Source organism: Ipomoea nil, unplaced genomic scaffold (assembly GCF_001879475.1).
Source record: "Ipomoea nil cultivar Tokyo-kokei standard unplaced genomic scaffold, Asagao_1.1 scaffold1250, whole genome shotgun sequence".
Lineage (NCBI taxonomy): Eukaryota > Viridiplantae > Streptophyta > Magnoliopsida > Solanales > Convolvulaceae > Ipomoea > Ipomoea nil.
This window is the reverse complement of record NW_017617678.1, coordinates 2,018,260-2,090,348: the sequence shown is the minus strand read 5'-3', so window position 1 is coordinate 2,090,348 and position 72,089 is coordinate 2,018,260. Positions and strand designations below refer to the sequence as shown.

The window sequence follows — 72,089 nt, the reverse complement described above, 5'->3', positions numbered from 1 at the left end:
AAAGAAAATCCTGAAAGCGAATTCTGTCTAGGATAAGCCATCACCCCCTTGTAACCGCCCCCTGTATTGTATAAACCACTTATTCGGTTTAATTACTTCGGGAGCAATATGTCTACTTAGCTTAGCTACTTAGAAAGTATTATGAATAAAGATTCCTTTTCGTTCAAATTCCGATTCCACTACGAGAGTAAAACACAAGTTATGCCATCCACCCAACCCTTCCTCACTAAAAGACGAAACAAGGGAAAAGACAAAAATCACCTCATTAAGGAATGCCTAATGTCACCACTAGGGATTGAACCTTAAACCTCCCATTTATAAGTCCAAGTCCCAACCACCAAGCCATGAGTATTTCTTAAAACCTTAAGGGGACACTCCCTTGTTAAACCCCTCTAAATCCCTAAAACCCACAAAATCCCCAAATCAAAAACCCTTCTTCTTCTTCTTCTTCTCTCTCTCCCTCCCCACACCCTCTCCTCCTCCCTCTCGCATACCCCACTGCCCCACCACAGCCACCATCTCCCACCGACGCCGCCACCGCCCGGACGCACCCCGGCAGAATCGCTCGCCTCGCCGTCGTCCAGACCAAGCCGCCGGAGACCACCCTCCATCCGCCCGGAGTCCGCCCAGCCGAGACCCGCTGCCGCCTCCACCCGAACGCCAATCCCACGCCACCTCCTCCTCATCGTGAACCCCGCCTCGCCGCCGCCTCCCTCGCAATCGGAAGACGCCGCCTCGTCGAGGACGCCCGCCGGAAAAAAAACACGCCGGAGCGCTGCCCACCTCGCCGGAGACTCGCCGGAAGCCTCGCCGGAAAACCCACTGGAAAAGTACCACCTATCGCGATGCCAAAGAAACCCCTCGGAATCCGCACCCCGGAGTGGAACAATGCCGATTACACCGTGATCGGAGGTAAAGCACTTGAACCCGACCAATTCTCTCCGGAATTGGTTGATATGCTTAAACACCAAGGACTTTTAGATACGTATCTCACCATCAAAGGGGATACGTACCCCGAGTTGGTGAAGGAGTTCTATCAACACCTTGTAGCCACCAAACGGGGTGACAAGGTAGAAATCACCACCAAAGTCCGCGGCAAGGAAATTGTGCTTTCCGAAGGCCGTTTGGCCAAGCTCTTGAAATTGACCACCACGGGTGTGTCCGACTATGACTGGAAGGGGTGGATTGACACCCAAACTACAGGATACAAGGACTATCTCGGGTACTTACTCGGGAAAGAGGATGGGTTCACCTCGGCCACCCGACCAAACCGGAAATGGCTATCGGCGGAGCAAAAGATATTGGTTATGATTGTAACCGATAGCCTCTTGCCCACCAATAACAAGAGCAAGGATGTGGGAAGCTTGGAGTGCACCTTTGCGTATCCCCTAAAACATAAAATCAAGTTCAACCTACCGGCACTCATGCTAAAGCACATAGAGTTCAGCAAAACAAACAACCGGCTTAGCGTACCTTACGGGATGATCCTAAGTTGGATCATGGAGAAAAAGGGGGTAGACCTAAGCCACACCGAGGTCAAAACCGCCAATGGCATTGTTTTCAATGCCCAAAACCTCCGCCGCAATGACATCTACTTCATCGAAGGAGGACACTATCTCACTCTCGAAGAAATTTGCCAAAAACCCGATGAGGAACGTAGGGAATTGGTTGATCGGTTGGACATCTCCAACAAAAAGCTCAAGCGGGCCATGCAAGATTGCGGAGGCACGGAAGAAAATGAAGGACAAGAGGAGGAAGACGGGCATAACCCGTCAGTGCACCCACGGCCAGGAGGGAACCCGAGGGGGCAAGACGAGGGTTCGGTCAACGAACGCATACTCGCACAGCTCGACCGACAGAATCAAATCATAGAAGAAGGGTTCTCATCCCTGATCCGCACCACACACGCACTCGATCAAAGGGTAGCAGCGATCGAGGCCGCCTTGGGCACTCGCGGTGCACCCAGTCCCAGCGCAGGAAACCGAGGTACAACCGAAAACTTCCCTATCACAACACCATCAAAAGTTCAGCCTACCCCAAGCCAAGACAAACATAAGGCCGCAACCCTAACTAGGAGGCCGAGCTACGAGGTGTCTAGGGGTGAAAGGATGGACTATAACACCGGGCTTCGGGGACGAAGCCCCTTGTAAAGGGGGGGAGAGTGTAACACCCCGTGTTACGGTCCCTAAAACCATTTAATTAATCAATCAATAAGCCCAAGAGAAGGAATAAATCATAATGATTAATTAGGGAAAAAGGCCCACCATAGTCCATGGGCCCTCATATATAAACCCAACCCCTAAACCCAATCCTTAGTTCCGAAAGGAATAGAATTAGCAAGCCTATAATATTAGTTCCTAATTAGGACTCCTAAATATATAAATAAGGGACTTAGAAGACACCTAGAACTTCCCACACACCTAAACACCCCACCTCCCTAGGAGAGCTCCAAGAATTCCCCTAGAAGAAAGCAAGAAAGCAAGAAAGCTTAAAGAAAGACCCTTCATAGCCAAGGAACTAATTAAGGCTAAGAGGTAACCCATGTCTCAACAAAACCTATTTTCATAGCTATGATTTCCCCTTAGGGTTTCCCCCATATTGTTGTAAAGTGGCGAATCATGATGATTATTATTGATGTTGATATAATGATTCCATGAGGAATCTTGATAATCTTGATATTGGGAGTTTCTTGATAAATATGATGTTCTTGATAATTAATTGGGATTCTTGATGATTATGTATTGTTCTTGGTAATCATGGTGTTCTTGATGATTAGTATCCTTGGTAATTATGTATTGTTCTTACCGAATCTTGCAATTAGAAGACGAAACGTATTCTTGTTGATATAAAAGTGATTAGAACCCTAGGTTGCATCGTATGATATTATTCTTGGATTATCGGGTTGGAAAATCGCATGTTTGGGTGTTGATTATGTTTAGAAAAGCATGATAGGCCATGTGCCGTTCGTTTCCCGTATTTGATCCGTTAATTGTCTACTTGTTGTTGTTAATTGCGTTGTAAAGTGTCTAAGCATGGTTTCGGGTTCCACAACGGTTCTCGGGGCGAAAAGTGATGAAAAGAGTCAGTGGGGGGTAGGGGACCCGCCACCTACCCGCGGCATTCTCGGGCAGCTCCGGCTGCGGGCAGCCGGCGGGCGGACAGCTGCCCGTCGGGCACCCGCTGCCCGGAACAGTGGCAGCCGGCGGGTGGACCCCCACCCACCGGCTACCCGCTGGAAATTACACTACCTCGGGCTCCCAGTTTCCCCGTTTGATGTTTCCCCGTTCCCCGTGGTGTCCCAACGGACTCCGTTTATCGTGCCTATGTCTAGTTTGATGTTTCGGGTACCGTTCGTAAGTTAATGGGTCTATTATATTGCATGCTAGTTGAATTGGTATCCCGTTGACCTAGGTGGAAGAAGTATGAACCCCTTAGGACTATTCTTAGTAAGTGATGGATCACGCATAGGTTTTGTTATACGTTCTCTCTCCCTTCCTAACGTGTAATGTGGGTTGCATGTGCTTGCTATGTGTTATGTGTGTGTTACCCCAATTCGGTTGCGATCGGATTGGTTATCCTGAGCTGCGGTTCAGAAGCTGGCTGCGGTCAGATTGATACTCTTGGGCTGCGGTCCACCGTTTGGTTGCGATCAAACGTTTCTATACGAGCTGCGGTTCGTCCTTTTTCCTGGCTGCGGTCAGATGACATTCTCTTGGGCTGCGGTCCACTGTTTGGTTGCGATCAAACACTATGATGAGCTGCGGTTTATCGGTCGGTTGCGATCGACCCCTCCGTGTTGCGATACGGGACAAGGTGCTGCGGGGCCGTGTCAGAGCTATATGCGCTGACCCTCATGTATGGGCATGCGATTGGTCCTATGGCGCCAACAAAGTGTGTTATGTGTTGTGATAAGGATGAGTTGCGATTATGAGTGTCTTGGGGGATGTGACTATGGGACTTATATTGGGGATTGTTCATGTTGGGTTATGATTATTGTTTATGCCTTGCCTTATCTGCCTTATCTATTGTGAACTGCATATGCTCGTTATAACTGTTGCTTGTGTCTGGCCTTATCTGTCGAGTCATTCCCGGTTTTAAAGCTAGAGTTCGTAGGATATATCTTCATGCTCATAATGGTTTTCGTATATCTATATATATCTCTATATGTATTGTATTTCAACGCGTTGGAGTGGGTTACCAGCATCTCTCGCTGAACAGATATATTTGGCTTTCAGGCACAGAGGACTAGAGCACTGGAGCGCGCTAGAACTGGAGCGTAGAAGTAGAGTAGTTTCCCTTTCGGCTTGCGTGCCATGTTATGCATTGTGTTCAATGGATATTAGTTAGACAGCCTGTGCACCTGGGTTCTCTAGCCCAGGTGTGGCATAGCACCCCGTACACTTATGATATACTTTGGGATGTAATGAGATATTACCTTTATTATATAAGCTTAAAATGTCTTGAAAATCTGGGGTGTTACAAAATGCCCCGAAGACCACCAAGTAAGAATGACCTCCTTCTACTTCAGAGACGAGACCGACACCTGGTGGGCTCACGAAGGACCCACCTGCGAACATGACCCCGGATTCAACTGGGAAACCCTAAAAGCGCGGCTACGAGAATAATTCTATCCCAACCACCTAAGAGCCACCATATACGAAGAATTCCTCCACCTAAGACAAGGTGCAACCTCGATCACGGAATACTACCAACAATTCCGCCAACTGGCTCGCCTCATCCCCGAGCTAGTACCCACGGAGAGGATCAGGATCGAAAGGTTTATAACAGGCCTTGACCCCGAATATCAAAAAGCCCTGGCCACACAAGAGCCAGGAACCCTCAGGGAAGCCTATGCCAAGGCATCCCAACTACAACAAGTGCCAAACCAACCCCGGGAAACACGCTTGGGAAACAAAAGGAAATCAGAAGGAAATCACATGAACCCCACCCGCGGCCTTAAAAGCCCCAGGGCCGCCTCGCCCCGCCAAGTCACAACGCCAACCGCTCAAGGAAGAATCCTTACTCTAAGCAAAGCCAAAATTGGGGATAGCAACATAGTCTCCGGAACCTTCCTAGTACACGCCACCCTCGCCACAGTGTTATTTGACTCGGGGGCTACCAACTCGTTTATAGCAACCGAGTTTGCCACTCGGCTCGGCCTCAACACCAGCACCAAGGTCCGACTCCAGGTCAAAGTGGCCTCCAGCGAAATCCTAGAATGCGACCGCATGTACGAAAATATAATGATCACCATACAAGGGGCGGAATTTCCCAGCAACTTAATCCGATTCAAACTGGATGGGGTACAAGTGATTTTGGGCTATGGATTGGCTAGGGAAATACCAAGCACAAATCCTATGCGGAGAACAAAAAGTGGTCCTACGGGGACCAAACGGTAAGAGGGTATCTTACCATGGAACCCACCAGGAAGCCGGGATCAAAGTGGTGAACATGATGAAAATGAAGAAATACCTAAACAAGGGAAGCGAGGCCTTCCTATGTTCGGTCGAGGACCTCAGCACCAAAACCCCTGAACCACAAACCATCCCAGTGGTAAACGAATTCACCGACGTCTTCCCGGACGAAATCCCCGGGGCACCCCCAGTCAGAGAAGTCGAGTTCACCATAGATCTCGTACCGGGCGCTGCCCCAATTTCTAAACCTCCCTACCGATTAGCACCAAAAGAAATGAAGGAACTAAAGACGCAACTGCAAGAATTACTAGACAAGGACTACATCCGTCCTAGCACCTCCCCATGGGGAGCGCCAGTGTTGTTTGTTAAAAAGAAGGATGGGAGCATGCGCCTATGCATCGACTACAGGGAACTTAACCAAGTCACGATAAAGAATAAGTACCCCCTTCCCCGAATCGACGACTTGTTCGATCAACTTAAAGGGGCAGGGGTATTCTCAAAGATTGATCTAAGATCCGGGTATCACCAAATACAGGTGGCCAAACCGAACATTCAGAAAACAGCCTTCCGGACACGTTACGGTCACTATGAATTCACCGTAATGCCCTTCGGACTCACCAACGCGCCTGCCATATTCATGGACCTCATGAACCGAGTATTCCGACCCCACTTGGATGACTTCGTCATTGTATTCATTGATGACATCCTAGTCTACTCCTGAAACAAGGAAGAACATGAAAGACACCTCCGCATAACCCTGCAAACTCTAAGGGAACACCAACTATACGCCAAGTTCTCTAAATGCGAATTTTGGAAAGACAGCGTGGCCTTCCTGGGTCACGTGATAACCAAGGAAGGGATTAAGGTGGACCCCGCCAAGATCCGTGCCGTTAAAGAATGGACCACACCAAGCTCACTCACCGAAGTCCGAAGCTTCCTAGGCTTGGCGAGCTACTACAGGAGATTTGTACCCGACTTCACCAGGATAGCCCAACCCCTCAACAAGCTCATGAAAAAGGAAACCCCCTTCCAATGGGACAACGACTGTGTCTCGGCCTTTCAAGAATTGAAGGATAAGTTAACCACGGAACCCGTACTCGCCATCCCCTCCGGGGAAGAAGGATTCGAGGTCTTCAGTGACGCATCCAAGAAGGGGTTGGGGTGCGTGCTAATGCAAAAAGGCCGAGTAATAGCCTACGCATCCAGGCAGCTCAAAACCCACGAGGAAAACTACCCCACCCACGACCTCGAGCTAGCCGCCATCGTGTTCGCACTAAAAATTTGGAGGCATTACTTATACGGGGTGCAATGCAAGATTTACACGGACCATAAGAGCCTAAAGTACATCTTCACCCAAAAAGACCTAAACATAAGACAACGGAGGTGGTTAGAACTCATAAAGGATTACGACCTGTACATCCAATACCATGAGGGAAAGGCTAACGTGGTGGCGGATGCATTAAGCAGGAAGACTAACCACTCCCTCAACACCACTTGGATCCTACCGGACCAACTGTACAGGGACTTCCAAAGACTGAATTTGGAAATAATAAAACAAGGTCAAAACCACCCCGACATCCACTTATTCAACGCACAAGTCGTGCCTACGCTCTTCGAGGAAATCAAAATAGGGCAACAGCAGGATCCGGAACTAGATAAAATCCGCCTCGACCTAACCCAGGGGAAGGAAGGACCCTTCAAAATACACGAAGACGGCAGTCTCCGTTACCAAGATAGGTGGTGCGTGCCCTCAACGCACCCCCACTTGAAGCAACAAATCTTGGAGGAAGGACACAACTCCCCATACTCGGTTCACCCAGGGGGTGACAAACTATACCAAGATGTAAAAAGGTCGTTTTGGTGGCCCAACATGAAAAAGGAAATCGCAGATTTCGTGGCCAGGTGCCTAAATTGCCAAAGGGTGAAGGCCGAACGATGCAAGCCCAAGGGACTCGTACAACCCCTTGAGATACCACAAGGAAAGTGGGATTCCATATCCATGGATTTCGTCGGAGGACTACCCCCAACGAAGACCGGCAAGGATAAGATTTGGGTCATAGTGGACCGACTAACCAAAACAGCGCGATTCATCGCCATGAAGGAAACGTGGACAATGACACAACTGGCCCAAGCCTACTTGAGCCGGGTAGTGAAGTATCACGGAGTCCCCCGAAACATCGTATCCGATAGAGACTCCAGGTTCCTCTCACAATTCTGGAAATCACTGCAATTAGCCTTGGGGACACAACTAAAACTAAGCACTGCTTTCCACCCCACCACGGACGGCCAAACCGAGAGGACCATTCAGACCCTCGAAGACATGCTAAGAGCCTGCGTGTTGGACTTTCAAGGGACATGGGAGGAACACCTAGACCTTATTGAATTCTCATACAATAACAGTTACCACGCGAGCATTCGTATGGCACCCTACGAAGCTCTTTACGGACAAAAGTGCAGAACCCCCTTATGTTGGGAAGACATGGTCGACCCAATAACACTAGGGCCCCAACACCTACAGGACACAATCACCAAGGTCAAGCACATCCGGGAGAGGATCAAGGCTGCCCAAGACCGCCAAAAGTCCTACGCCGACCTAAAGAGGAAACAAGCCGAATTCAACACTGGGGACAAGGTCTGGTTGAGAATCTCGCCCACGCGAGGGGTGATGAGATTCGGAAGGAAAGGAAAGCTCAGCCCTCGATTTATCGGCCCCTATGAAATCATAGAAAAAGTTGGGAACCTAGCCTATCGCCTCGCCCTACCCGTCGAACTAGAACGAGTACACAACGTATTCCACATATCCCAGCTAAAGAAATACGTACACGACCCAAGCCACGTGCTTCAACCCGAGGTCGTGAACCTCGACGAGTCACTAATATACGAAGAAAGACCCGTGAGGATCCTGGACACCAAGACAAGAAACACCCGTCGCCGAGCCATAGAAATGGTGAAAGTCCTCTGGACCAACCATGGGACCGAGGAAGCAACGTGGGAGCTCAAAGACACAATGAGTGAACGCTACCCCGAACTTTTCACACCAGGTAACTAAGAGAAAGTCACTCGGCAATGACCAAGCTTCGGGGACGAAGCTTCCCGATAAGGGGGGGAGAGTGTAACACCCCGTGTTACGACCCCTAAGATCAATTAAATCATTTAATCAATTACCCAAAAGAAAGAATTAAATCACAATAATTAAATAGGAGGGCCCACCATAGTCCACGGGCCCTTATCCCTAAACCCAATCCTTAGTCCCAAAAGAAATAGAACTAGCAAGCCCATAATATTAGTTCCTAACTAGGACTCCTAAATATATAAATAGGGGACTTAAGAGGCACCTAGAAACCCCCCCACAAGAATAACGCCCCACCTCCCCAAAGAGCTCCAAGAATCCCCCTAGAAGAAATCAAGAAAGCAAGAAAGCCTAAAGAAAGACCCTTCATAGCCAAGGAATTAATTAAGGCTAAGAGGTAACCCATGTCTTAACAAAACCTATTTTCATAGTTATGATTCCCCCTTAGGGTTTCCCCATATTATTGTGTATTAATGACTTGTGATGATTATTATTGATGATTGATGTGATGATCTCATGGGGGATCTTGATAATCTTGATATTGGGAGATTCTTGATAATTATTATGTTCTTGATGATTATATGGAGTTCTTGATGATTATGTGTTGATCTTGATAATTGTGTGATGCCCTTGATGCTTATGTGTTATTCTTACCGAATCTTGCAATTAGAAGGCGAATCGTATTCTTGTTGATATAAAAGTGATTAGAACACTAGGTTGTATCGTATGATATTATTCTTGGATTATCGGGTGGGGTAATCGCATGTTTGGGTGTTGATTATGTTTAGAAAAGCATGATAGGTTATGTGCCGTTCGTTTCTCGTATTTGATCCGTTAATTGTCTATGTGTTGTCGTTGATTGCGTTGCAAAGTGTCTAAGCATGGTTTCGGGTTCCACAATGGTTCCCAGGGCGAAATTGTGTGATAAGAGTCAGTGGGGGGTAGGGGACCCGCCACCTACCCACGGCCGGAATGGCGATCCCGGCAGCGGGCAGCCGGCGGGTGGGCAGCTGCCCGCCGGTGACCCGCTGCCCGGAATAGTGAATCCGGCGGGCAGCCGGCGGGTGGCCCCCACCCACCGACTACCTGCTGGAATTTTCCCCATCTTGGGTTCCCGGCTTCCCCGTTTGATGTTTCCCCGTCCCCCGTGGTGTCCCAACGGACTCCGTTTATCGTGCCTATGTCTAGTTTGATATTTCGGGTACCGTTCGTAGGTTTATGAGTCTATTATATTGCATGCTAGTTGAATTGGTATCCCGTTGACCTAGGTGGAAGAAGTATGAACCCCTTAGGACTATTCTTAGTATGTGATGGATCACGCATAGGTTTTGTTATACGTTTTCTCCCCCTTCCCAATGTGTTAATGTGGGTTGCATGTACTTGCTATGTGTTATGTGTGCATGTAACCCCGAGTTGGTTAAGATCAATCGGGCTATATGGGCAGTCGGGTGGGCTGAGAACCATACCGGCTGTTAACCAGGCTGGTAGAGACCGGTCAGGTATATAAATATTATATAGGACTAAGTTCCACTATACGGGCAGTCGGATGGGCTGAGAACCATACCGGCTGTTAACCAGGCTGGTAGAGACCGGTCAGGTATATAAATATTATATAGGACAAAGGTCCACTATACGGGCAGTTGAATGGGCTGAGAACCATCCCAACTGTTAACCAGGCTGGTAAAGACCGGTCAGGTATATAAATATTATGTAGGACAAAGGTCCATCAGTCGGTTGCGATCGGCTCCTCCGTAATGTGAGACGGGGTAGGGTGTTGCGGGGCCGTGTCAGAGCTATATGCGCTGACCCTCATGTATGGGCATGCGATTGGTCCTGTGGCGCCAACAAAGTATGCTATATGATGAGATATGGAGGAGTTGTGTTTATGAGTATATTGGAGGATGTGACTAAGGGATTTATGCTGGGGATCGTTTATGTTGGGTTATGATTATTAATTATGCTCAGCTTTATCTGTCTTGCCTGTTGTGGATTGTATATGCCTGTTATAATTGTTGCTTGTGTCTAGCCTTATCTGTCGAGTCATTCCCGGTTTTAAAAGCTAGAGTCTCATAGGATATATCTTCATGCTTTAAAATGGTTTTCGTATATCTATATATATCTCTATACGTATTGTATTTCAACGCGTTGGAGTGGGTTACCCGCATCTCTCGCTGAACAGATATATTTGGCTTTCAGGCACAGAAGATTAAGTCACTGGAGTGCACTAGAGCTTGGAACATAGAAGTAGTTAGTTTCCCTTTCGGCCTGCGTGTCATGGTTATGCATTCATATCATTGAGACATTAGTTAGTTATCCTGTGCACCTGAGTTCTCTAGCTCAGGTGTGGCATAGCACCCCGTACACTCGTACTCTGTTTGGGATTTAATGAGATTTCACCTTTATTTTATAAGTTTTAAATATCTTGAAAATCTGGGGTGTTACAATACCACTAATCGTGCAATCCAGGTAAAGCCACACACACATCACACCACAATAGGAATCAATAAACGGATCACAACGAAGATATGAAACCATACTCAATCAAGGAATGGATCACAGTCCAACAACAACAACGATGAATAACACAAGTTATCATCAACCAATAGGAAGGTACAAACAACACACACGCTAGCATTTAAACACCGAACTAGCATGCTTATCAAACAGGTAAACCAAACGTAGTTCTGAAGAACACACAAGACTCATAACAGTTCAACGAAACGCAATGTTGAACACTTAGCACGATTCAAGACACCAAAACCTACATGGATCCCTACCATATAGTTCTAGACATACGAAACATCTAGAAGACATTCAAATAGTTCCACAAAAGAACATCAGGAAGTCAAAAAACCAAATACCGAGTCAAAAGAATCAGGGGGAACAAATCCCCAAACAACACCAAGGTGTACCCCGTGGGTAGGCCCCTACCCGCGGCTCCGCCCGCGGGTACATACCCACCGGCCAACTATACCCCGCGGGTGGGCGACGGGTGGACGCCTACCCGCCGTTCCGCCTGCGGGTACGTATACCTGCACAAAACAATCCCTTCGGGGATTTTCACCGTCAAACTCAAATTCAAGTCCAAAACATGCCAAATCTCACCAAATACAACAAAATGACTTGAATCAAAGGAATAGCCAAGCAATGGCATACATGAACCCGAAACACAAGCTCTAGATATGCATTTTCACAAGACAATGCATAAACACTCACATTTCATAGCAAAACACATGTAGAATCCAAGAAATATTCATATAGGTAAGCAAAATAGATTTTGTAGAGCATGGGTTACCTCTTGTAGACCAAAAACCTTCACTTAACACCACACCAAGCTCCTATCAAAGCTCACCTTCCAAACCCACTTCAAGAACACACCAAAAGATCATAAAGATCCTATCTTTAAGAAAAGACATCTAAGAGAACACTAAAAACACAAGGTGAACATGGATCTTACCCTCCTAGATGCCCAAATGTATGAAAGGTAGAATCTTGGAGACAACTCTTGAAGTCTTGGCAAAGCTTCAACTTGGCTTGGAAGAAAAGCTATCCACCTTTTTAGAGAGAAGATGGAGCTAGGATTTTGGAAAGTGTAAGGATAGAAATGAGGTGTTCTTACTAGGTTAGGTTACAATATTAACACAAGGTGAAAGGTCAAGAATACCCTTACTAACATGGAAAGGTGTAAGGAACAAGGGAACTCCTTACAAAGCTCAAGGTACAACTTTGACTTTGGGGTTGACTAGTCAATTACTAGTCCCCGACTATTAAATTTCAGGAATTAAGGAATTAAATTACAAATTGAAATAGGATTAATTACTTAAGTAATCCCTTAACCGAATTTGGATTTCGGTGTGTCACACCCTGCCCCCCTCTGGCTCTGTCCCTGATAAGAACAAAACTAGCCTTTTTTCTTCTTACACTTTAAAAAAAAAAAAAAAAAATTTATCACAACTTGAGAAACATGACTTCATAACAATGAAGTTCTTTCCATTTGTCATTTTCTCTTTTAATTGTTAATATACTAAGCTGCCAAACAGAATAGCTAAATTGGGAAAAATACTATGGTTCTTTTTGGCAGTAGGGCATATTGAAGAAACAATGAATATGATCCTGTAAGTTTGGGTTACCGAAAATACAATAAGATAGATTATCATAGCAGCAGGCACCTTCTTGTTCTCCTTCTTGTTCCCAGTAATAAGTTTTTCATTTCATCCATTTTTCCGCCTTATCCTTTCCATCTCCTATCCTCTGTTTCCCTTTCCTTTCTCATGGCTTCCCACCCTGAACAGGGCGAGTCGTCTGGAACAGCAGGTCCGATGCCGCCGCACCCTCCACCTCAACCCATAGCTGATCCAACCCTACTGCCGGACGATTTGGAGTCCGCCTATGCAGCTCTTGAAATACATGACGATGAGTCTGATGGTCATGCGACGGAGTTCAACATCGACTATAATCTCACCTTGGTTGGCAGGCTCGTCACTGATAAGTTTGTCAAATTCCCGTTCATGCGTGATACTATGGCGGCTGTCTGGAGACCCGGTAGAGGAATGACGGTCAGGGAGGTTGGTAACAATACATATCTCTTTCAGTTCTTTCACGAGATCAACATGAAACGCATTATGGAAGATGAACCTTGGTCCTTTGAGCAGAGCCTGCTTGTTTTATCTAAGTTGCAGCCGGAAAGTCCCCCACTTGCTATGAGTCTAGCTCACGCTGACTTCTGGATCCAGATTCACGACCTGCCCATCGGATTCTACTCGGAGAAGACAGCGAAAGCTATCGGTAATTTCATAGGAACCTTTGTCTGCTTTGCCGATAGTAACTATGATGGCTGGTGGCAGTCGTTCCTCAGGATCAGAGTTACTATTGATGTCTCCAAGCCCCTGCTAACAAAGATGAGGATCAAACGTACCGGAGGAGATTGGTCTTGGATCTCTTTCAAGTATGAAAAACTTCCCAATTTCTACTTCATTTGTGGCATCATTGGTCACACAGAAAGATTATGTTCAAGGCTTTTCGAGGGTGCTAGCCTAACTGGAGAAAAACAATGCGGTGCCTGGGTTCGTGCTACGAATCGCTGGGGCCCTTCCGCCGCCGGCCGGCGTTGGTTAGTATTGGATAACGAACAGCGCTACAGGCCAAACACCATCAATAGTCAAGGACAGACAAAGGTGCTAGCAGATGAGGGTGGGCGTACGACCGCCAGTACTGTGTACGACCATATCAGGCCTCAGCCTACGAAGGAATTAATTGCTCGACACGTGTCCCATGCTCCTACTGACATGGTTACTGACGTAGCTAATGGAGACAACCTCTCTGAAGATGATGGGCTTGTCATATTGGACCAAAAAAGACAAAGACTTGATGATGATGGGCATATTCTGAAGCCCACCTTACTGGACTCTTCTCTTGCTGGATCTGACCTCTCTTCAAAAAACGGGCAAAGGGCGAGACCTGTGAATCAGACATGTAACACCCCAGATTTTCAAGATATTTAAAACTTATAAAATAAAGGTGAAATCTCATTAAATCCCAAATTACGATACAAAGACTACGGGGTGCTATGCCACACCCGAGCTAGAGAACTCGGGTGCACAAGCTAAATTCTAAAACCTCAATCAGTATCAATACTATATCATGGCACGCAGGCCGACAAGTGAAACTATCTAAGCTACGCCTCAAGCTTCTAACGCGCTCCAGTGATCTACTCGTCTGTGCCTGAAAGCCAAATATATCTGTTCAGCGAGAGATGCTGGTAACCCACTCTAACGTGTTGAAATACAATACATATAGATATACATATAGATATATATATATATATATATATATATACATATATATATATATATATATATATACATATATATATATATATATATATATATATATATATATATATATATATATATATATATATACATATATATATATATATATATATACGAAAACCATTTTTGAACATGAAGATATATCCTACGAACTCTAGCTTTTAAAACAGGGATAGACTCAACAGATAGAGCTAAGCACAGACAGCAGTTATACCCAGCATATATGGTTCACAACAGGCAAGACAGGCAAGATAAGCACAATTAATAATCATAACTAAGCATTACTAGCAAGAGCCTTATAACTGTCACAACATCAACCCTTCTTATCTCATCATATAGCACACTTTGTTGGCGCCACAGGACCAATCGCATGCCCATACATGAGGGTCAGCGCGTATAGCTCTGACACGGCCCCGCAGCACCCTGCCCCGTCTCACAGCACGGAGGGGTCGATCGCAACCGACCGATGAGCCGCAGCTCTATATAATATTTATATACCTGACCAGTCTTTACCAGCCTGGTTAACAGTTGGGATGGTTCTCAACCCATTCAACTGCCCGTATAGTGGACCTTTGTCCTATATAATATTTATATACCTGACCGGTCTCTACCAGCCTGGTTAACAGTTGGGATGGTTCTCAACCCATTCAACTGCCCGTATAGTGGATCTTAGTCCTATATAATATTTATATACCTAACCGGTCTCTACCAGCCTGGTTAACAGCCGGTATGGTTCCCAGCCCACCCGACTGCCCGTATAGCCCGATTGATCTCAACCAAGTCGAGGTAGCATGCACACATAACATATAGCAAGCACATGCAACCCACACTAACACATTGGGAAGGGGGAGAAAACGTATAACAAAACCTATGCGTGATCCTTCACATACTAAGAATAGTCCTATGGGGTTCATACTTCTTTTACCTAGGTCAACGGGATACCAATTCAACTAGCATGCAATATATAAGACTCATACGACCTACGAATGGTACCCGAAAATCCAACTAGACATAGGCACGATAGACGGAGTCCGTTGGGACACCAAAAGGGTCGGGGGAACATCAAACAGGGAAGCCGGGGTCCCGAAGTGGGGGAATTTCCAGCGGGTAGCCGGTGGGTGGGAGTTCACCCGCCGGCTGCCCGCCGATATGTACTGTTCTGGGCAGCGGGTGCCCGGCGGGCAGCTGCCCGCTGCCGGAGCTCCTCTTTTGGCCGCGGGTAGGTGGCGGGTCCCCTACCCCCACCTACCCCCCACTGACTCTTTTCACCAAAAACGCCCCGGGAACCTTTATGGAACTCGGAACCATGCTTAGACATTTTCAAACGCAATTGATAACACACGTAGACAATTAACGGATCGGAATCAAGAAACAAACGGCACATAACCTATCATGCTTTTCTAAACATAATAAACACCCAATCATGCGAAATCCCACCCAATATACCAAGAATAATACCATACGATACAACCTAGGGTTCTAACCGTTTTTAAATTAACAAGGACACAATTCATCTTTTAGTATCAAGATTCGATAAGAATATCACATAAACATCATGAACATCCTACAATCATTAAGAACGTCATATAATCGTCAAGAACGTCATATAATCATCAAGAACACAATAATTACCAAGAACCTTTCGTCATCAAGATCACCCATGGAATTATCCCATTAATCATCAATAATAATAATACAAATCATCAATACACAATAATAAGGGGAAATCTTACGGGGAAAATCATAGCTATGAAAATAGGTTTTGTTGAGACATGGGTTACCTCTTAGCCTTAACTAATTCCTTGGCTATGAAGGGTCTTTCTTTAAGCTTTCTTGCTTTCTTGATTTCTTCTAAGGGAATTCTTGGAGCTCTTTGGGGTGGTGGAACGTTTATTGTGGTGGGGCGTTCTAGGTGCCTCTTAAGTCCCCTATTTATATATTTAGGAGTCCTATTTAGGAACTAATATTATAGGCTTGCTAATTCTATTTCTTTTGGGACTAAGGATTGTGTTTAGGGATAAGGGCCCGTGGACTATGGTGGGCCTTTCCTAATTAATCATTGTGATTTAATTCTTTCTTTTGGGTAATTGATTAAATGATTTAATTGATTTTAGGGGTCGTAACACGGGGTGTTACACTCTCCCCCCCCCCCCCCCTTACGAGGGGCTTCGTCCCTGAAGCCCGGTGTGTTAATCCATTCTTTCACCCCTAGGCATCCCGTATCTTGGCCTCCCGGTTAGGATTGTGGCCCCACGTCTTGCCTTAGCTGGGGTAGACTGGATTTCTGGTGGTGTTGTGACAGAAGGGTTTTAGGTCTACCTCGGTTTCCTGCTACTGAGCTGGACGCCCCGCGAGTGCCCAAGGTGGCCTCGATTGCTGCCACCCTCTGGTCTAGTGCACGTGTCGTACGAATCAAGGATGAGAATCCTTCCTCCATAATTTGGTTTTGCCGGTTGAGCTGCACGAGTATGCGTTCATTGATTGAGCCCTCGTTTTGCTCCCTTGGGTTCTCTCCTGATTGTGGTTGCACCGATGGGTTGGGTTCGTCATCCTCCTCCTGGTCCTCATTTCCCTCCAGAATTTCGCAATCTTGCATTGCCCGTTTGAGCTTCTTGTTGGAGATGTCTAACTGGTCGACCAATTCTCTACGTTCCTCCTCGGGTTTTTTGGCAAATTTCTTCGAGGGTGAGGTAATGTCCTCCCTCGGTGTAGTAGATGTCATTTCGGCGTAGGTTCTGGGCGTTAAAGACCATTCCATTTGCGGTCTTGACCTCGGTGTGGCTTAGGTCCACCCCCTTTTTCTCCATAATCCAACTTAGGATCATCCCGTAGGGTAGGCTAAGTCGGTTGTTTGTCTTGCAAAACTCCATGTGTTTTAGCATGAGTGGCGGCAGGTTGAACTTGATTTTATGTTTCAAGAGATAGGCAAAGGTGCACTCTAAGCTCCCCACGTCCTTGCTCTTGTTATTGGTGGGCAAGAGGCTATCGGTCACAATCATGACCAATATCTTTTGCTCCGCCGATAGCCACTTTCGGTTCGGTCGCGTGGCCGAGGTGAACCCGTCCTTCTCCCGAGTAGGTACCCGAGATAGTCCTTGTACCCCGTGTTTTGGGTATCTATCCATCCCTTTCGGTCGTAGTTAGACACACCCGTGGTGGTCAATTTCAAGGGCTTGGCCAGTCGGCCTTCGGAAAGCACAATTTCCTTGCCGCGGACTTTGGTGGTGATTTCTAGTTTGTCACCCCATTTGGTGGCTATAAGATGTTGATAGAATTCTTTAACCAATTCGGGGTACGTATCCCCCTTGATGGTGAGATATGTATCTAGGAGACCTTGGTGTTTAAGCACATCAACCAATTCCGGAGAAAATTGGTCGTGTTCAAGGGCTTTACCTCCGATTACGGTGTAATCGGCGTTGCTCCACTCCGGGGTGCGGGTTCCGAGGGGCTTTTTCGGCATTTTCTTTTTCTTTCAAGTGGCGTTTTCTGGCGAGTGCTCCGGTGGTGTGACTTTTCCGGCAACTTTTCCGGCGGGGCTCCGGCGGCGCGTTTTTCCGTGCGGGCAAGGTGGGCGGCGGTGAGCTGTGCTCCGACGGCGGCTTGGCGAGGGGAGGAGGTGGCTCGGCAAGGGGCGGTGACGGGTGTTGGGCGATGCGTGGCAGCGAGCGGCGGCTGGGCGTTCGCCGGGCGAAGGTGGCGGGGTGCTGGTGTGGCAGCGTGGGACCGGCGGGAAGTGGTTGGCCGGCGGCGGCGTTAGGTTGGTGGCGGCGTCGATTGGTTGGGGGGTTTCTCCGGTGGGGTGCGGCGAGGGGCGTGAGGGTGAGTAGGGAAGGGAGTGGAGAAGAAGAAGGAGAAAGGGAAGAAGAAGAAGGGTTTTTGATTTGGGGATTTTGTGGGTTTTAGGGATTTGTAGGGGCTTTAACAAGGGAGTGTTCCCTTAAGGTTTCAAGAAACATTCATGGACTAGTGGTCAGAGTCTTGGTCATTTAAGTGGAAAGTCAAGAGTTTAATTCTCATTGGCAACACTAAGCCCTATGATGATGGGGTCCTTGTCTTTTTCCTTCTTCTTTTGTCTTCTAGTGGTGAGACTTGGCATTATTTATAATATCTCCGAAGTAATTAAGCTAAATAAGTAGTTCTACCACGTGATTACAAGAAATTGCCAACCTAACCTAGACATAATTCGTCTTCTTGGTTTTCTCCCACGGGGTCTGCGTGGTCCTCGTCTTCTGGGGTTGGGTTTCCTTCCTCGAGGTTGTTCTCGTTCCCGAGGTCCGCTTGAGTGCGGCTCATGATGAATACTTTTCCCGGAGCGCCGTAGTTTCCTTGATGAGTGGTGCCCCCATGTTGTCCCATGGTGGTAGTGCGTGGTTTCTGGGGTTGGGCGCAATGGAAGGCCTTGTGTCCTTCTTCTCCGCAGTTGAAGCATCGCAAGGGATTGCCCATGCAATCTTTGCCTCTATGGTTCTTGTTGCATTTTGGACAAGGAAAGCTCCTATCGTTGTTCCCCAGGGGTGGCCTTTGGTTGGTCAGGTTACTCGGTCTTGTATTGGTGTCGTTTCTTGCTCTCTTTACTGGTGGTGCCCCTCCTCCGGGGTTCCTCTTTCGTATTTGCTCTTGGACCCCGCGTTGGAGTAGTTGGATTCGGTAGAGATTAGCGGCACTGGAGTAGGCCTCGTTGAGAGTCCGAGGTCTGCTTACCACTAGTGCCTTTCGGGCTTTAAAGTTGAGGCCCGATACGAATCTTTCTATTTTGGTCACCTCGGTGGGGACTAGTTCTGGTGCGAAGCGTGCTAGTTCAAGGAATCGTTTTTGGTATTCCATAACGGTAGATGCCCCTTGTTTCAGGTGGAGAAACTCTTCGTACATGGATGCCCTCACGTGTGTTGGATAGAATCGCTCTCGTAGTCGCGTTTTGAGTTGTTCCCAGTTGAACCCCGGTTCTTGTTGGTAAGTGGGACCCTAGTGGATCCACCAGAGATCGGCCTCGTGTCCGAAGTAGAACGAGGCTATCTCCACGCGGCGTTCTTCTGGGCATTCCACTAACCCGAGAATTTTGTCAAGGGTTCGGATCCATTCCTCCAGGATTACAGGATCCTCTTCTCCTGAGAACGTGGGTGGTCGATGGTTAGAGACTTGTCGGGCGAAGTCTGTGTTTGCGTTTGACAGAGGTGGTGGGGGCCTGTCGTTGCGGAGAGCCACGTCGCTTAGTGCTTGGGCGACTTGTGTTAGTTGTTGTAGCGTTTGGGTTAGGGGGTCGTGCGCGGCGGGTTCTGGAGTCCTTGATTGTCTTCTGTTGGGTGCCATGTTGTCGTCTTCCTGGGTCAATGTTTATAAGAACGTTAAATTGGGGCTTGATGTCCCTTTTTGTGATAACGGGGGAAGTTTTCTCCAGGTAAGGGAGATTATGCGTAGGTTTCACAATCTCACCGCGTGTCCTAAGATTCCTGAATCCTATGTTCCTAAATACTTAGAGTTCAAGCCTATTGTCCTAAAGTCCGGTCTTAAGAGTCTTGTCCTAGGGTCAACTTAGGCTCTGATACCAACAGTAACACCCCAGATTTTCAAGATATTTAAAACTTATAAAATAAAGGTGAAATCTCATTAAATCCCAAATTACGATACAAAGAGTACGTGGTGCTATGCCACACCCGAGCTAGAGAACTCAGGTGCACAAGCAAAATTCTAAAACCTCAATCAGTATCAATACTAAATCATGGCACGCAGGCCGACAAGGGAAACTATCTAAGCTATGCCTCAAGCTTCTAACGCGCTCCAGTGATCTACTCGTCTGTGTCTGAAAGCCAAATATATCTGTTCAGCGAGAGATGCTGGTAACCCACTCCAACGTGTTGAAATACAATACATATATATATATATATATATATATATATATATATATATATATATATATATATATATATATATATATATATATAGATATACGAAAACCATTTTTGAACATGAAGATATATCCTACGAACTCTAGCTTTTAAAACAGGGATAGACTCAACAAATAGAGCTAAGCATAGACAGCAGTTATACCCAGCATATATGGTTCACAACAGCCAAGACAGGTAAGATAAGCACAATTAATAATCATAACTAAGCATTACTAGCAAGAGCCTTATAACAGTCACAACATCAACCCTTCTTATCTCATCATATAGCACACTTTGTTGGCGCCACAGGACCAATCGCATGCCCATACATGAGGGTCAGCGCATATAGCTCTGACACGGCCCCGCAGCACCCTGCCCCGTCTCACAGCACGGAGGGGTCGATCGCAACCGACCGATGAGCCGCAGCTCTATATAATATTTATATACCTGACCGGTCTTTACCAGCCTGGTTAACAGTTGGGATGGTTCTCAACCCATTCAACTGCCCGTATAGTGGACCTTTGTCCTATACAATATTTATATACCTGACCGGTCTCTACCAGCTTGGTTAACAGTTGGGATGGTTCTCAACCCATTCAACTGCCCGTATAGTGGATCTTAGTCCTATATAATATTTATATACCTGACCGGTCTCTACCAGCCTGGTTAACAGCCGGTATGGTTCCCAGCCCACCCGACTGCCCGTACAGCCCGATTGATCTCAACCCAGTCGGGGTAGCATGCACACATAACATATAGCAAGCACATGAAACCCACACTAACACATTGGGAAGGGGGAGAAAACGTATAACAAAACCTATGCGTGATCCTTCACATACTAAGAATAGTCCTAAGGGGTTCACACTTCTTTTACCTAGGTCAACGGGATACCAATTCAACTAGCATGCAATATATAAGACTCATACGACCTACGAATGGTACCCGAAAATCCAACTAGACATAGGCACGAAAGACGGAGTCCGTTGGGACACCACGAGGGTCGGGGGAACATCAAACGGGGAAGCCGGGGTCCCAAAGTGGGGGAATTTCCAGCGGGTAGCCGGTGGGTGGGGATTCACCCGCCGGCTGCCCGCCGGTATGTACTGTTCCGGGCAGCGGGAGCCCGGCGGGCAGCTGCCCGCCCGCCAGCTGCCCGCTGCCGGAGCTCCTCTTTTGGCCGCGGGTACGTGGCGGGTCCCCTACCCCCCCACTGACTCTTTTCACCAAAAACGCCCCGGGAACCTTTATGGAACCCGGAACCATGCTTAGACGTTTTCAAACGCAATTGATAACACACGTAGACAATTAACGGATCGGAATCAAGAAACAAACGGCACATAACCTATCATGCTTTTCTAAACATAATAAACACCCAATCATGCGAAATCCCACCCAATATACCAAGAATAATACCATACGATACAACCTAGGGTTCTAACCGTTTTTAAATTAACAAGGACACAATTCATCTTTTAATATAAAGATTCGGTAAGAATATCACATAAACATCAAGAACATCCTACAATCATTAAGAACATCATATAATCGTCAAGAACGTCATATAATCATCAAGAACACCATAATTACCAAGAACCTTTCGTCATCAAGATCACCCATGGAATTATCCCATTAATCATCAATAATAATAATACAAATCATCAATACACAATAATATGGGGAAATCCTACGGGGGAAATCATAGCTATGAAAATAGGTTTTGTTGAGACATGGGTTACCTCTTAGCCTTAACTAATTCCTTGGCTATGAAGGGTCTTTCTTTAAGCTTTCTTGCTTTCTTGATTTCTTCTAAGGGAATTCTTGGAGCTCTTTGGGGTGGTGGAACGTTTATTGTGGTGGCGCGTTCTAGGTGCCTCTTAAGTCCCCTATTTATATATTTAGGAGTCCTAGTTAGGAACTAATATTATAGGCTTGCTAATTCTATTTCTTTTGGCACTAAGGATTGGGTTTAGGGATAAGGGCCCGTGGACTATGGTGGGCCTTTCCTAATTAATTATTGTGATTTAATTCTTTCTTTTGGGTAATTGATTAAATGATTTAATTGATTTTAGGGGTCGTAACACGGGGTGTTACAAGACCTGCCCCGAACAATGAGTATCCTAGTTTGGAATTGTCGTGGGCTTGGGAACCCGGCGTCAGTTCAGATTTTAGTGGACCTGGTCCACTCCAAGAGACCCAACATTATTCTCCTGTTGAAACTTTTGCGGGCCTAAGTAAGCTTCAGTCCATCAAAAATAAAACGGGCCTTTTAGGCCTCTTCAATGTTAACAATATGGGCCATAGATGTGGGTTAGCTTTGTTTTGGAAAGATGATACCGATGTGGAGATCAAGTCTTATTCGATGCATCACATTGACGCAGAGGTCTATCTAAGCGTCGGTGGGACCAAATGGAGATTCACCAGATTCTATGGAGTCCCGGAAAGACACAGGCGAGCTGAATCACGGAACCTTTTGAAGCACTTATCTACTGTCAACTCTCTCCCTTAGGTAGTTATGGGTGACTTCAATGACATCCTTAGCCCAGACGAGAAGAGAGGGGGCAATCACCAGCCAAGGAGACTTATCGAAGGCTTCTCTGACGTAGTTGAATGTAGCGGACTGAGTGATTTTCCTTTTCAAGTTCATCAATTTACATGGGAACGATCTAAGGGCACAGCGAACTGGGTGGAAGCCAAGTTGGACCGAATCCTCGTTTCGGATTCGTGGCGCGACTCATTCTCTCAGGCGATGGCTAGTTCTATTATTGCCACCAAGAGTGACCACTCGCCCCTTCATCTCCAATTACTTACTCCGGATATTCCCACTCCCAAAGGCAGGTTCCGGTTCGAAAATATGTGGCTCAGGGATTCAATTTGTAGAGAAATAATGATTCAAAGCTGGGCTCGGTCTCGTGGTTACCACCTCCTTGACAGAATAGGCACATGTGGAAAGGTGATTTGGAATTGGAGGAAGAATTTTGCTAAAGACTTTAATGGCCGCATATCTTTCTGGAAATGCCGTATGGAGATTACCAAACACCAAAGAGATGCTGAGGGTATTTCTATGTTTAGAGAAGCCCAGCATCAATATCTTTATTCCCTTCGTCAACAAAATGATTATTGGCGTCAAAGAGCCAAACAATTTTGGCTGAAGGAGGGTGATACCCACTCAACCTACTTCCACAATTCAGTTCGCAGACGCAGGCAGAACAACCGTATCGATAGACTCAAAGGAGAATATGGGACCTGGGTTGACAAAGGTACAAGTCTAAACTCTCTAATTACCTCTTATTTCACCAATTTGCTGCAACCTGATGATGTTAATGTACCTTACCCTACTGAGGACATTGTGCCAAAAATTTCCGATGCTCAAAACTCTGTCCTGTGTAGTCGTGTGTCTCTCCAAGAGGTGAAAAATGCCCTATTTGACATGAAACCCGACAAGTCCCCAGGACCCGACGGCTTGAGCCCGGGGTTCTTCCAAAGTTTCTAGGATATCATTGGTTCTAAACTCCTATCCTTTTGTAACCAGTGTTTCCAATCTGGTAAACTCCCGAGGGGTCTCAATCTCACTCGCATCGTCCTTGTTCCCAAAAAATCCAAACCTGAATCCATGAGTGATCTCCGACCAATTGCCCTTTGTAATATCATGTATAAGCTTATGTCAAAAGTCCTAGAGAACATATTAAAACCCCTACTCAATCACTTGGTGTCGGAGTCTCAAACTGCCTTTGTCCCAGGGAGGCTTATAACCGATAATACCATGATCGCGTATAAGCTGAACCATTATCTTGCTAGGAAAAGGCAGGGCCTAACTGGTTTTGTGGGAGTCAAATTGGACATGAGTAAGGCCTTTGATAGGGTAAATTGGGGGTTCCTATTAGCCACACTTGCTAGAATGGGTTTCTCTTCTGTCTTCATCAACCTTATTAGGGAGTTAATTTCCACTGTGGAGTTCAGAATTCTCTTGGAGGGTAGAGAGGTGGGTGTTGTTTTTCCTAAAAGGGGACTTCGTCAAGGAGACGCAATCTCCCCATATTTATTCATCCTCATTCTAGAAGTCTTGCACACTATGATTCACAGGAAGATTTTGGAAGGGGAAATTCATGGAATCTCTATTGCAAGAGGTGCCCCAGTTGTCTCAAATCTATTCTTTGCAGATGATTGTTATATATTCTGTAAAGCTTCTTATTTTGAAAGCCTTGCCCTTCGCAATACCATTGATACCTTTGCTAAGGCTTCGGGCCAAACAGTGAATTATGATAAATCTACCCTAACTTTTAGTAGGAATGGACTGAAGACACCAAGAGTACTGTTTGTGCAGTTTTGAGCATGAGGGAAGGTAATATGAGTGGCAACTACCTTGGTTTGCCCTCTTTGATAGGTAGAAACAAAAGACAAATTCTGGGGTTCATAAAGGATAAAATCTTGGGGAGAATCAAGAGTTGGACTCATAAATTTCTATCTAGAGCTGGAAAAGGAAATACTCCTTAAAAATGCCATCCAAGCTATTCTCACCTATGCCATGAGTGTATTCCTCGTACTTTCAGAACTTGGAAGAGAGATTGAAAGAGCCATGAATGCCTTCAGGTGGGGATGTGAGGGGATAGAGTTAGAGGCATTTGATGGAAGAGATGGGAGACCCTCTGTGTCCCCAAACCTTGGGGTGGTCTGAATTTTAGAAAAATCAGCGACTTTAACATTGCTTTGTTAGGGAAACAAGCTTAGAGATTACTACAATATCCTAACTCTCTGTTATCAAAAGTATACAAGCTAAGTACCATCCTTCCTGCTCTTTTCTGGAGGCAAACCTTGGGAGTAGCCCTTCATTTATATGGCGTAGTATCTTGGAATCCCAATCCATTTTAAAGCAGGGTTATAGATGGAGAGTGGGAAATGGTTCATCTATTAATGTTTGGAAGGATCCTTGGCTTCCTAACAAGGATTTCCCTTTTATTCATTCCCCTATTCCAGATTCTCTTGAAGATATCACTGTTGATAAACTCCTTAATATTTCGAAAACTGATTGGAATTTTAATCTTCTTGATGCCATCTTTGTTCCTGATGATGTGAAACTTATTAGAAACATTCCTATTGCAGAGGTTAAGCAACATGACAGGATTATTTGGGTTAAAGATGATAAGGGTGTTTACACAGTAAAGAGTTGCTACCAGAAACTTCAGGGTACTTTCCTCACTGATCAGATCCCCTTCCGGACTAAGGCATGGAAACTGAAACTCCCCCCAAAGATAAAGACCTTTTTCTGGCAACTTTGCTCCTCAACTTTACCCACTGTGGATCTCCTAAGATTGAGAAGAGTCCAGGTATCCCCTATCTGCCAGTTATGCTCTAGTGCCGAAGAATCTGCATTTCACCTATTTGTTAAATGCCCCCTTGCCATTAGTTGTTGGGATCATATTGGTTGTGTCACCCACCTTGGTCGTTCCTCTTTAATGGGCTGGTTGGAAATCAATTTCAAATCTCTATCTGCTAATGATCTTTGCCTTATGATTACTGTATGTTGGAAAATATGGAGTGCAAGGAATGGTAAAATATGGAATCATACAATTACCCCCATGCAGGCTATTATCAATGAAGCACATGTTTTTCTATTTGATTGGCAGAATGTGAATTCATCAACCCCCCAGGCTGGTAACAGTTCAGCTGAAGTTGTCAAATGGTTGAAGCCCCCTGATGGATGGTATAAACTTAATGTTGATGCTGCCCTTGACAACAACAACTCTAAGATGGGTTTTGGTTTTGTCCTCCGTGATTCTAATGGTCTTTTCAAGGCAACAGGTATGATTCCTTGGCAAGGCCTCCACGGACCTGATGAAGCAGAGGCAATAGGGATCCGTGAAGCTCTGAAATGGCTGAAGCTACAAAGTCTGGATCGAATCTGCATTGAGAGTGACTGCGCTAAAGTTATTCATGTTATTCAGTCTATTTCTGTTGTTTCTTATTTCAATCTCATACTGCATGACATTCAGAACTTAGCTAGAGATTTTAGTAATCTTCTTTTTGTTTGCTAAACGATTTGCGAATAGGGTCGCTCATTTACTTGCACGGGAGGCCTTATTTAAGACTGATCGTTCGGACTGTTTCTTAGGGGAAGTTATGCTGTGCATCCGTATGCACCATGCATGGTGCATACGGATGCAAAAACGACGTCGTTTTATTAAAAACGCGCGTCTCTCCTTAAAAAAAAAAATGTCAGGTTCGATTTCCAGCAACAGCATTATGTTGTTAATTCATTCTGGAATTTTAGTTCATAGATTATGGAATTTTAGTTCATTGATTCTGGAATTATAGTTCATCGATTCTGGAATTGTAGTTCATCGATTCTGAAATTTTAGTTCATAGATTCTGAAATTTTAGTTCATTCATTCTGGAATTTTTAGTTCATAGATTAGATTCTAGAATTATAGTTCATCGATTATGGAATTATAGTTCATCGATTATGGAATTTTAGTTCATATGTTGTTGCTGGGAGTCGAACCTGAATTTTTTTTTTTAAGGGGAGATGCGCGTTTTTAATAAAACGACGTCGTTTTTGCATCCGTCTGCACCATGCATAGTGCATACGGATGCACAACATAATTTGCCATTTCTTAGTCCCCTATCGTTTTGTTGTTCACGCTTTGGAGCTTGACTCCCTTTAATATATTTTGTTCGTTTTTCTTCAAAAAAAAAAATAAAAATCATAGCAGTAGGCAAATTATACCATGGATTAGAGTCTACCTTGCATTGTAGACTCTGATTCAAAATAACCATCAAATTATGTATTTGAAGTTGACATATTCTATGCGGTTAACAGTTTGTAAATAAATTGAAGATACGGGGTAACTACAGACAGGGACGGAGCCAAAGGGGGGGGAGGGGGGTCAACTGCCTCCCCTTCACCCCATCCCGACCCCATATATAATTTTCGTATGTATATATGTATATATAGTATAGGTTTTAGTATTAGTATAAAAAAAAACTAGTAAGTGTCAACAAGTAAGGAGTTAGATTAGTTGGTAATGCATGTGTTTGTTGCCCCCCTCAATCCAATTTCTGGCTCCGTCCCTTACTACAGACACATAATACGTTCTTTATATTGTGTCTACAGTTAATGTGTACCATGTTAGGTGCCTTAATATACTTACACACATAAACTGTTAATATGTTAAGTGTAGACACATGATAGGAGCAAAAGTAAACATGCATTGTTCAAATTACAAACTAGAAGCATTACAGAAGAATGAGACATTAACGCAAAGAAAAAGGAGCTGGTTAGAAGTAACCTTTTTCCAAAGAGGGCTTGAAGGAAACACTGCTCATTGATATCCCTTTGGCTTCAGCTATTGTATCCACCATCTCAAAACCAACCTGTATTAATTATCCAACACATTTCTAAGTTTCTAGCCTCTAGGCTGGGAAAGGGGTTCTAGGTTACGAACACTGTGGCAAGTGCCGTTGAACCGTTTGCCAGGATTTCCGAGGCCGACAATGAGCCAAGGCTGGGGCTTTGGCTTCGGTTCTCCTGTTTGGCCTCCAATGGAGTCGGCGAAGGTTGACCGGCTGCCGAGGTAGACATTGAATGCGAAAATTGAGGAGTAATTATCATTAGGGACCTTCTCGTCAAAAAGTTGGGGCGTGGAAATCCGATTTGAATTTGGACACTGATAATCAACTAAGCATTCAAGGGAATGGAGAATACGACGACGTTTTAGTTTCTGGTTGACGAACAATAGTGCAAAACATCGTTGCCGAGAATTGAACCCAGGTCACCCGGGTGACAAGCAGGAATACTCACCACTATACTACAATGACTCAAATGCTTGTTGTTATACAGTTATAATACAAATCTAATTCCAGTTCTGAAGAAGTTGATGAACATCGACCGACATATTCAGTCTTGTTTCATTTTTAGAAAGCATTTTGGTAGTTCAAAAATTGGATGTGGCATATTGTTATTATAATCAAATTTTATCTTAACAAAATTTCTATAGCATAATTTTTTATTTGAGTTAATACTAGATGTAATCTTCAATTTTGATCACTTTTTAGATTTAACTCTTGAAAAAGAATCTAATTACATTTTGTTAAGGCGTCTTCATAATTGATTTTTTTTTTCCAAGTCTTTTTTCTTAGGTGTAATAGGGAGGGGGAATTGGAGAGGAGAGAAGAGAGGAGAGAGAATATTTTTGATTGTTTTGCATGGGTTTTTGTAGGCCTCATTTAATATAATATAATAATAAAAAAATAAAATAAAAAGTGCACTAATGCGTGATCCGTTAGCTGGTAAGATAGTTGTTAGCTAATAGCTGATAGCTGTTAGCTGATTGTGTTAATTAGAAGGTATAAATAGTTGATAACATTAGCTGATTGTAGAAAAATGTTTGGTAAATTAGCTGTTAGCTGATAGCTGTTTGGTATAATTTCTTTTCTCAAAAAGCTAATTGAAGAAGTTGCTTGGAGTAGCTTTTTGAATGTTAGCCTTTTAGAGTTGTAAAAAGCTAATTAACCAGACATTTATATTGATATTTTAACTACATCAAACAATTAATAGTTGTCAAATAAGCCAAAATTGACCTATAGGTCAATATTTTACCAAACAGGGTGAAAATTTGACTTGTTGAGATGGGCAAATTAGGTTTATAAACTTTAATACATTGGGTTCATCATTAGTGAGAATGTAAAATAAAATAAAATTTTACATTATTACTCTTAAATATAATATTTACTAAATAGTTATTTAATTAGATAATCAAATTTGGAACAAAACCAACAGCCAAGGTACCATTTTATGGTCAAATTAGAAGTCGATGATGAAAATTGATAAATGTCAATAATCAAATAGACTATTTATGGTCCAATTCAAAGTCAGGGATAAAAATCAATAAATATCAATAGTCAATGAATCATTCATGAAAGAGAAATTTCCTCACTTTGGATCCCACGAGTATGGGACTATTAACACATTTGGTCCCTAAGTATTAAAATTTTCAAATTTGGTCTCATGACTTTTAAATCTCTATCACATTTAATCCTTCATATCAAAGTTCTGGCTACCAGTGTCTATTTTTTCGACGAATGGATTAATCCAAGGGCAAAATTATAATTTTATTTCTTTTATTAAAAAAAGCTAAATTTTTACCCCAAAACCCCTTCTTCTCCGTCAACGCAGCCTCATTTCCCCAAAACCCAACCCTCATTTTCCCCTCTGCGCAGCCCTCTTCCCACATTCTTCTTCTCCTCTTTTTTCCACTTCTTTGTTACAGACCTGCAAATAAGCTCCAAAACACAGAATAGAGGTTGGGGGTAAAGGAAAGAAGGAGGTAAAGAGGTAGAAGAAAAGGGGGTAAAGAGGAAGAAATAGGGTTTATCTCATTGAGAGAAGATTGTCCAAAAGCATAATGATATTCCAAAAAAAACAAAATCCTTACAATAAATAGCAAAAGCAAGCTAAAACAAATCAGAAATATCCCAACCAACTCTCCTTTTCACGCTGAGCATTTGTACGGGAGTTTGTATCAAAACGGCGTCGTGAGAGAGCTCCTCAACTGCTTCCAACGGCTAGCTTCAAACGTCGACGTTTAACTCTTCTCCGCAACGGCTCCAACGACTTCCCTTCAAACGCCGTCGTTTAGGTAAGTGGCTTGTTTATTCGAATTAACCCAAAACGACAGCGTTTTGGTCCTTGACTTTCAGTTTAGAACTAACTTCTGCAAACTACTTCCCCTCCTGATCTTCCACCTTGCTACCAGCCTTCCTCCGTTGGGTTTCGTCTTCTAAAATCATGACATTACCTTCCCCATCACCTGATCCTTGTCCCCAAGGATCAAAATTGGGAAATTGCTTGGTGATGTGATGGTAATCCTCCCATGTAGCAGCCTCTTGTGGTAAATTTGCCCATTGCACCAATATTTCCACCACATCTGCATTATTCTTCTTAATTAGTCTCTTTTGCAGTGCAGCTATAGGATGAGTAAGTATCATGCCCTCAGAATCAGTTGTAGGCAGTACTGATTGTGGTTCTATACCCTCCCCCACCTTCTTCTTTAAGAGAGACACATGGAACACAGGGTGAATTGTAGCATCTCCTGGCAACCTCAACCTATAGGCCACTAGGCCAATCTTCTCAAATATCTCAAATGGACCATAAAATCTTGCTGTTAGCTTAAGATTAGATCTGACTGCCAATGTAGTTTGTTTGTAGGGCTGAATTTTGAGATATGTCCAATCCCCCACCTCAAAATTTCTTTCAGTTCTGTGCCTGTCAGCCTGTTCCTTCATTCTTGCTTGTGCCTTGGACATATTCTTTTTTAGAATGGCAACCATAGCAGCTCTTTCTCTAAACCAATCATGATGTTCTCCTTCTGTGATCACTTTGAAAATTAAGTAAGGGGGTTTGTAACCATACAATGCCTGGAATGGAGAACATTTGAGGGAGGTATGAAAATTGGTATTATACCAATACTCAGCTAAGTGCAGCCATTTCAACCAAGTCTTGGGCTTGTGGAAAACCATACACCTCAAGTATGTCTCTAAACATCTGTTTACCCTCTCAGTCTGTCCATCTAATTGGGGATGATATGATGAGGACATACTGAGCTTCACTTGCATTTGTTTGAAATTCTCCCTCCAGAATCTGCTAACAAACACCTTATCTCTATCACTGACTATATCTTGTGGCAAACCATGTAGCTTATAGATGTTCTCCATGAATAGATCAGCCACCCCTTCTGCTGTGAATGGATGTGATAGGCCAATAAAATGTGCATACTTGGTGAACCTGTCAACTATGACCATAATAACATCCTTACCCTGAGACTTGGGCAACCCCTCAATGAAGTCCATAGAGATTCCTTGCCAAGCTTGTTCAGGAATAGGTAGAGGCTGTAGTAGTCCAGGATAAGCTATGTTTTCTTCCTTGCACCTTTGACACACATCACAACCCTTAACTGCTTGAATCACTTCTTTCTTCATCCCTGGCCAATAGAAGAGTTGACTTAGCCTGTGATAAGTAACTTGTTGTCCAGAATGGCCTCCCAAAGGAGAGTTATGCATTTGTTCAATCAACTTTTTTCTCAGATCTCCATTGTTTCCCACATACAGTCTGCATTTACACTTAATTAATCCTTTCTAAAGGGTGATTTGTGAATCAGTTTCTGTTGAGATCATCTGCTCAGTAAGTACCATTGAGGCCCATTCATCCTCTTCATAACTTTTAAGAATTTCCTCCTTCCAAAGTGGCCTGGCCACTGAAATGGCTCCCAACTCAGCCTGTTTTTCTTCCCCTCTCCTGGATAATGCATCTGCAACACAGTTCTCCGTTCCCTTTTTGTAATGAATGTCATAGCTCAGTCCTAGCAACTTTGTGAGGCCTTTTTGTTGCATAGCTATGGTAATTTTTTGTTCCAACAAGAATTTGAGACTTTGGTGATCAGTTTTAATAACAAAATGTCTACCACACAAATAAGGTCTCCATTTATCTATGGCATTGCTAATGGAGAGGTACTCCTTTTCATATATGGACAAACCAAGGTGTTTAGGCCCAAATCCCTTACTGTAATAGGCTATTGGCTTCCCATCCTGCATTAAAACTGCTCCCATACCTCTATAACATGCATCAGCCTCCACAATAAAGTCTTTATTAAAATCAGGTAAGGCAAGCACAGGTGCTGAACAAAGAGCCTTCTTAAGCTGTTCAAAAGCCACTTCTGAATCTGGACTCCACTTGAAAGCATTCTTTTTCAACATATCAGTGAGGGGTCTACTAATTGTACCATAGGATTTGATGAATCTCCTATAGTAACCTGTGAGGCCTAAAAATCCTCTCAACTCCTTGATGGAAACAAGTTTTGGCCAAGCAGACACAACAGATAGTTTTCTTGGATCAGTTTGTAACCCTTTTTCTGAAATAATATGCCCCAAGTATTCAACTTCCCTCTTGGAAAAAGAGCATTTACTAATCTTGGCCAATAACTGATTTTCCTTCATTAATTGTAACACTTCTCTCAGGTGTTCCCAGTGCTTAACCAATGAAGGGCTGTAAATCAAGATATCATCAAAGAACACCAACACTGTCTTCCTAATCAGGGGCTTGAATACCAAATTCATAAGGGCCTGGAAGGTTGTAGGTGCATTAGTTAGGCCAAAAGGCATAACATTAAACTCATATAAGCCCTGGTGTGTTCAAAAAGCAGTTTTGTATTCATCACCCCTCTTCATTCTTACTTGATGGTATCCAGATCTTAAGTCCAACTTGGTGAAAATTCTTGCATTAGCTAGTTCTGAGAATAAGTCCTCTATCAATGGAATAGGAAACTTATTCTTAGTGGTTATTTCATTCAGGGCCCTGTAATCCACACAAAATCTCCATGTGTTGTCCTTCTTAGGAACTAATAGAACTGGTGATGCAAAAGGAGAGGTACTATGGGAAATGATACCAGCAGTCAACATTTCATCCACCATCTTTTCTATTGCATTCTTCTAAAGGTGTGAGTATCTATAGGGTTTAGAATGCACTGGTTTAGCTCCTGGAATTAAAGGGATACCATGATCCAAGGGTCTTGCAGGAGGAAGGTTTTTAGGTTCTTCAAAGATATCCTGAAATTCTTGTAATATAGAATTAAGCTCAGGATGTTCCTGTTCTATAGATTCAGAAGGATTAAGACCATAGATCATGCCTTGTAGAAAATATCCTTGCACCCCTTCCTTCTTCCATCTCCTCAACTCTTTTTTAGAAGCCTGCTGCAACACAATCTTCTTAGTCAGGCCCTTCAATAGTATCCTTTTTCCTTCTTTATGGAAAGAAATTCCAAGGGGTCTTGTATGCAGCTGAATAGGTGCATAAGTGTCTATCCAGTCCATGCCAAGGACAATATCACACCCCCTAACCTTAAAACCCTCAAGTCCTTCTTGAATGGCTCATTCTGCACACACCATTCCAAGCCTTTACAAATTGAATCACATTCCATGATCTCACCATTGGCCACTGTGACCTTAAGGTTCTCAGCCTTCTCAGCAGTAATTCCCATCTGATTCAACACCTTGGGGTCCACAAAGCTGTGGGTACTCCCACTATCCACCAAAACCACCACATTATGTTTGCCAATTAATCCTAGCAGCTTAATAGTATTCATGCCTTCTCCTCCTATCACTGCATTTAGGGTCACTTCCACTTCCTCATTCTCAAGTATATCCTCAGTTTCCTTCTCCTCCATTTGATCTCCCATACTATCCTCTTCTATTTCTTGACTTTCAACCCCTTCTAAAATATTAAATGTAGGGCCCTTGCACTTATGTCCAGGGCTCTATGGATCAAAACACCTATAGCATCTGTTTTGTTCTCTCAGCTGGTCTCTGAATCTAGTGTTCTCAGGGGACCTGGCATTGGACTGTAGGGTATTAGAAGATGTGGTTTTAGATGGTTTTTGTGGGGTTTGGGTTCTGTTTGGCTCATTTGGTTTAGGTGAGTATGATCTGGGGTTAGATTGTGTTCTCTGGCTAGTGAATGGGGTTCTCTGGTTGTAGGGTGATCTAGTGGGGTTAAGGGTGGTGTTTTTGGAAGGGTCACTCACTCTCAATCCCTTCTCAAACTGCCTTGCAAGCCATATTGCATCCTCCAAGTTTGCAGGCCTAGAAGTCTTAACAAAACATCTAAACTATTGTTTCAATCTCACCACAAAGCTATCCAAAAAATATTGGTCAGTTAATGTGGGATAACTCTGCAATAGGAGCCCCTTAAACTCCTCATACTTGTCAGAAAACTCCACCACACTCCCCCATTGTTTGAAGTTGGAAAACTCCTCCATTACATCTGCATGGTTATCACAAAACCTTTTGCAAATAGCCCTAGCAAATAAGGTCCATTGGAACCCTTCCCTCAGACTATTTAAGTAAGTTTCATACCACATAGCTGCCTTTCCAGTTAAGTTAACACACAAAACATGCATCACTTCATCCCTGGGTATCCTAGCTAGCATAAAAAATCTCTCACACCTCACCACCCATAACCTTGGGTTATCATAATCAAAGACAGGAAATTCATACTTATACCTCACTGTTTGTTCACCAAGTTGGTTGTTCAGGCCAGGTCTAGGATTGAAATGAACTCTCCTTGGCATCCAAGGTCTCTCAGCTCGCAAAGGGTGCATGTGGGGTCCATACTGATTCTCTCCCAGCCCTTCCTCATCATTAGACACCTCCTGAGGTTCAGCAAGGCCATCTACTGCAGGTTCCTTTCCAGGCCTCCTGCCTAGGTCAGATCCTTCCTCTCCTGGGCTAGCATGGGAAGTTTGAGCTTGTCCATGGACTGAAGAAGGTTCAGTAGTATGGGGGTTCCTGTTGAGTCGCAGGATCTCCATGATTTCATCCTTCCAAGCTTGCATATGATCCTTCAACTCCTTATTACTGTCTCTCATCTCCTGCCTAGCCTCTGTAAGGCTGCTATTAGTTTCTAGAAATAAGGTTTCCAGCTTGGACATCCTTTCTTCCATGGCTGCTGATGCTGTTGTAACCATGGTGGGCTCTGATACCAGTTGTTACAGACCTGCAAATAAGCTCCAAAACACAGAATAGAGGTTGGGGGTAAAGGAAAGAAGGAGGTAAAGAGGTAGAAGAAAAGGGGGTAAAGAGGAAGAAATAGGGTTTATCTCATTGAGAGAAGATTGTCCAAAAGCATAATGATAATCCAAAAAAACAAAATCCTTACAATGAATAGCAAAAGCAAGCTAAAACAAATCAGAAATATCCCAACCAACTCCCCTTTTTCACGCTGAGCATTTGTACAGGAGTTTGTATCAAAACGGCATCGTGAGAGAGCTCCTCAACTGTTTCCAACGGCTAGCTTCAAACGTCGACGTTTAACTCTTCTCCGCAACGGCTCCAACGACTTCCCTTCAAACGCCGTCGTTTGGGTAAGTGGCTTGTTTATTCGAATTAACCCAAAACGACAGCATTTTGGTCCTTGACTTTCAGTTTAGAACTAACTTCTGCAAACTGCTTCCCCTCCTGATCTTCCACCTTGCTACCAGCCTTCCTCCGTTGGGTTTCGTCTTCTAAAATCATGACATTCTTATTCTATTTTAACTAAAGAAGAAATTCACAAAAAAGAAGAAAAGCGAACATGTGTTTATTGATAGAAGCAAAAATTGAACGAATCTGGGTGTCTTCTTAAAAATCTAAGATCCAAAGCTTAGCAATAAGAAAGATGAATCCTCTGCCAATTGAATCAATTGGTTCGCAATATGGTAAGTTCATGAGATAATACTTAATAGAGTATTTGTTTATGGGTAGCTATTATAGTGTGTATGTATAAGTGTTCGTGTAGTATGTATATATAGTAGGTAGTAGTATTTTTGGCTAGGTAATAATATGCAGTAGGTAGTAGTATTTCTTTCTTTATAGTGTTTGTATAATGGTGTATACCATATTAATTATCATTTAATTCCATTCTCTTAAACAGATGTAGTTGTGGGTACTTCAATATTTACTTTAGACTCATTTGAGGTAGGTGAAAGTACTCACAATGAATTTCCTGACTATGAGAATGGCTCAAATGATAGTACTACAATTAGGGATGATACAAACTATGCTAATGTCCAGGCTTTTACTCCTTGGGACAAAGTCTTTGTTGAACCAAACTTATCTGAGGATACATCTATAGTGGAATTAGAGTCTGATGGAGATAGTGAAGGGGGTAAGTGGCCTACCTTTAGGGCAGCTACTGAGATGAAAGACCCTACATGCATTTACTTTACTTTAGGAATGACTTTTGCTAGTAAGCAGGAATTCAAGGAAGCTGTTCATAATTATGCTTTTAAAAATGGAAAAGATTTGAAATTTGTCAAAAATGATAAAGAAAGGTTTCATAGTTAAATGCAAAAGTGAAGGTTGTCCATGGAAAATAAGCCTTAGAAATGTAAAGAATTCTTTGTCTTGGAGGATTCTGGGTATTAAGGCTAAACATGATTGTTGTGCTTGGATGTTTGAGAATCAACTAGTTAATTCTACATAGGTAGCCAAGAGTTGGAGGAAATAAATCCAAGTTCATGATGAATGGAAGATGAAACATTTTAGGAAGAAGTTATATATGCAGTGATGAGGGATTCCATGTGTCTAAAAGGCAGGCATATAGAGCACTTGCAAAGGCTAAGAAACTAATGCAAGGGGATGAAGAAGAAAATTTCAGCAAGCTTTGGAGTTATGCGGAAGAAATTAGAAGAACTAACCCTTTGTCAACTTGTGTGGTGAAGTTGAGTGATTTCTCTGAGCTTAGTGGACAATAAAGGTTTCTAAGGATGTATATATGTTGGGAGGGGTGCAAGCAAGGATTTCAATATTGCAGGCTAATTGTAGGTGTAGATGGCTGCCATTTGAAAGCTTCTATTGGAAGTCAGATGCTTGTTGCAGTAGAAATAGATGCCAATGATAGTATTTCTCCATTGGCATATGCTATTGTTGAGAGTGAAACAAAGGAAGCATGTTGTTTGTTTTTACAACTGCTAAAAAGAGATTTGAGAATTAATGAAGAATCTGAGCATCTGTTTACATTTATTTCAGATAAACAAAAGGGACTCATTCTTGCTTTTCACATTGTTTTACCAAGAGTAGAACATAGATTTTGTGTAAGACACCTCTATGGTAAATTGGTAACATGAAAGTTGCTGGTTTTCATGGGAAGGCAATTAAAGATGCACTTTAGACTTGTGATAGGGCATATACTATCAACTCATTCACTGCAGCATTTAGACATATAAAGGAGTTGGATATCAAGGCTTTTGAATGGCTATCAGATAAACATCTCAGCAACTGGTCAAAATCAATGGCAGAACCTGAAATTATGCAGGACTTAAATGCAAATTGTGCAAACTTGATAGAGACAAATATTTTAACCCAAGGTGATATGGATTTTGAATTGTTTGGTGATTGTACCCAACTAGCCATATTGGTGTAGACCCACTCCAACTCACAAAGGAATGATAAGGATGACAATGGATACTAGTGATATTTAAATGACAGCACAGATGTAAGCAACTAGTACTGTCATTTAATTAGAGTTTTGTCGGACTACTAGTGATATTTTTGTTTATTTTGACAATGGATATACACGGTAAATTTGTAGTCACTTTGTGTATGCAAAAATGAATACTGTCATTTTGTTTTGAAATGAATATTGCCTGTAATAATGTCAGTGGATATACAATGTAAATTACTAGTGATATTTTTGTTAATTCAAAGGAATATTGCCTGCAAATCATATTCATAGCATTGTTGTTCTTTAGTGAATTTTTTCCTTAGTTACAACATAATATGATAGATGGAAGAAGATCGAAGAATGAGGGATGGGAAAAAGGGTAAGAGGGCAGAGGGGGACTGAGGGTTGGGAGAAGAAAGGGTTTTGGGGGAAAAATTAATTTTTAAAAAAATAATAATAAAAATAAAAGAAAAGAAAATAACAATTTTTCTCTTAAATTAATTCACTTGTCCGAAAAATAATCAGCCATGACTGTGGGACCAAAAGTGAAAATGGTACCATACTCGTGGGACCAAAAGTAAAAATTTCTTATTCATGAAATTAACTCTTGGATTCTATTAGGAGAAATGGAAAAAAAATACTTCAATTGCATATATTTTACATGTTTGATCGTTCAATTATATATATATATATATATATATATATATATATATATATATATATATATATAGAGAGAGAGAGATTATTATCTTAATTGTACAAAAAGTTCAAGTACAACGATTTATTTAACATTTTTATATCATTTAAATAAATAAATAAATAAACATTTCAATCATTTTCAACTCCAAACATTACAACCAGACAGCAAATATTACTGTTAATGTCGTGATTGCAAGGCAACCAGACAATAAATAGGATTCAAAGAATCAGGAGCCCACGACTAATAATCTTAATTGTCATTGAAAAACTTGTGGTGGTGCACTGCTGTGGTAATAACCCTTTTTAACTAATGAATAAATCAGTAAATAAATTAAAAACAATTTATTCACTAATGGCTTGGTCGTCGTTATGATGACATTATATATTGATTGTGGTAAAGGTATCATCAACACATGGAAACAGACAGACAAACAACAATTTCAACTGCTATTGTCCCAACTGTTTCCTATCACATATTGTCGTCATCACCATACCTGCTTCAACTCTTTGACTTTTAAATGTTGCAATGGGGAAGAATGTAGGAAAAAGTTTTGACTGATCCATGAAAATTAAAAAAATAATAATAATAAAGTTAATCAAGTCACCATTAAAGAAAACCAAAGGGAATATTGGTTAGCATTCGTTATACCATCAACTAGGGTTCACACTGCACTATAAATCTTGATTTATGTGGTTGTGTTTTTTGTTATGACTTTTTAATTTGTGTCTTGTTGCATTATGAAATGTTGTACCTTATGAGTATGAATTTTGTACTTGAGACAAATTAGTAATTGTGCATTATGTTATATATGAATGCATATGCCTTGTGTTGTGAAATTTTGTGCCTATGAACATAAATTATATATGTATACTTAAATCAGGTTTGAAAATAAGTAAATATATAACATGTGTATGTGTCTTTTGTTCATGGTTGAAAAAATCACTAGGCGCTCCTCGAGCACCTAGATGGCAATTAATCGGTGCCTAGGCGCCCGTGTATTATTTTTTAAAGATTAAAATTTTTAAGGCTAATAACTATAAACTATTTAATATTTTAATAATTAATACTAAAATATTAAATGTTAACCTAAAAACATCTAGAGTTTGAACAATTTTTGGTTATTTTGCTCAAAAATAATGTCGTATTGAGTTAAATAACCCTTTAAAAAAAAAAGGAGTAATAGCTAATCGACCGACTAGGCGGCCTAGTCGACGCTTAGGAGGCCTAGTCGGCTGCCTAGCCGACCGACTGCTAGACGATCCATTATGGTGATACGCTAGACCGCCGGCCGGTGCCTAGTCCTTAGGCAAGATTTTTGTAACACTACTTGTGTTATGAAATTCTGTCAGTGAATTTTGTACCTCGTTGTTTCAATCCATGATCCATAATACTATGTGAACCCTGGTTCATAATATAAATTGTCATTGATTAGTTGTTATATGAGCCATAACTAATATTTGAAGATCTAACCGCTTTATGAATTTTTGGTGAAATCATTCTTCATTATACCATGTTTTAAAATATATATATATATATATATATATATATATATATATATATATATATATACATTTATTGTGGAATTTTAAATTATTTTATTTCTTCTCTATTCTTAAGATAAAATAATAGGGGTAAAATATAATTTCGTCAAAACATGGTTATTTATTTTTGTAAGGCACGTGACCCACCCAGCCTAATAGCATAATCTATACTATATATAATTACAAAGTTCAGAAATTTTAACTTCCCCGTCCAATTTTTAAAAAATCTCTCTTCCCAATAAAATATAATGATTTCTACTATCTCACTCGTACAATAATTCTGAGCTAAAATTCTATTCTAAAATTTTAAAATAGTGTAATACAATTCCCTTTGTACATCTATACTATATATAATAACAAAATCCTGAAATTTTAAATTCCCGCTCAATTCCTAAAAATCTCTCTTCCCAATAAAATATATTGATTTCTACTATCTCATTCGTGCAATAATTCTGGGTTAAAGTTCTATTCTAAAATTTTAAAATAGTTTAATACAATTCCCTTTGTACATCTATACTATATATTCTAAAATTTTAAAATAGTTTAATACAATTCCCTTTGTACATCTATATCTATACTATATATAATAACAAAATTCTGGAATTTTAACTTCCCGCCCAATTCCTAAAAAATCACTCTATCCAATAAAATATATTGACTTCTACTTTCCCATTTGTACAATAATTCTGGGTTAAAGTTCTATTCTAAAATTTTAAAATAGCGTAATACAATTCTCTTTGTACATCTATCTATATCTATACTATATATAATAACAAAATCCTGGAATTTTATCTTCCCGGCAAATTCCTAAAATATTTCTCTTCCCAATAAAATATATTGATTTCTACTTTCCTATTCGTGCAATAATTCTGGGTTAAAGTTCTATTCTAAAATTATAAAATAGTGTAATAAAATTCCCTTTGTACATCTATACTCTATACTATATATAATAACAAAATCCTGGAATTTTAACTTCCCACCCAATTCCTAAAAAATCTCTCTTCCCAATAAAATATATTGATTTATACTTTCCCATTCGTACAATAATTCTGGGTTAAAGTTCTATTCTAAAATTTTAAAATAGTGTAATACAATTCCCTTTGTACATCAATACTATATATAATAACAAAATCCTGGAATATTAACTTCCCGCCCAATTCCTAAAAAATCTCTCTTCCAAATAAAATATATTGATTTCTACTTTCCCATTCGTGAAATAATTCTGAGTTAAAGTTCTATTCTAAAATATTAAAATAGTGTCATACAATTCCCTTTGTACATCTATACTATATATAATAACAAAATCTTGTAATTTTAACTTTCCGCCCAATTCCTAAAAAATCTCTCTTCCCAATAAAATATATTGATTTCTACTTTCCCATTCGTACAATAACTCTGGGTTAAAGTTCTATTCTGAAATTTTAAAATAGTGTAATACAATTCACTTTGTACATCTATACTATATATAATAACATAATCCTGGAATTTTAACTTCCCGCTCAATTCCTAAAAAATCCCTCTTCCTAATAAAATATATTGATTTCTAATTCCCATTCGTGAAATAATTCTGGGTTAAAGTTCTATTCTAAAATTTTAAAATAGTGTAATACAACTTCCTTTGTACATCTATCCTATATATAATAACACAATCCTGTAATTTTAACACCCTGCCCAATTCCAAAAAAATCTCTCTTCCCAATAAAATATATTGATTTCTACTTTCTCATTCGTACAATAATTCATGGTTAAAGTTCTATTCTGAAATTTTAAAATAGTGTAATACAATATATAATAACAAAATCCTGAAATTTTAAATTCCCTCCCAATTCCTAAAAAATCTCTCTTCCTAATAAAATATATTGATTTCTACTTTTCCATTCGTGCAATAATTCTGGGTTAAAGTTCTATTCTAAAATTTTAAAATAGTGTAATACAATTTCCTTTGTACATCTATACTATATATAATTACAAAATTCTGGAATTTTAACTTCCCGCCCAATTCCTAAAAAATCTCTCTTCACTACAAGAAAAATCACGAATCGCGACGGAAAATCGCGACGGACTATATTCCGTAGCCATTTAGCGACCGAAATTGCGACCGAATGCATTCCGTTGCGAAATTGCGACGGAATAGGCGACGGAATTTTATTCCGTCGAGAATCTTGGCGCAAAGATAAAATAAAGCCCGCGAAATATTGGCGGCAAATTTTCGCGACCGAATTTGCGATGGAAGTAATTTACGTCGTCCATGTTGCGACGGAAAAAGCGACCGATTTGTGTTCCGTCACGAAATGGCGACGGAATTAGCGACCGACTTGATTCCGTCCTTAAATGAATTAAGTTTTAGATTATGGACTAAATATGGCGACGGAAATTGCGACTACCTATATTCCGTCGCAAAATAGTTTTATTAAATTTTATTTTTCTTTTACTTAAAATGGCGTTTTGAGTATAAAATTAAAATTAAAATAAAATAAAAGTTTGTAACCCAAAGTGCAAACATCTCTCAGAAGTAGAACACTCCACGCTGAACTCCACGCTGAACTCCATCGTCGTGCAGCCGTGCAGAACGCCGCAGAACGCCATCGCCGTGCAGAACGCCATCGCCGGGCAGCCGTGCAGCCTCCTCCTCCTCCTTCGTAGCCTCCTCCTCCATTTGTGACTAGTAAGTGTTTAACATATTTCTCTAGCAATTTTTTTTTTCAGTTCAATTTACTTGTTTGGGGAAAACCAACTTCTAATATTGTTGATGAATTTTTTCTTTTTTCCGCAATGTTCAGTTCTGATTCGTGAATTTTGAGATGATTTGTTGATTTCATTCCACGTCTCTAGCAATTTCAGACTTTTGACTGGTTGTATGACTGTTCAATTTCTAGTTTTCAGTTAGATTTGTGTTGTATGGCTGTTCAACTTTAGCATCTACTTAACCCAATGTTTGCTTCCATTTTTGTGTTTATTTTTCTCCTTAATTTTTGTTGCAATATGTTCTGTTTACTGGTATGACTTGAGTGATTCAAGATGGCGAAATGGGTGTATTATGATACTGGGTCTTAGGCGAAGTGTGACACTTTTTTGTTTTAACATGGGTGTATTATGATATTCGGTGTTGTTCTAAGGATGTTGTGGAAGTTTCTCAGTGGATACACTAAGAATGATTTTTTTAAAGTTTAAAGTTTGCCTAATAAACTGTGATTGAAATCCTAAGTTAATGTTTAATGCACACCATTATCCTATGGTAAGAACTCAATAATAGTTGATTTTCTTGCTTCTTTCATGTAAACTGAATAAGGTGGGGAGTGTTAAACATAAATTAGCAAAATTATTTGAAGAATCTCTTAGAGCAGCGTTTCCTGATGAATCGTATGTACAACCAATGATGGCTATTTGCAACAATCCCAAATTTGGAGACTATCAATGGTATGGTTTACATTCTTATTTCATTATAGGTTTCCTGTCTTTTATCTTTTATATTGAAAAGAGTGCATGCATTTGAAGTTTTAGTACCAGTTGAGAGTTGAACTATGTTCTCTCTTAGTGCTTGGGGTGTTTTATGCTATTTATATTCTAAAATTTCTGATTAAGCAAGTATTATTTTTATTAGTAACAATGTCATGAGCTTATGGGCTTAAAATTAAAGGGAAGGGTACTCAGTTCAAGGGTCCTCAACTTGTTGGACAGGTAATGGCATTGATTTTTGTTGTGCTTATCACAATTCTGTTTCAACCAACACAGTGGACATCAATATCCTTAGACAATCAAATGGTTTCTCATTTTCAGGCTATTATGAACAATCTTCCTCCATAAGAGAATATGGTTTTAAATTTTGTTTCTATTCTATTTGAAATTAATTCTGAGTTTTAATATGGTTTTGTAGTTTGGTATGCTAATTGAATACCTTTTTGAAAAATTTCCAAACTGGGAAGCCGCTAGTCCTCATGCTATTGGAGACTTAGAGGTAAGTGGTGATACTTTGGTTAGTTTGTTCTGTTTCTAGCTGATTGACTATGATTTATAATGCCAGAAACTTCCTTTATTGATTTGATAGATTTGATAAGGCTTTCAAACCATATTTTTGAATACACAAAAATGAACTGAAGATTTCTACTGTCCCAAATAAAGTCCTATTTTTTTTGTTCCTGGTTTTTGTTTGTTTTTTGTTTTAATAAAGTTCATTAGCTAAGATCTGATGTATATTACCATATTTCTTCTAACTATTTAACATCCCAATCAAGATTCCAGCTTTGCTTACATATGTACAACCAGATCCGATAATTATCAGTGTATTTAATGAGCACGACATTAATCAAAGAAAAATGATAGTGATCCTTTAACCACGCTAACCTTTTTAGGCATTTTATAAGGCTTTAAAAACAAGGATTTGATAGTGATCCTGATTTCAAGGAGAGGGCACAAAATGCTGTAGTCAGTCTTCAGCTGAACTTTTTACTTATTTTAAACAGTTGAATGGTCTAAACTCAATAGATACATCATATTATTGAAAGAGCTTGGCAGCTTGCAGAAACTGCTGAATAAGCATTCCTTTCTCCCAACAGAGAAGGAACTCTCTTAGTATTACATTAGGCACAGATGGTTTCTGTATTTTTCATAACTGTGACCACACAAGTCAACTTGTTATTCTTTTATTAATTGAAAGATTGTTTCAACTTTCCTACTATGCAGTTAGAGATTTATTTTGGTAATGGTTCTTGTGTTGCATTCTTTCTTTGTAACTAGGGCGGGGAGGAGAAGTACACAAAAGCATGGTCACAGATTTTTGAAATTAGTCGAAGAGAATTTGGAAAGAAGGTTTATCAGCGACTTGGAGTACACTTGCCTAAGTTCAAAGGGTTAACTACTACAGTGACTGCTACGTAGGATAAATGAGCATTGGATATTGTTTTTTAGTTTACTATTTCTTGGTTATAGATTTTCATTACATGTATAGCGATTTGTTGTCCAGACTTTAATTGATTATTATTAGTTGCTAAATGTGGATTGGTGATGTATTATTATTAGTTACTAAATGTTGATTAATAATATTTTAGAATTATGTTATTTTTTTAGAATTAATTGTGTTTTAGTATGTTATTTTAGTTTTATATTAATATTTTAAAAGTTTATATTACTATTCAAAAATAATAATTATAAACAATTTTTTTTAAAAAAAATAATTAAAAATGTGACAATTGCGATAGAATATAAGTTTTGCGACGGAATTACGACGGAAAAGAAATATGGCGACGGAATATTTGTTTTTAAAATGGCGACGGAAAGAATAATTTCCGTTGTCAAAATGCGACGGAATTGCGACGGAACAATTCCGTCGTAAATTTGCGACGCCTTATTCCGTTGCCAATTCTGTCGCCATATTTTGCGACGGAATTATTCCGTCGCGAATAAAAATACGACAAGCTGATAGACGACGGAACAGATTCCGTCGCAAAACGTGATTCGCGACGGAATTTAGCTGTTTTGCGATGGAATTTTTCCGTCGCGATTCGCGATTTTTCTTGTAGTGCTTCCCAATAAAATATATTGATTTCTACTTTCTCATTCGTACAATAATTCTGGGTTAAAGTTCTATTCTAAAATTTTAAAATAGTGTAATACAATTCCCTTTGTACATCTATACTATATATTATAACAAAATCCTGGAATTTTAACTTTTCGCCCAATTCCTAAAAAATCTCTCTTCCCCATAAAATATATTGATTTCTACTTTCTCATTCGTGCAATAATTCTGGGTTAAAGTTCGATTTTAAAATTTAAAATAGTGTAATACAATTCCCTTGTACATCTATACTATATATAATAACAAAATCCTTGAATTTTAATTTCTCGCCCAATTCCTAAAAAATCTCTCTTCCCAATAAAATATTTTGATTTCTACATTCCCATTCGTACAATAATTCTGGTTTAAAGTTCTATTCTAAAATTTTAAAATAGTGTAATACAATTCCCTTTGTACATCTATACTATATACTAGTTTTTTTACGCGCTTTGCGCGAACGTGATAATGCCGAATAATTATTTTTAAATAACTATTTCAAAGTATATCAATGCAATTTTATATAGGAGATGTTCATGCATAGGTAAAAAAATGTTGAATTTGTTTATTTAAATTGGTAATTCAAAGTATATAAATGCAAGATAATATATGAGAGATTGATTATAATTGTCACTAAAATAATATTTGCAACTTTGTAATAGGGCTAGTCTAAAATATATCTAAAAATGATAGTTTAAATAAATACTATTTTTTTGTTTAAATTTCTCTAATTTTTCTTACTTCTCTATTATGTAGCATTGTCATTGCTGTCATCTTCAATACATGTTTTTTTTTTAATTGGTAGTGTGTCATGTGCACGCAATTAGGTTACTGGTGGAATCATAGAGGATTCATCGTGCAATGAGATTATGATATAGGAAGCTCTAGATTTGCCTTTTTGTACTATGAACTCTTTATCTTACAAGCACATATTGATATTTGGTAGTGGTAGTTTTTTCCCTACATGTTTTAAGCATTGTGAGATTTGTGTCGTAGGTTATCATTTGAAAGTATTGAACAAAATATTAATATTTATAAAGTAATGTACAATTGTATCATTATAAAAAACACATACAAAAAATATTAATACCATAACGACCTAAATCATTCCAATAATGCAAATTAAAAATATAATTGAAATATTAAGTTTTGTTCTAAATAATCAAAATAAGATTAATTAAACGAAAAAAAAAAAAAAAAAAAACTTAACCTAAATTTGATTTTTTTTAAGCATAAAAATCAAATTACTTTTAAAGTTTCTGATTTATAATCTTTGAATGCTATGTATTTAGTCGGACTAATTATTTGACCAAAGTTTATGTTAAATTTTATATTATATATATATATATATATATATATATATATATATATATATATATATATATATATATTTTAATTGGGATGTGGTTCGAACCTAAGATCTTTATTATAGAAATTCATGAGTAAGTTAAAAATAATAAATAGTTAACGAAATATTCCGTTACTAAAGTTTATACTAACGGAATTTAAGTTATTTAAGGAAAGAATATAATATAATAGAAAGTAAATAAGAAAACTCATTAAAAAAATACTAAAATCAAAATAATATGAACCATTCATTTTAAGAAACAATTATATGAATATTTTTTTTGTTTCACTTAAGGGCCTAACATTATTGGCTCTTACTAAAATTGTAGATAATAACAAAATCCTGGAATTTTAACTTCCGGCCCAATTCCTAAAAAATCTCTCTTCCCAATAAAATATATTGATTTCTACTTTTCCATTCGTACAATAATTCTGTGTTAATGTTCTATTCTAAAATTTTAAAATAGTGCAAAACAATTCCCTTTGACATCTATCTATATACTATATATAATAACAAAATCCTGGAATTTTAACTTCCCGCCCAATTCCTAAAAAATCTCTCTTCCCAATAAAATATATTGATTTCTACTTTCCCATTCGTACAATAATTCTGGGTTAAAGTTCTATTCTAAAATTTTAAAATAGTGTAATACAATTCCCTTTGTACATCTATACTATATATAATAACAAAATCCTGGAATTTTAACTTCCCGCCCAATTCCTAAAAAATCTTTCTTCTCAATAAAATATATTGATTTCTACTTTCCCATTCGTACAATAATTCTGGGTTAAAGTTCTATTCTAAAATTTTAAAATAGTGTAATACAATTGCCTTTGTACATCTATACTATATATAATAACAAAATCCTGGAATTTTATCTTCCCGCCCAATTCCTAAAAAATCTCTCTTCCCAATAAAATATATTGATTTCTACTTTCCCATTCGTACAATAATTATGGGTTAAAGTTGTGATGTGTCAAAAGTTCGGCAAGGCTGACTCGGTTTTCCATTTTGGACAAATGTTTTTTTTCGAGATCTATCCACCGCAAACTGCCGAGGCGGTTTGGCCCACCAATTTCTAAAAAAAAAATGCTTTATTAAATAGTTTCTAAGAAAAAAAAACTATGAGAACCTTATGTTTTATTAATGAATTTTTAAATTTTTTAATTAAAAATTGTCCCGTGCATTATTTGATAATCTCTCTTTATAATTGGTCAAATTATTTAATTATGGTAAATTAGGGAATAATTAATGATGGTAATAAAAATCCTAGAAGAATATTAGAATTGAGGAATATTTAATTATTTTTATATTATTATTGTGACTCACGGAATACAATACAAGAATATTTAATTATGGTTATATTATTATTGTGTGCCTCACGGCCATTATATACTAACAAAACTTGAAAAGAAACTAAGGGTCCGTTTGGAAAACAGGAAAATGACTTCTGGAAAATGACTCATTTTCCAGAAGTCATTTTCCTTTCCTGTGTTTGGCTGAACAATGGAAAACTGTCTTTTGGTGTTTGGTTCATTTTCCAGAAAATGAACAGAATGGTATAGTTAAACATTTTAATTGTTATTCGATAAATATATTTTTATTGGTTTTTGTATAATATAACAATTTTTATTTTTTTTCAAATTCCATGCTACATAAATTTTAGTTGTATTTAATTCGAATGTCTTTGCTCTCAATCTATCTTTCTAGTATTAAAACTATTGTCATAATATGGCAATTTGAAACCACAATTACATGTTAGAAACAACAGAATCAACAAAATCAAGTCTTGAACAACACAATTACACGATTTCTATCCATCTATACACAAAATAATAATAATAATAATAATATGATAACAAATAACCACAATTAAAACTAACATATATGTCATAACCACACAATAAGCCGCAACCAAAGTGTATTATAAGCAGCAACCAATATACAAGTTCTTCACTGGTTATATATATATATATATATATATATATATATATATATATATATATATGTATGTATGTATGTATGTATGTATGTATGTATGTATGTATGTATGTATGTATGTATGTATGTATGTATGTATGTATGTATGTATGTATGTATGCACAATGAAACCAGAAATCCAGAAACCTTCCATCTCAAAGCCAGAATAGCTGTGTTTAAGTTCTTGTACAATCAAATCTACTGGTATGGTATTGAAAAAAAACTATGTAGCAATCAAGTCTACTGGCATGGCAACATAATATCCAATATATGTCTTCTTCACTGGTTTCCCAGCCGGAAACCAGCTCAATCACTGGTTTCCGCATCGGAAACCACACTGGTTTCCGATGCGAAAACCAGTGAGTGAGTTGGTTTCGCATCAGAAACCAGTTCTCTGGTTTCGGATGCGGAAATCAGAGGCACTGGTTTCCTCGGCCGGAAACCACCGGTTTCCGGCCGGGGAAACCAGTGAAGAAAAAAAAATTCGGAGAAAATAGATCTATAAAATTCAGAGAAAAAAAATCAAACTAGAAAGAGATGAAATATACCTCTGTAGCTTTTCTAGTGTTGTTGAAGCTTTTGTGGTTGTGGATTGTTGGAGGAGGAAGTGTTGGTGGAGTTGTGTTGCTAATGTTGAAGGAGGAGGCAAAGTTGAAGTGCTGAAGACGGGAAGAAGAAGTGAAGTACACGTGCGTGGATGGAAAATGACTTCCCCAAAAAAAAGGGGAAGTCATTTTCCGAAAAATTGCCTTCCTTTTCCATGGACTTTTCCTTATTTTTCTTTGACCAGCCATTTTCCAATGTAGCCAAACACCAAAAATCTGGGAAATGATTTCCAGAAATCATTTTCCGAGTTTCCAAACAGACCCTAATAATAATAATAATAATAATAATAATAATAATAATAATAATAATAATAATAATAATAATAATAATAATAATAATAATAATAATATATGTGGTAAAAATAATATTTAAAAGTAATTAAGTGTTAATAATAATACTAAGAATATTAACGGGTAAGAATTATAATATAGAATAAATCGTAATAATTAATAACTATAGTCTAGGATTAAATTTGGAATTGTCAGGAAAGATAAGCGACCTCTGGTGAAATTAACTCTTTATCAATTTAAATATTCTTAATATATTACAACAATTCCATTCCGTGCATCGCACGGGTGGAAATACTAGTTGGTTTCAAGAATTTTAATTACTTAGTACTAATAGTTAACCGTTTTAATATAATAGATTGAAGTTTATTACAAATGTGATCGAAAACTCAGGAGACTCTCAATTTAGGTTTGTATCGTACAATGGCAAATATGAGCAAAGTAGGATGGATTTTATAACTTCGACACATGTGAAGAACTCATCTATTTAGGTTTCTTAATTGACTAGATGTGTTTAGGAAAAATCTATGAACCTGGAACCCGAGTTATTGGATTAGTAAAAAAAAAAAAAATCAAATACAATAACTAAATTATTCAATGTTTTCAAAAATACTTATGACATTGTTCATTATTATTCCTCATCAGCAGTGGCGGACCCAGAAAAATAGTTGAGTAGGGGCAAAGTTCAAATAATAAAAATTTTCTATAAGTCTATAACAAAATGTCAAGCATCAAAATCTTCTAAATCAGGGATAGATCCATAAAGTTTTTTCAGTAGGGCGACGAAACATTAAAACAAAAGAGATGTCTTAAAAAAATGAAACTGATGGGGTGAGGACCCCGGTCCAAGAGATAGGGGCCCAAAGAAAATAGATAGGAGAACTGGGCCAGCGTCGAGAGGAGCCCGAAGAGCAATTAGGCCGAGTCCGGGAGTCGGCCCAGGCCCAAGCACGGGGCCCAGTTCAGAGCTGCTAAGAGGAGTCCAGTAGGAGCTTAGGCCAAGACAAGGAGTCGATCGAGGCCCAAGCCCAGGAAAGGACTCGGCTCAAGGAGCCGTTGAGAGCATTGAAGAGATTCGTTTAAAAGGGAGCCGTTAAAACATTGAAAGCCGGACTCGTTCGGGCCGTTACAAGCCTGGGAGAGCCGTTGGTCGACCGAGTAATGGCGTCCAACGGCTCCGTATCTTAATTAGCTTTGAAGTCGGCCATTAAAGGCCTTCAAGTCGGTAGAGGAGGAGCCACTATATAAAGGCTCCTCCATTCTTGTAAAAGGACAGACAATTGAACACCCAAAGGGGGGGAATACCAAAAAGTTCCGAGTACTAGCATAATCTCCGAAATAGACATACATTTTACCGAAAGGTGCACCCACCAGCCAAAGGTTGTGTTGGACCTCCTTGGGCCCGAAAACCCAGAAAACATCACTGGCGCCGTCTGTGGGGATCGAAACTAAGAGTCACGTGTCCTCTTGAGTGAGGCGAGTCCGAGGAACAACGATTAGAATCCCAGTCGAATTAGAAAAGCTCCAGACATGGCAGGAAGTGAAGAACAATCGAGCTGTCATGACAATGGACGGGAAGCAGACCTGAGAAGCCAGCTGAATCGGAGAAATGCCCGGAGCCGGGAAAACGAGACAACACCGCCGCCGACACCACCGATAAACCAGCAATTGCCCCAAGTGCTGCTCACCCCAGAGCAGCTGCGTGCAATCGGACGCGCCTGTGCCGAAGCGAGCCTAGGAGTGAGAGAACAGTCCATCACTCGCCAGCCGCAACGCGAGTTACAGCCGCTTCATAGGCCCGACAACCGGCAACAGAGCCGATGGGCCGAAAGCCAACTGGTACAGTCCGTTCATTCTCGGCTGGGTCCTAGCGTCGGGCGTCGGTCGGCAAGAGAACGATTGGGTCGGATGGAACCCAGTCATGCCCCGTTAGCCGCTCGCCATCGACAAGCTGCACGAGAGAAGAACCGTACCAAAAGAGCCAGGACTGAGACTCGTCGCGTGGAGCAACCTCCACGCAACCCCGACCAACCGGCTGAGTCTGAAATCGGCGAGAGCACGGAATCCACAGGAAATCGCACCCGGGAGAGGGTCGAAGTGGCGAACTTAGTGCAAGAACTGCGAAATCTGAAAGAACAGATGGAGGGGAAAACCAAGTCCCCAGGACGTACGTTACTGACCGCCTTACCCTTCTCGGATGAGGTTATGGCTTTTAAGATACCGGGTGATTTCAAGTTCCCGGAGCAGGCCATGTTTGATGGAACCGGCGATCCCCGGGAGCATTTGCTGAGCTACCAGGCTAAGATGCAGGTTTTGGGGGTACGAGATCCGGTCATGTGCCGCGCCTTCTTGCCCACGTTGAAAGGGTCAGCACAAAGGTGGCTAGTGGCACAGCCCTCGGGATCGATTCACAACTTTGAAGAGCTGGCAGACCGCTTCATGAGCCATTACGCCGCTAATATCAAGCCACAAAAGGACCTAACACACTTGGGTGACATTCGTCAAGACGAAGGCGAGTCCTTGAAAACCAATCTGGCCCGCTGGCAGAAAGAAATCCAGTCCATAGAAGAGGTCGAGGACCAGACGGCGCTCACCTTCTTCATCGAGTCGTTGCGGTCCGGCCAGCTGTACCGAGACCTGAGGGACAATCGTCCGGCCACTTACGCAGAAGCCATTCATATGGCCAACAAGAGGGCCAACACAGAGCAGGCTATGAAGTACAAGCGACAGCGCGAAGTCGGCGGATCCGCCAGCGGGAAGAGGACGCGAGCGGAAACCAAAGAAAGGCGCCCGGACGTGACTCGGCGACCCGAGGTCAGACGGCCATACGACAGACCCGTCGTCCACGCTTATCGGCCGATTCCCGAACGACCGGTCCATGAGATACAAACAGTCGCCCGGCATCTGCCTCCGCCGACCGACGAACGAAGAAATGGGTAAGACCTCTAAGTATTGTCGTTATCATAAATCTTATACTCACAGCACGGAGGAATGCTTCTACCCGAAGAAGATCATGGAGGGTATCATTCAGCAAGGGACCCCGCCTCCTAATCAGTGGAGGCGAAGATCGGTCAATCGAGGGGATGAGGATCCTGCCGCCGTTGCCGAAAATAGTCGAGGCAAGCAGCCGACTCCCGAGGATGAGGAGGTTCAGTGGCGTCAGAAGCCGGTTATCAACATGATAGTCGGCGGGCCGGAAGGTGGTGACTCAACGAACACCCGAAAAGCCTAGGCCCGCCAGTTATACGTCAGAACGGTGTACGGGCGCGAGGAGAACCCTAAAAAGGTATGCCGAGAGCCCATTGTGTTTACCGACCGAGATTTACCAGCCGGTGAAACACCGCATCGAGATGCGCTGGTTATAGCTATGGACATCAATGGCGTTGTCGTTCGACGAATCCTGGTGGACACCGGAAGCAGCGTCAATGTGCTGTACCTAGAAACCTTCATCAAAATGGGAATGACTCGGGAACAGCTGAGTCCTGTCAAAACTCCCCTCGCCGGTTTCACAGGGGACTCGGTGGAGGCGGAAGGATCGATCACACTTCCAGTTGAGATCGGCAGTTACCCAGATGTACAGAGACTCAGCATGAAGTTCATTGTGGTGAATCTGGCCTGTTCACATAACGCTATACTCGGCCGACCGGGTCTCGAGGATCTTGGACCGTTGATTTCAATTGAGCATCTTTGTTTAAAATTCCGCACGCCAAACGGAATAGGCACGGTGCGCTGTGACCGTAAGGTCGCTCGCGACTGCTACCTACAGGCATGTAAGGGGATGGGCAAGCGCGAGATACAGGTCCATGAGATCACCGAGAGGCCCCCAAAAAGGACAATAATACCACGTCCGGAGCCTGCCGTCGAGTTGGAAGAAGTGGAGATCGACTCCACGTAGCCGGACCGACGAGTCCGAATTGGAGTCGGCCTCCCCGAGGAAGTAAAGGAAGAAATTATAAAGGTGCTCCGGGAACACCGGATGGTCTTCGCCTGGTGCCCGGAGGACATGCCAGGCGTCGACTGATCGATCATATCGCACAGACTCGCTGTGGATCCCAAGCATCGACCGGTTGTGCAGAAGAAGCGATACCTGGCCAACGACCAAAGAGAATTTGTGAAGAAGGAAGTGAGCACGCTACTCGCAGCCGGACACGTCCGCGAAGTTAAGTACCCAGAGTGGTTGGCGAATGTGGTCCTTGTACCCAAGCCCCCGGCGTGGCGGATGTGCGTGGACTATACCGACCTTAATAAGGCCTGCCCAAAAGATCCATTTCCCTTACCGCGGATCGATCAACTGGTCGACGAGACGACGGGGTCGGCGTTGTTGAGCTTTGTGGACGCCTTTAGGGGGTACCATCAGATATTCATGCACTCGGAGGACGAAGAAAAGACCGCGTTTCTGACACCGGACGGAGTTTATTGTTACCGAGTCATGCCGTTTGGGCTCAAGAACGCCGGAGCCACGTATACCCGAATGGTGGCCCGATTGTTTCAGCACCTGCTGGGAAAATCGATGGCCGCGTACGTCGACGACATGCTCGTCAAGAGCCGAGAGGAGAGCAAACACGCAGAGGACTTGGCCAACTGCTTCAAAGTAATGTTAAGGTACAACCTCCGGCTGAACCCTAAGAAATGCGCGTTCGCCGTGCAAGGTGGAAAGTTCCTGGGTTACATGGTCACCAAGCGAGGTATCGAGCCTAACCCTGAGAAAGTACAGGCCATCGTCAACATGCAGCCTCCCAGCACTATAAAAGACCTGCAACGGCTGACCGGCCGATTGGCCGCCCTTAGCCGCTTCCTAAGCAAGGCGGCAGATAAGACCGTGCCCTTCTTCGAAGCCATGAAGAAGAAGGAAGGATTCGCTTGGACCCCAGAGTGCCAGCAGTCGTTTGAAGAATTGAAACAATACCTCTCGACACCCCCGGTATTGTCTACCCCCCAGGCGGGCGAGCCCTTGTTTCTGTACTTAGCCGCCTCTTGCAAGGCGGTGAGTTCGGTGTTGGTCCGAGAGGAAGAGCGAGTCCAGCACCCGGTTTACTACGTAAGCCGGTCTCTGAAGGCTGCCGAGTCAAGGTATACCGCCTTGGAAAAAATTGTATACGCGTTGGTGATTACCGTGCGCAAGTTGGCGCCCTACTTCCAAGCTCACACCATCCGAGTACTGACAGACCAACCTCTCAGAAGTGTTTTGCGAAACCCATCGTCGTCTGGCCGCCTGGTAAAATGGGCCGTAGAACTAACCCAATATGGGATTGAATACCAGCCCCGGCCTTCCATAAAGGGTCAGGCCTTGGCCGATTTCTTGGTCGAATGCACCGCGAGTGAGGAAGAAAAGGAACGCGCCGTGGAGAGCTGCCTAGGCGAATGGTGGGAAATGCATGCGGACGGAGCATCAAGTCGACAGCACTGCGGAGGAGGTGTTGTGCTCATCACCCCCGAAGGGTTCCGACTGTATTATGCCCTGAGCTATCTGTTCCAAGCCTCCAACAACGAGGCCGAGTACGAAGCTGTGTTAAACGGCCTCCGACTCGCCAGGGCCTTAGGGGTCGAGAGGTTACGAGTCAAGACTGACTCTAAGTTAGTAGTCGGGCAGATCTCAGGCACATGCGAGGCAAAGAATGCCCGGATGACTCTATATAGAGAACGCGCGGTTGAGATGCTAAAAGAGTTCGGAGCCTACGAAGTAGAGTATATATCTCGAACGGATAACATAGAAGCTGACATATTGTCCAAGATTGCCTTGGAAGGAGTACCGGACCACCTAGTAAAAATCTATCAGAAAGAGGAGCTAAGCCGACCAAGCATCGAGGAAGCACCGCTAAGGGTCCAGCAAGTGACTGGTGAGGAATGGGACTGAGAGAAAAATCCCGAGATGTTCTGGATAGAGGACATCCGGCGATTCATAGAAAAAGGCGAGTTACCGGAAGACCCAGGAGTCGCCGCGAGGGTTCGACGAAAGGCCCCCTCTTTCCAGATCGTTGATGGGCAGTTATATAAACGGTCGTTCGGAGGACCTTTGTTAAGATGTTTGCTCAGTCCCGAGGCCGAGAAAATAATGGACGAAGCCCATAGAGGCATCTGCGCTGCGCACCAGGGTGCCCACACACTCGCTCGGAAGTTAATCGTCCAAGGATATTATTGGCCCACCATGATGCGAGGCTGTATTGAATGGATATCCAAGTGCAGCGTTTGCCAGGCATTCGCCAAGAATGATACTCGGCCAGCTACTATTTACACGCCGGTCACCACCGCTATCCCATTTGCCAAGTGGGGGATTGATTTGCTGGGCCCATTGCCAATCGCCCCCGGAGGTTTGAAGTTCTGTGTCGTAGCTATCGACTACTTCACCAAGTGGGTTGAGGCGGAACCACTGGCCACCATCACCGAGTACTAATGCCGACGCTTTTTATGGAAAAGGGTAATTTGCCGCTTCGGCCTGCCCGAGCACATCGTTAGCGACAACGGACGACAGTTCGATTGCCAGGCATTCACCGACTTCTGCCGCCGACATGAAATTCGCCACACTAAGGTGTCGGTAGCATACCCACAAGCCAATGGACAAGTCGAGAATGTGAACCGAACGCTAGTGGATGGAATTCGGAAGAAATTGGAAGACATTCGAGGGAATTGGGCGGATGAGCTTGACCGAGTCCTATGGGCTTATCGCACCACCCAACGACGAGCAACGGGAGAGAGTCCGTTCTCCCTCACGTATGGCTTTGAGGCCAAGGTTCCAATTGAGGTGGTCGAGCCCACTCACCGGGTCCGTACCTATTCAGACACGGAGAACGAAGAGAGTCTTCGAATTGAGAAAAATTTCTTAGAAGAAAAGAGGGAAGCCGCGAGTGCGCGAATGGCTGAATACCAACAGGCGGTGAAAAGATATCGCAATCGGCGGATTCGTCCGCGAGCCTTCCAGGTCGGCGACCTCGTGCTACGGGAACGACAGGCCAGTCAGCCCACAAAAGGGGGTAAGCTTGCGATCAAGTGGGAGGGACCATACCGCATCGCCGCGGTTGTCCAAGCGGGGACCTACAAACTGGAAACCATGGAGGGCAAGCCCGTGGATCGAATTTGGAACGTCATCCACCTGAAGAAGTTTTATCAATAGAAAGGGACAAAACATGTATGGGCCCGCGGTCCTGAAAGACTTGAATAAAAGTTCGAGTTACGGTTGACCACTCCAGGGACTCGGCGAGAAAGAGTTAGGAAACAAGGGCCCAGACCCTTAGTCGTTTCCGTGAAAAAGCCAAGAGGAGTCGCCTCGACTGAGGGACTCGGCGAGTATATAAAGAAACAATGGGGCACTGACCCTAAAACGTTTCTAAGAAAGTAAAAGCCTAAGGAGTCGCCTCGACTGAGGGACTCGGCGAGAAAGAGTTAGGAAACAAGGGCCCAGACCCTTAGCCGTTTCCGTGAAAAACCCAAGAGGAGTCGCCTCGACTGAGGGACTCGGCGAGTATTTAAAGAAACAACGGGGCACTGACCCTAAACGTTTCTAAGAAAGTAAAAGCCTAAGGGGTCGCCTCGACTAAGGGACTCGGCGAGAAAGAGTTAGGAAACAAGGGCCCAGACCCTTAGTCGTTTCCGTGAAAAAGCCAAGAGGAGTCGCCTCGACTGAGGGACTCGGCGAGTATATAAAGAAACAATGGGGCACTGACCCTGAAACGTTTCTAAGAAAGTAAAAGCCTAAGGGGTCACCTCGACTGAGGGACTCGGCGAGAAAGAGTTAGGAAACAAGGGCCCAGACCCTTAGCCGTTTCCGTGAAAAAGCCAAGAGGAGTCGCCTCGACTAAGGGACTCGGCGAGTATTTAAAGAAACAACGGGGCACTGACCCTAAACGTTTCTAAGAAAGTAAAAGCCTAAGGGGTCGCCTCGACTAAGGGACTCGGCGAGAAAGAGTTAGGAAACAAGGGCCCAGACCCTTAGTCGTTTCCGTGAAAAAGCCAAGAGGAGTCGCCTCGACTGAGGGACTCGGCGAGTATATAAAGAAACAATGGGGCACTGACCCTGAAACGTTTCTAAGAAAGTAAAAGCCTAAGGGGTCGCCTCGACTGAGGGACTCGGCGAGAAAGAGTTAGGAAACAAGGGCCCAGACCCTTAGTCGTTTCCGTGAAAAAGCCAAGAGGAGTCGCCTCGACTGAGGGACTCGGCGAGTATATAAAGAAACAATGGGGCACTGACCCTGAAACGTTTCTAAGAAAGTAAAAGCCTAAGGGGTCGCCTCGACTGAGGGACTCGGCGAGAAAGAGTTAGGAAACAAGGGCCCAGACCCTTAGTCGTTTCCGTGAAAAAGCCAAGAGGAGTCGCCTCGACTGAGGGACTCGGCGAGTATATAAAGAAACAATGGGGCACTGACCCTAAAACGTTTCTAAGAAAGTAAAAGCCTAAGGAGTCGCCTCGACTGAGGGACTCGGCGAGAAAGAGTTAGGAAACAAGGGCCCAGACCCTTAGCCGTTTCCGTGAAAAACCCAAGAGGAGTCGCCTCGACTGAGGGACTCGGCGAGTATTTAAAGAAACAACGGGGCACTGACCCTAAACGTTTCTAAGAAAGTAAAAGCCTAAGGGGTCGCCTCGACTAAGGGACTCGGCGAGAAAGAGTTAGGAAACAAGAGCCCAGACCCTTAGCCATTTCCGTGAAAAAACCAAGAGGAGTCGCCTCGACTAAGGGACTCGGCGAGTATATAAAGAAACAATGGGGCACTGACCCTGAAACGTTTCTGAGAAAGTAAAAGCCTAAAGGAGTCGCCTCGACTGAGGGACTCGGCGAGAAAAAGTTAGAAAACAAGGGCCCGGACCCTTAGTCGTTTTCGTGAAAAATTCATATGGAATCACCTCGACCGAGGGACTCGGCGGGCAGTTAAAGAAACAGGGTTAATAAGAAAGCCTCGAGCTCAAGATAATACGAAAGAGAAGAGAAAATGGTAATTCTATTAAAAAAGGCCCGAAAAGGAGGCCAGCCTTTACAAAAGGGACTATCCCAAACATGATAGCCCTAAACTACTGGGGAGGGGGTGTCGGCATCAATCCCTTCGACTTGAGCCCCTGCCGTTGGTCCAGTCAGGGGAACAGAAGAAGGGTCCTCGGCCTGAAGTGAGGACTCGGCGAGCTCAGGAGGTGTTGCTGAGGGAAGAGTCGTCGGATCAGAGGCTGCCGGAAGAGCTGCCGAGTCCACAGTCGCCGACTGTCCTTCAGTCGCCGGAAGAGCATCTATTAAGGGCTTGAGGCCCCAGCTCTCGGGAGTGAAAGAGGAGTCGCGGACCAGCAAGGCAGAATGGATCTCTGTCTGCGCCTCGCGAAAGCCGAGGCGATAGTCACGCTCGCCCAAGTCCAGGAGGAACTCGTCACCGTCCGGCGTCGACAGCCAGTCCTTAGCAATTTCCTTTTTGCGAGCATCTATCACCGCCTTCACCTTCGCTTCAAAGGCCGCCGACTTCTTGTACTCCTCAACAGAGGTCGCCGCAATTGTTGCCACCTTGTCCCGCTCCTCCTCCCACTGACGGGTGACCCTCAGCATTTCGGAATTGTGCACCTCCACCGCCTTGAGGTGCTTCGCCTGCTCTTCCAAAAATGCCTCCTCCGTCTGACGCAGCTTGAGGGCTATAGACCGCATTTCGGCCCTGTAGTTCTGCAGCCGCTTACTCATCTCCATCTGGAAGGTGAGGTTCTGCGAAATGGCCACGAGTCAGATAATAAAAAGAAAGAACGAATAAGAGGAATTAGATGGGAAACACTTACGCGGTACGACTGGCGCAGCGAAGCCTCGATGATGTACGCGTCCCCCAGAGCATGAGTTGCCTCCACGTCCTTAGGCAGGAGGACGTTAGCACACCACTTACGGACGGAGGAGGCGCCCATCCAGATCTGGGCATCCTCCTCTACCTCATGGAACAGCCAGATTCTTTTTGGAGCCGGCTCATCAGTTTGACCGGCCGGGCGCTTAGAGCTGGGGCTCTCTGTCTGAGGAGGAGGAGGCTGCCGAGTGGGCGACACCACTGGCGACGGAGTTAAATCCACCACATTTCGAGGTGGTGGAGGAGTCGGCCTGGGGGCAGGAGACGGTTGGGATGAAGAGGCAGCAGTAGTGCCGGAAGTGCGCTGGGTCAGCTGACGCCTCATCTTTTCGGCTCTATCCGCCATCTCGGGAGTCAGCTCAACCGCTTCGTCGGAGCTGGAGGAGTCGGAGTCGTACGGACCTGCGGAAAGGGGAGAAAAACCATGAGGTATTCCGAGTCGGAATGTGGCAAGATAAGAAAAGAAGAGGAACGAGGGGTAACGAAGACTTCCTACGGTGGCCGCACCCTCCGGTAGCAAGCCACGCTTAGCCATGGCCCGGATTCGGGACCAGTACTTGACATAGTACGGCCCAAAGCCCTTCAAGAACTCGCCACCCAGGACCGCATCATCGGAAGGAACGGCACGTCGAGAGCAAGGCTTGAATAGAGCGGCCGGCCACAAGGTCGGAAAGGTGAAGGAAGAAAAAGCAGGGCGGACGAAGAAATAGAGGAGCTTCCAGTCATTAATGGAATCGGACAGCCCCTCGAAAAGCTGCCGCCCCGGGTGAGCGGCGACTTGAACGAAGCCCGGCGAGTGCGAGCCGACCTTGTTCATGGTAAAAAGATACCGGAACAGGTCTAGGTCTGGCTCGCACAACCACCAATGGCAGAGGTTGACGAAGCAAGTGAGGAGTCGGTGAGAATTGAGCACTAGTTGGCCCGGAACTAAGTTGTAATGGCGGTAAAAAAGGGAAAGAAAAGGACACGGAGGAACCCGAAAGCCAAAGGCAACCGAGTGTAAATGAATACCGACACAACCCTCGGGGGGGTCGTAAATTTGCCGGCCCTCCGGGGCGAGGACTACGGCAGAAGGCCCAAGAAGGTATCGGGCCATTTCCAGGTCCACCGCATTGACAACGGATGGTGACCCGGAAGGGCGGACGATGGAATCGAACTTGCCCCGCGGCCGTCCGACGCCACCCGGCAGAGCCGCCATCGTCGTTAGAGGAGCGGGGCTCAGCGGAGTAACCGCCCCCGAAGAAGAGGGGGTCGGTGGAAGAGAAGATGTCGATGGAACGTCCGCCGGAAGTTCCATACGACGAAGAGAGGACGTCGATGGAATGTCCGCCGGAAGTTCCATACGACGGGGAGGAGAAGAAGAAGACGAAGAAGGAGAAGACGAAGAGGGAGAGGTCGTCTCAAGGTTATCAACCGACTAACGACAAGAAGAAGAAGAATATGAGGAAGAAGACATTACCTAAGTCAGGAGAGAGATCAGAGGAAGTATTGAGCGGCCGGAGAAGCTCAAAGTTGAAGCTGAGAAGAAAGACTGGAGAAGAGAAGGGAAAGAGAGACGAAATGGCTATTTAAAGGGGAGGAATTTCAAAGGACGGCCACGTGCCACCTTCTCGTTGGAGGAAGTGGAGGTGACGAGACGTGAAGGGACGCCGCATTTAATGCCTCAAAAGGCGGGGCGACGGTTCAGGCCTAGGGTTAGCCCACAGACGGTGCGTCTATCCTAGGCTAAGGTCGAACGTCAAGTGACCCGGCCTGCTAAGCCGAAAGCCCGTAGTGGGCCATGGCCTCTGGGCCCATGTGATACGAGCTGGAAGCTTCTAGAATGACTCGGTAGAACCCGGCTCATCGAATGATATCAGCCGAGTTCACGAAGAGACTCCAGTAACCAGGTCGGCAATCAGACTCGGCGACTCCCTCACCAGGAGGGTCTCGCCATAGCAAGACTGGGAATCAGTCCCATAGACCAGAGGTCGGACGACAAAATACTAAGAAGATGTGGGGTCGGACAGAAAAACATACAATTTATTTAATTAGTACGAAGATTACAAGGCCCAACACTCGGCCGATGCAAATTACAAGAGAAAAAAAAAACGAGTCAAGGCTTGGCTTCTTTCTCTATCGACGGGTTAGCGGTCGGAGGACCTTCCAGGAGGTATTGAGAACGGAAAGGCAGAGGACTCGGCTCAGGCTCAGGCATTTCGTCCAGATACACGGCAGGCTTCCCGTCATCGATCATTTGCAAAGGTCTCTCCAGAGCGCTTGGCGACATGGCCACACCGAAGAGGGGAGGAGCCTCCCACTTCTCTTCCGCCATTAGTTCGGGATCTTCCACCACAGGCTCCATCTCCACCCCAGATTCCGTCTCCACGTCAATGGGCTCCCTGCACATCAGGTCCAGCATGTCCGGAAGCACCACGATGGGGTCTGAGGCCGAGTCGCCCACCAAACGACCTCCGTTAGCCAACCTCTTCTGCCTCAGTCGCTCCAGACGAGCATGCTCCTTGTTACGAATGGACCAGCAGCGATCACCGTCCCTATAACTCATAGCGCCGTACCTTCGCAAAGTGGAGAATGTTGCGATTTGCATCAACTGTAAAGGACCTTTATATAGCCCAGCGAAGGCAAATACCTAGGCGATAATCGCGGAGGAGATTATAACTGACATAACTGAGCCGGATTAGACGGATGACGCGAATCTCTGTCAGAGATTAGTTCCATCAGATCCGCTCGAGAAGAGCGAGATTCGCACGCCAACGCAGAAAAAAGTGGATTCGCCCAGGATATGGGGAATCTTGCAGGTGTCAGACCGAAATGATTTCGATGACGTGACCGACCCCTTGACCAGTCGTCCAGATGAGTACGTAATAGAATACGACAAAACATAAGGCACGGATAGCATTTATTATTATTGCAAAAAGGAGGATACAAATGGCAAGGAACTTATTACAATAAGGAATATGAAAATGCTCCTAAAAGAAATTCCTCCGAACTATGGCCGACTCCGGTACATACGATCACTCGCCAGGCGAGGAGGAGTCGCCCCCAAAGAACCCCCCCGATGGTCCAGGCGGGGATGGACAGAACGAGTCCCAGAAAGCTGGCATGAGTGGTGGCGCAATTGGCTCCTCGTCATCCGGATACACCTCCAGGTAGCGGGCGTAATCCTCATCATTCATCAGGCCCGTAACCGGCCCGTCCAGGTCGTCCAGCGGAATCGAGAAGGTCATTCTGAAAGTAAGTTGCTCTGGGACCGCCACCTCAACAAAGGACCCATCTTGAGAAGTCACTCGGGCAGTCGTGGGAGTAGGCGGATGGCGTGATGGCGGAGTGACCTCGTGTCGAGAAGGAGTCGGCGGCTGAGAAGCTGAGGACATAGCGCCGGCAGGAGACCTCTGAGGGGCTGGGCGAGGAGTCTTCTTCCTGTGTTCCCGTTCAGGCCGAGTCCGCTTGGAGGGCAGCGGACGCCAAGGAGACCCGAAGTCAATCCGTTTTCCTTTCAGAGGAGAACGACCCATGATAGACTTGAGAAGGTGAAAGAGAAGGAAGGACGCCATTTATAGGTGCCAAGTTTAGACGGAAGAATCCAAACGGCCCCGCGAGATCCGGAGGGAATGGCTGAGGATCCGGACGTTACCGAAAGCTATTCAAAGCGAAGATACGGTGATTGAAGGAGATGGACAGTTGCTACTTTTCCAAACCCAGGCTAGCGGACCGGGTATGGAAAAGTGAGGGACTAGTTGATGGGGTGAGGACCCCGGCCCAAGAGATAGGGGCCCAAAGAAAATAGATAGGAGAACTGGGCCAGCGTCGAGAGGAGCCCGAAGAGCAATTGGGCCGAGTCCGGGAGTCGGCCCAGGCCCAAGCACGGGGCCCAGTTCAGAGCTGCTAAGAGGAGTCTAGTAGGAGCTTAGGCCAAGACAAGGAGTCGACCGAGGCCCAAGCCCAGGAAAGGACTCGGCTCAAGGAGCCGTTGAGAGCATTGAAGAGATTCGTTTAAAAGGGAGCCGTTAAAACATTGAAAGCCGGACTCGGTCGGGCCGTTACAAGCCTGGGAGAGCCGTTGGTCGACCGAGTAATGGCGTCCAACGGCTCCGTATCTTAATTAGCCTTGAAGTCGGCCATTAAAGGCCTTCAAGTCGGTAGAGGATGAGCCACTATATAAAGGCTCCTCCATTCTTGTAAAATGACAGACAATTGAACACCCAAAGGGGGGGAATACCAAAAAGTTCCGAGTACTAGCATAATCTCCGAAATAGACATACATTTTACCGAAAGGTGCACCCACCAGCCAAAGGTTGTGTTGGACCTCCTTGGGCCCGAAAACCCAGAAACCATCAGAAACATTTAAGAAGTTAACCATAAATATTGTTAGATATGAGCGAAAAATAAAACACATCAAGACTTTAATATTATTAGATATGAGCGAAATATAAAACACATCAAAACTTTATAAAAATATTTATAACAAAATATGAAACACAATTAATTTGATAAAATAATTCTAATAGAAAATACATTATAAATTACACATCTCATTATTAATATAAAATTATATATATCACCATTAATTTGTTTTTTTGAAAGCCTCACCAAGTCACCATTATTATTCAAAATTTAGAAAGCCTTAAAAACTGCATTCACACCAAGTCACCATTATTATTCAAATTTTTGAAAGCCATAAAAACTGCATTAACTCCAATACGCCATAAAGTAAATTCGAACCCCTAACCTTCCATATCCCAATACACACGCTCAGCCATCTAAGCTAACCAATTTCTTGTTAACATTTGCTGTTTTCTTTTACTTATACTAAGCCGTGTACTATATATACATATATATATATATATATATATACAAGGGTTATATATGGGGTGGGGGTGGGGTGAGTGGGGGCAGCTGCCCCCACTGCCCCCATTGTAGGTCCGCCCCTGCTCATCAGGGTATGACTTATGAGTCAAAGCTAGATGCAGCTTTTGACAATGTTTATGATGATGTTGGTGACAGAATGAAGTTATTTTATACAAGTCACTACAAACTTTCCTTCTCGGTTAGTCGAAATTAAAAAAATAAAAATAAAAAAAGGATAACATGAAGTCTTGTTTTTAATTGATTTTTTTTGGTGGGTTTAATTTGTGCTGATTTCTTTGAGAGTTAAATGTATGTCCCTTTATTTATTTATTTCATGTTGTGAATGTAATAAAGTGATTGCTACGGAGAAAAAAATTTATAAAATTCATTTCACCAACCCTGAATCCACAATGAGTTCAATTTTTAAAACTCACTCCCAATCCACCAATTAATATTCCAAAAAAAAAAAAAAAAAACACGCATACAACCGCTTACTCTCCCAAAACCTTAACCGCTTTCTCTCCCATTTTCGACTGCTCCCACGAAGTAAAGGCCCAGCGACTTCGCGCTACCGGCTGATGCTCTGATGGAGGGTTGAGCCGGCGGTGCCATTAGTAGACTTTATCCTCCGGTTGTTTTAGGATTAAGTGTTAGATCTCAGATCATCTCCGATTGTTTTTCTGAGAAGGCTTCAGAGACTATACAGATTTGACAGGTTTTTTGCCCGTTTTTCCGTTTATGTTGTTTTCTTTTTGTTCTACGTTATCCATTTGATCCTTTGACTAGTTTGTTTACACTCGTCTCTCTGGCGAGTGTTTCCCTCTCGTTTCTTTGGCGAGTTCTCCTCATAAGCGTGGAATGATAAAATGGTCTCACCAGAGTTAGGCTTGACTATGTTTAACCAGATCTGTGAAGAAGCACCGAGTTCATCCTACAACTTCAGCTTCAATTTTGTAAAACAGTTTGCGATCCAAGTTTTCTATAACATTGCTAGGAAATTTGTTTCTATGTCTGACTGTAAAGAATGTATTGTCATTCTAACTATCTGTATTGTAAACATTTCTGCTTATGATTAATGAATTAGTCGTTTTATTTTAAAAAAATAAAAAAATAATAAAAAAACACACACACCCTGACTCATGAGAATCAAGTTTGGGTGAATATTCACAATGCATATTATAATTTTTTTTTAAACAGCATTATAATTAATTATCATGCCAGCCTAATGGTAGAGATTCCATCCCAAATAAGAATCATGCTACATTCCCTAATATTCACTCTCTAATTTGTCATGACCAATAGTGTAGTTTAAACTATAATTTTTGTTTGAAACAGCATTATAATTAATTATCATGCCGGCCTAATGGTAGGGATTCCCAAATAAGAATCATGCTACATTCCCTAATATTCACTCTCTAATTAAGAAGAAGAAGAAGAATTTGAAGAAGAATTTGAGAGTTGGAGAATAGAAAATGAAATTTATATAAGCGCAGCACACAGTGATGTTGAAACTGACGTTGTAACACAAACGATCTGTAACGCAGTTCGGGCAAACAACTCTAATCTGCGAGGCACTTCTCAATTTGAGAACTTGCCTAAATCCACTAAAAGCTCAATATTTAAAGTACACTGTTTGGAACCTTAGATTACACAATAGAATGATCTTTCCTACCAAACTATTGAAACCTAAACACATGTAATACTTTCTAGGGGAATTTAGTATCCTATTCTCAAAGACTCTCGTACCTCACAAGATTAATGTTGAATGCTTGATCTCTGTGATAAAGGACAACCCCTATTTATAGTAGCTACTTCTAACATATTTGTGAATAATAATGTTCAAACTAGAACTAGAAGATCTTCAATAAAATTTCCTCTTAGAACTAGTGTTCTTCAATATCTATTCCTTTTAGGACAGTATTCCTTCATAGAGCTGGAATCATTTTTGCACATAACTTTGACAAGGTCTTTGAGTCAACAATCTCTCCCTTTGTCAAATTTTTGGCAAAATCCTTGATTCCATAAAAAGCTTGGCATTTGACTCATTTCCCCTTTAACTGATTCCATGTATCTCTGTTATTGGTGAGTGCTATCTTTTAGTATGATTTGTTTTTTAAAAAAAATTCCCAATTAAATCAACCTATCACAGCTAATTTCTCCTCTGATTTATTCTTCCTCTGTTATTACCGCCAACGCCTTTGATTTCATCACTTCACCTCAATCGCGACATCCCGAAGGGAAATTGCACATTGGAGGAGCGCGACGCCAAAGCTGAGACAATCTGTCGAGAATTCTTTTAATCGGGGATGTATCTGGCCATGCAAATATGAATCCACTGAGATTCCATCAATCGGTCTCTTCTGCCTTACGATCGCATCTAGATTTCCTGACCGGAATTTCGAACGTACTAATTCCGCACCATCATTAATTTCTGGAAATAGCACAAAATCCGGTGAAAGCTCTTCCAAATGATATCTAAAATATCCGATCTGATCGTCATTGGATAACCTAGACAAAACTGGAATTTCTCCATTTTTCGGTGACATAATCATCGCCGAAAAACGCTTCGTTGCCACCGACAGACCACCCTCGCCCTCCAGGGTTGTCTCGCACAAATAGGCTGGAGGTGGTTCGCGTTTTTCTTGAATATTTTGGTAGGGTTCCTGTAACACCCCCTAAAACAAGCTATTTAAAAGCCTTAAACATACAGATAACTGAACTAAACAACAAACACAGCGGAAGACTGAAAGATAATTGGATAAACATAAATCCAAAACACGGGGTGTTATGCCACGTTCACCAAAAGGATGAATGCTACGGCAACATCTGCAATGTTTACATCTAATCCAAAGTCTCAAAGATCTACAACTAAACTGGCACACGGGCCACAAAACAAGAGGGAGAAGCTACACTAGCAAGCACTAGACCGCGCACTCGTCTAGACATCACCTGAAAGAACACAATAAAACATGGGACGACGCCTGGTCAACGAATAAAGCTGGTAACCCACCAATACATGTGAAATATCATACATAGATAAGATATAAGTTGTAAAGCCATTTTCGAAACGGAATACACAAGTATATAAGTACAAAACCAAGATCAATAATCAACAGAAGACTCAACACTCTCAACAAGGATAAGGGAACACATCCCAACACCACAAAGGATAACCACAACACAAAGGATAAAGACAAGACCAATGGCAACACATGCCTTTGTGACTACACATGTCACAAGAAGAGAACACACAACCACGGCTACACAAGTCCTCGTGACATTACTCATCACGAGTTGATATCCCTTCCTTATGCCCGGTTCCAACCTTATGGCTACCCCCAACCTTATATCTAGGTCCAACCTTTACCTCCAGGACCCCTGTACACCAAGTCCAACCTTATTCCCCCGGGAACAGTCGTTCCCCCTCCAACAGTCCCTCCAACAAAACCACCGATTTCATAATACACGAGGTATCGATCACACATGGCAACACATGCCCTGGATAACACATGTTATCCCAGAAATAAACACGTGAACCTTACACAAAGGCCACAAACTCCATAATCGCGTCACGGCCACCACGAGGACCGCTGCAATACCTTGGTGACTAGTGTCCCATACCACTAATCATGCAATACAGGTAAAGCCACACACACATCACACCACAACAGGAATCAATCAACGGATCACAACGAAGATATGAAACCATACCCAATCAAGGAATGGAACACAGTCCAACAACAACGATGAATAACGCAAGTTATCATCAACCAATAGGAAGGTACAAACAACACACACGCTAGTATTTAAACACCGAACTAGCATGCTCATCAAACGGGTAAACCAAAGGTAGTTCCGAAGAACACACAAGACTCATCACGGTGCAACGAAACACTATGTTGAACACTTAGCACAATTCAAGACACCAAAACCTACATGGAATCCTACCATATAGTTCTAGACATATGAAACATCAAGAAGACACTAAAATAGTTCCACAAAAGAACATCGGGAAGTCAAAAGACCAAATACCGAGTCAAAAGAATCACGGGAAACAAATCCCCCAACAACTAACATAGTGTACCCGCGGGTGGGCCCACGGGTAGGCCCCTACCCGTGGTCCTGCCCGCGGGTACAGGCTCCTTTCACAAAGTGTACCCCGCGGGTGGGCGGCGGGTGGGCCTCCTACCCGCCGTTCCGCCCACGGGTACAACCTGTACCACAATACCACACCTTGCAGATTTTCATCTCCAAACTCAAATTCAAGTCCAAAACATGCCAAATCTCACCAAATACAACAAAATGACTTGAATCAAAGGAAATGCCAAGCAATGGCACAAAGAACCCTAAACACAAGCTCTAGATATGCATTTTCACAAGATCATGCATAAACACTCACATTTCATAGCAAAAACACATGCAGAATCCAAGAAATCACATATATGTAAGCAAAAATAGGTTTTGTAGAGCATGGGTTACTCTTGTAGACTAAAGACTTCACTTTACACCTCAACAAGCTCCTCACAAGGCTCACCTTCCAAACCCACTTCAAGAACATACCAAAAGATCATAAAGATCCTATCTTTAAGAAAAGACACCTTAGATAAAACCAAAAACACAAGATGAACTTAGATCTTACCCTCATAGATGCCCAAATATAAGAAAGGTTGAATCTTGGAAGCAACTCTTGAAGTTTTGGCAAGGTTCCAACTTGGCTTGGAAGAAAAGCTACTCACCTTTTTAGAGAGAAGGTGGAGCTAGATTTTTAGAAAGTGTAAGGAGAGAATGAAGGTGGTCTACTAGGTTAGGTTATAATACTAACACCAAATGAAAGGTCAAGAATACCCTTACTAACATAAGGAAGTGTAAGGAACAAGGGAACTCCTTACAAAGCTCAAGGTACAACTTTGACTTTGGGGTTCACTAGTCAATTACTAGTCCCCAACTATTAAATTTCAGAAATTTAATGAATTAAATTACAAATTGAAATAGGATTAATTACTCAATTAATCCCTTAATTGAATTTGGATTTTGGGGTGTCACAGTTCCTGTGAAATCAGAACAGGGCTCATAATGATCGTTGTAGAGTCATCATCCTTTTCTTCATCTGGTTCTGTTTCTGTTTTGTTATTCTGCATAACAGTAGTCAGAGGTATTGGAACATTGTTTTAACAACTCTGGGACTTTCGTCATCAATAGTGATTATTCTTGAAATTGTGTCATTAATAACCACATTCATGGATTCCATTGTACTGTCTACACTGAAAGACTTACTGTTTGATGAATAACCTGAATAGTCTAGGAATATTTCTTGGTCCCCTTTGATGTCATGAGAATTTATGTGTCCCATATGTTGGTGCCGTGATTTTTTTTTTTGCTTGTTGGTTGTCTGTAAATCAGATAGGTCACCATCCCATGTATAGCATTTGTTTGCGGACCTTTTTCCCATCATGACACTCTTGTGATTCTGATTAAACACAGTGCAATTTTCTTTAGAGAATTCTACTTTGAGTTCATCTTCACAAAGCTGACTTATGCTGATTAGATTTGTTTTTAGACTTTGTACTAGGAGGACTTTTGGCAACCTAGGCAGCCCATGGACATTCAAGATGCCACTTGCAATGATCTGACCTTTTCTTCCATCTCCAAAGGTAATATGTCCTTCATTCTTATACTGAATGTTTTCCAGATTTTCTGGATTTCCTGTCATATGCCTTGAACACCCGCTATAAAATACCATACGTTTTGTTCTTTGCTAGTTTTTGAGGTGTAGGCAACATTCTGATCTTTTATTACCCAGATTTTCTTGCTTTGTACTAACCAATCTCTGTTGATTTGTCTGTAATATAGATCATTTTATCTTTTGAAGCAGTATGCTTTTATGTGCCCCGGTCTGTGACAATAATAGCATCTGATCCTCCTTCGGTGTTGGAAGTGATGTTGCGACACTTCAGGAATTTTAGAAGAATGACTTTCATTGGATGCTGGATTTGGAGATCTAGGCCTCTCAGTTAGTGCCTTGATCTCTTGTAACAGTTCGGCTTCTTTGCCTTTCGACTCCATTAATTCATTCTGAGTATCTTTAAAGCGTTTTTCATTACTCTCTTTTTCATCTTTTAGAAACTGATTTTCATGTATGAGTTCAAGATTTACTTTGATAATTTGTTCCCATTTAGTATGCAGTTGTGTATATGACTCCAGCAGTTCTTGTATATCATTTTCGTTTTCGTTGTCATTCTCATGATTTGTGGTGAATGCTACGAAATTAGTGTTGGTATCTTCTTCACTGTCTTAGTTATCGCTTAGTGTTGTCACATATGTTTTGTTCTTCCTTTTAAAGTATGTTGGACATTCTGACTGGATGTGTCCAAACCCTTTGCACTCATAGCAATGTATCCCTTATGTGTTTGATATTCCTTCTCTTGGAAACTCCATTAGGATCCTGCTAGTAATTTAAGCAGTTTGGCTCAGATACCAATTGAAATTTATATAAGCGCAGCACACAGTGATGTTGAAACTGACGTTGTAACACAAACGATCTGTAACGCAGTTCGGGCAAACAACCCTAATCTGCGAGGCACTTCTCAATTTGAGAACTTGCCTAAATCCATTAAAAGCTCAATATTTAAAGTACACTGTTTGGAAACTGAGATTACACAATAGAATGATCTTTCCTACCAAACTATTGAAACCTAAACACATGTACTACTTTCTAGGGGAATTTAGTATCCTATTCTCAAAGACTCTCGTACCTCACAAGATTAATGTTGAATGCTTGATCTCTGTGATAAAGGACAACCCCTATTTATAGTAGCTACTTGTAACAGATTTGTGAATAATAATGCTATTCATAATCAAACTAGAACTAGAAGATCTTTAATAACAATTCCTCTTAGAACTAGTATTCTTCATATCTATTCCTTTTAGGACAATATTCCTTCATAGAACTGGAATCCTTTTTGCACATAACTTTGACAAGGTCTTTGAGTCAATAGAAAACAAAAAATATGGGCATCCCCAATAGGGGGATTTTGCACAGATTTTGAGAGAAAATGGCAAGGTGGAGAAGAAAGGAGAGAGGAGAGAGAAGGATGGGGTCTTTCTGCAAAAATAGAGATTTTGCAGAAGGGGTGGGTCCCACTATGGGAGAGAAATATGCACCTCACGTGTGTGAGGTGCAATTCTCGCGCCCGCCTGGGCGCGTAAATATATATATATTTTTTTGTTTTTCTTTTTATTTTCAAATTTTAGTTTTCTATTTTTTTTTTCCTTTTTTGCTTCCCCTCCCATTTTTTCTTTCCTAATCAAACCTGTAAAATCGCCTCAAAATCTTCACACTATTGAGGATGCCCTAATTACTAGCACATTTTTTCATTTTGAAAAGAGTAAACATTTTTCAATTTTCTAGAAAATTGAAGAACTTTTAAAAATTGTTTTCTGAATGAGAAACAGAATCATCTATCATCTATGGGAAAATTGTAAAAAAAATGCCCTTTTATAATATGTCAATTATCAATGTCACCCCTGAATTATTGAGTGGTGTAAATGTTGCCCCTCAATTATAAAAATGGTGCACATATAGCCCCTCCCGTAACGGACCTGTGGTTCCCCTCCGTTGTCCATCGCTGGTACTTCGAATCGAGGGAGGGAAAAAACAACTAAATTACATATTTACTCCGACTTAACGGTGTCGTACACTAACGGAGAACCACATGTCCGTTACGGGAGGGGCTATATGTGCACCGTTTTGATAATTGAGGGGCAACATTTACACCACTCATAATTCAGGGGTGACATTGATAATTGACATATTATAGAGGGGCATTTTTTACATTTTTCCCATCATCTATTTGGATATATATTACTATAATCACATTCTCACCATTATCTACTTACATATTTATTCATTACTATGATTACATTCATTATCATATTCTTTTATTTATCACCATCTTCTATCTTTTCTACTTGCATTTACTTATATAAACATAACTTATTTGTTTTAGGTGCGTGGTTTTCCTTCTTAAGGTGCGTTGTTTTCCTTCTTAAGGTGCGTCGCGCGTCGGTCTAAAGTTTTAGGTGCGTGAGTTTTCTTTTTAAGGTGCATTATTTTACCTTCTTAAAATGTTTTTTTTTTCTTTCTTAAGGTGATGAGTTGTTTTACTTCTTAAAGTGCTTTGTTTTTCATTCCTAAGAAAAAAAAATAAGAAAAATGAATTTTTATTAATTTTATAAACAATTTCATGAATTCCTTTAGGTTGTTTGTCATCCCAGGT

At 42.4% G+C, this 72,089-nt stretch overlaps 2 protein-coding genes and 1 long non-coding RNA gene across 4 annotated transcripts; all 3 read left to right on the top strand.

The window, feature by feature from the left end:
* Nucleotides 1-22,564: 22,564 nt before the first annotated feature.
* LOC109184133 lies at nucleotides 22,565-26,377 on the top strand. 2 transcript variants are annotated; one of them, XM_019334179.1, is made up of 3 exons: nucleotides 22,565-23,454; nucleotides 25,295-25,518; nucleotides 25,819-26,377. In XM_019334179.1, the coding sequence occupies exons 1-3, from the start codon at nucleotides 22,710-22,712 to the stop codon at nucleotides 26,224-26,226; spliced, it is 1,377 nt and encodes a 458-aa protein (XP_019189724.1). In that variant the 5' UTR covers nucleotides 22,565-22,709; the 3' UTR covers nucleotides 26,227-26,377. The 2 variants fall into 2 exon arrangements, with proteins under 2 accessions (XP_019189724.1, XP_019189723.1); XM_019334178.1 differs by having other exon boundaries at nucleotides 25,295-26,377.
* Nucleotides 26,378-35,396: 9,019 nt separating this feature from the next.
* On the top strand, nucleotides 35,397-37,004 carry LOC109184118. The gene is made up of 2 exons (XM_019334165.1): nucleotides 35,397-35,436; nucleotides 35,700-37,004. Exons 1-2 carry the CDS (start codon nucleotides 35,397-35,399, stop codon nucleotides 36,062-36,064), a joined length of 405 nt encoding a protein of 134 aa, XP_019189710.1. The 3' UTR covers nucleotides 36,065-37,004.
* A 6,253-nt stretch (nucleotides 37,005-43,257) lies between these two features.
* On the top strand, nucleotides 43,258-44,470 carry LOC109184153. Its single transcript, XR_002054714.1, has 2 exons — nucleotides 43,258-43,359; nucleotides 44,139-44,470. It is a non-coding gene; the product is annotated as an uncharacterized LOC109184153 (long non-coding RNA).
* The last annotated feature ends 27,619 nt before the right edge of the window (nucleotides 44,471-72,089 follow it).

Coding starts and splice junctions, on each gene's coding strand:
- LOC109184133 (XM_019334178.1), top strand. CDS start 22,710: ATGGGTGACTTCAATGACATCCTTAGCCCAGACGAGAAGAGAGGGGGC. Junction 23,455..25,294: donor TGGGACCTGGGTTGACAAAG/GTACAAGTCTAA, acceptor TTCCTATTGCAG/AGGTTAAGCAACATGACAGG.
- LOC109184118 (XM_019334165.1), top strand. CDS start 35,397: ATGAATCCTCTGCCAATTGAATCAATTGGTTCGCAATATG. Junction 35,437..35,699: donor ATCAATTGGTTCGCAATATG/GTAAGTTCATGA, acceptor CATTTGAGGTAG/GTGAAAGTACTCACAATGAA.